General features: G+C 42.1%; 2 protein-coding genes across 2 annotated transcripts; both read right to left on the minus strand.

Annotated features, from left to right (window-relative positions):
• Window positions 1–14,911: 14,911 nt before the first annotated feature.
• On the minus strand, window positions 14,912–20,173 carry LOC121578364 (potassium voltage-gated channel subfamily A member 2). The gene is made up of 2 exons (XM_041892706.1): window positions 19,740–20,173; window positions 14,912–17,888 (listed from the first exon to the last, which is right to left on the minus strand). Exon 2 carries the CDS (start codon window positions 17,746–17,748, stop codon window positions 16,264–16,266), a length of 1,485 nt encoding a protein of 494 aa, XP_041748640.1. The 5' UTR covers window positions 17,749–17,888; window positions 19,740–20,173; the 3' UTR covers window positions 14,912–16,263.
• A 17,615-nt stretch (window positions 20,174–37,788) lies between these two features.
• Window positions 37,789–40,078, minus strand: LOC121578715 (potassium voltage-gated channel subfamily A member 3-like). The gene has a single exon (XM_041893100.2). It carries the CDS (start codon window positions 40,076–40,078, stop codon window positions 38,546–38,548), a length of 1,533 nt encoding a protein of 510 aa, XP_041749034.2. The 3' UTR covers window positions 37,789–38,545.
• Window positions 40,079–72,089: the final 32,011 nt, after the last annotated feature.

Consider the following 72,089-nt stretch of genomic DNA (forward strand, 5'->3'; position numbering starts at 1 on the left):
GAAGTGAGATATGAAGGGGGTGGAGAAGAAGCCTAAAGACCTAGATGCCTATGAAATATTAACTCACATGGGATATTTTAAGACTCTGACATTCTTACTCTGGTTGGTATGTTGGAAATGGCTCCATACAACATCAATATCTTACAAGATGGAACGAAGCAACACCCATCAGGATGGCAAAGTACTGTACAGCCTGACCCCAAGGAGAAGTGATCGTGATCAAGGCGAGGTCAGTGACTGACTAGACTGATGATGAAAGGTTAGTATTTACAGGATTTAACGTCTCATAATAAATGTATGACAATTAGGAAATGCAGCACATGTTAAGCTTGATACTATATCAGATTAATAAAACCTAAACAGCTTGGTCTTCTTTAATTGAAGTTATACTGCTACATGGAGTCTGACATCCTGAGGTATAACTCATTTTGTGTTTGGGTGAACTATGCCTTTAAATTAGCCCTGTAACAGCTGATACAGCTGGACAATGACGATACAAATAGCCTACATCCAAACATCATTGTCTCCTCAGCTGTCCAATGTTGTTCACTCAGCCCTCATTGTCTTGTGAAATAGAGCATTTTCCACAGTATCAACATCAGCCAGGCGTCATGCTGTCCTATCATATCATGCTGAGTGCTGTTGTGTGGGAGTTAGCTCCACAGCATCTGTCTCTCTCTCGCTCTCCTGTTGGGCCTGACAGGTTGACATTCCCAGGGGAGGGACACTGCCACATGGCTTGCTGAGCATTGGGCGTTTTACACTACGATAGACTGTTTAGAGGTTTCGAGAAAATACCCTCGGCTAGACCTTTTACTGTAGTGTAAACTTCTGAAATGCAATGCTCGTGTCTCCAACGCCTCTTCCGGAGGTTGCAGGCGAGACTCGGGCTGAGAGTACCCCGCTCCGAGCAGTCAGATGTAAAAATAATTGTCTCTTCAAGCGAAATGCTCCTACAGTAAAAATGTTAATAGCAGAGCAAAGTTTTTAAAACAGCTGAAATGCATTCCTTTTAAGACTTGTTTTATTGGGTTTTTACCTAAAATTGCAGTAATAGCCTGTTAATTTCTGAAATTGTCGTAGTAGCTTAAAAAAAAAAGGTAAACGGTGCTTGGCTGCAATACACGTACATTTGGCCAGCAAGCAGCTGATCTCAACTCCCCTGTGAATTACCCACGTTTTCAGTCGCAACTTGCTTTTACCACATGTAATGATTTGCATTATACTGATCAAAATGAAGCCTGGTTTGTTTGAAGGTAACTTTGATAAGCTAAAGTTGTAAGGTAGGCGTACTGTATTCATATAAGAGGGGTAATCGTTCATTTTTAATAGGCTAACGTTACTTGATGAAGAATGTTGTTAGCTTTAGCAAGCTAGCTAGCTAGCAGTAACTGTGTTGTCGTGAAGCTAAAATGTAATGAGTGTACGGACGAGAAAATAAACCTTTTAATTGAAAAGTTGCTTGCATAGTTGAATAGTTTGTTAAAAACATGCTTACTGGGATATTTACGGTAAATTTGAGCTGCGGAGCTGGAATGTCCATCGCCAAGCCCCCGAACCCTCTCTAGACACATGACATTCCATTGCAAATGTACATCTAAAAGTTGATGTACATATTATGTACATTGAAATCTCGTTGCGATGCCTATGCTATAACTCTCTTAATTCTCCCTATTTGTCACCTCCTCACAGGGCAAAGTGTGTATGTGTGTGTGTGTGTGTGTGTAATATGTGGGAGATCACACATGGACAGGCTACACAACACTGCCTCAGCCACCCAATGTGGTGTGATCTGCAGTCCACATGCAGGCAAGAGAAAATGTAGGAGCGAATGAGGGAGATGTCACGGTGTAAGGCAAATCCTCTAGAGGGCAGTAATGTGTTCTGCTTAGGCAAGCCTCCAAGCCTCCATGAGCATGAGGGGGAACATTTTAGTATACAGTTATTTTTCTACCCAACCTCTGTTTTTAAACCAGCAATTGCTGTGAGGTTGCTGCTAGAGTGATTTCAACTAACCTCCAACTTTTCAAGCTGGATCATTTAATAACCAACCCTGTCATTGCAGGAAGTTGAACTTATTTGGGCTTAAATTAAAAATCTCCAGCCGAGAGAAAACATATGAGTGAGGAAGAAGTCCCTCTTGCTACAGTGTGCTATCTACAGAGATGGGTTCCTGTTGGTTCAGAGGCACTGTGTTGTACTCCTAATTACGAGCTGCTGAGCGAAATGGTTGCCTTAGTGATTGGCACTGGCACTGGCACACACACACTGGCACACAGAAACACATTGCACCTGCACACACTGCACACACACGCATGCATGCACACACACGATTCTTCCTGACACTAGGGCAAATCATAAAAGTGGCCACCTGTCCCAGTCGTGGGATCCCCTATCCTGGAGAGAGATGCCAGAGAGCACAGGCTGTTTCACCACACATTTCTCTTCTCCCTTCCCACCTGTATCTCCCTGTTCTCCTTGCCCACCTCTCCTTGTTTCCCTGTCTCTCCCTGCCCACCTGTCTCTCCCTCCTCTCCTTTCTCTGTCTCTCTCTGCCCTAATGGATTTTAAAAAACTGATCCTAGCTCTGAAAGATTCCTAAAGGCGGCCAATTATTTCAGGCCTGGTACCATCGCTGGGCCGTTGCTGTGAAAAATTCAGCAGGCTACTGGCATTACACACCTGGCTAAAACACTACAGTAGCTCTATTGGCATAACCTTTATAGATAACTTTGACACCTTTTGGAAACAGAAGATGCTCTACAGGAATGATTGAGTCCATCCAAATCATCTTGGCTCCTGGACCCTGTCTGCACATTTCAAGGCTGCGTTGAGACAACTACTTATCAGTGACCCAAGCCCTGCTCAGATAATCCCTACCATTGTCACTGAGTTGCCGTAGTGCTGCTGCAAATGTACATTGTCCCAGAGGCGTTGGCCGTCATAATGTAAGTAACCTAATTTATGTCCCTCTAACTCCCCTGAATGTCTCTGTCGATCCTGCAGCTATTGTGTGTAGTAATCAGCCATCTATGAACCTGAGTTATACTATTAGCACTGAGGCCTTAGTAGGAAGTCCACTGTGTGCACCCTGCACTATCAGCTCAAACATAAATATCACTGTCATGTCTACCTCTGATAAACCTCCCAGTAAAGCAATAAAAACAATCAAGAATACCAGAAAAGTGCTAAAAAATAGCCAGCATTAACATATGTAGCCTAAGAAACAAGGTTTATGAAATCGATAACTTGCTAGTAACAGATCAAATTCATATACTGACAATCTCTGAAACTCAGTTAGATAATACCTTTGATGATTCAGTGGTAGCAATACATGGTTTCAACATCTTCAGAAGAGACAGGAATGCCAATGGTGGAGGTGTTGCCGTTTATGTTCAGAGTCATTCCTGTAACGCTTCAAAAGGATCTCATGTCAAATGCTGTTGAAGTAATATGGCTACAGAGTTGAGTTCAACAAGGCTTCAGTTTGCGGCAAACATATTACTTAGTAACAATTTCAATTGAATGATTTGAATGAACATTCCTAAATATTATGGAGAAACATCAAATGGCAATTTTTGGCAAGGCTAAATGTGACATTTTAGCGGCAATAATCAAATTGCAAATAATTTAGCTATTCCTACTACAGGTAATAGAAAGCCTACACGGCCACTTGATTAATTACAGTGGCAGTTTAGATCCACACTACCTTCTCAGACCGTTCGCTAACACAAGAGAAATGGAATATGTTAGCTAACGATTGCGAACTACAGTATTTCCCTTATTGAACGCACCTCAGGTTCACCTGCCTCACCTAAATCCCATTCTTATGGGAAGCTGCTATAGACCTCCAAGTGCTAACAGTCAGTATCTGGATAATATGTGTGAAATGTTTGATAATGTATGAGATATCAACGGAGAGGTATATTTTCTGGGTGACCTAACTATTGACTGGCTTTAATCATGCTGCCCACTCAAGAAAAAGCTTCAAACTGTAACCAGTGCCTGCAACCTGGTTCAGGCTATCAGTCAACCTACCAGGGTATTTCCAAAGAGCACAGGAATGAAATCATCCACATGTATTGATCACATCTTTACTAATGCTGCAGAAATCTGCTGTAAAGTAGTATCCAAATCCATCAGATGTAGTGATCATAATATTGTAGCCATATCTAGGAAAACCAAAGTTCCAAAGGCTGGGACTAATATAGTGTATAATAAGTCATACAATATGTTTTGTAGAGATTTCTATTTTAAAGATGTAAATAATATTTGCTGGTCTGTAATGAGGAGCAACCAGATGCTGCATTTGACACATTTATGAAATTGCTTATTCCAGTTACTAATAAGCATGTACCCATTAAGAAAATGACTGTAAAAACTGTTACATCCTGGTGGATTGATGAGGAATTGTCAAATGTTATGGTTGAGAGGGATGAGGCAAAAGGAATGGCAAATAAGTCTAGCTGCACAGCCGATTGGCAAATGTAATGTGAATTGAGAAATCATGTGACTAAACTGAACAAAAAGAAGAAGAAACTGTACTATGAAACAACAATAAATTATATAATGAATTATATTAAAACGTTTTGGAGCACCTTAAATGAAATTTGGGGCAAAAAGGCAAACTCTGCTCCGTTATTCATTGAATCAGATGGCTTATTCGTCACAAAACCCACTCATATTGCCAACTACTTTCATGTTTTTCTTTCACTGGCAAGATTAGAAAATGTAGGCAACAAATTCTGAACCTACACATCCATGCACCAAATTTTGAAAGACAAGTATCATAATTTTGAATTCCGTAAAGTGAGTGTGGAAGAGGTGGAAAAAAGTATTGTTGTCTATCAACAATGACAAGTCACCTGGGTCTGACAATTTGGATGGAAGATTACTGAGGATGATAGTGGATGATATTGCCACTCCTATTTGCCATCTCTTCAATCTAAGCCTACAGGAAAGTGAGTGCCCTCAGGCCTGGAAGGAAGCAAAAGTCATTCTGCTAAGCAAGAATAGCAAAGCACCCTTATTTTCTGGCTCAAACAGCTGACCAATCAGCCTGATACCAACCCTTACTTCACAACAGATTTTCAGCACGCTTATAGGGAAGGGAATTCAACATGTATGTGTTATGGCTTTACATCCCCTACTATATTGTGGATTGAGAGTTACCTGTCTAACAAAACACAGAGGGTGTTCTCTAATGGAAGCCTCTCCAACATAATCCAGGTAGAGCTAGGGCAGCTCTCTAGGCCCCTTACTTTTTTCAATCTTTACTAATGACCTGCCACTGGCTCTGAGTAAAGCCTGTGTGTCTATGTATGCTGATGACTCAAAACTATCCACGTCAGCTACCACAGCAAGTGAAATGACTGCAACACTTAACAAAAAACTGCAGTCAGTTTCAGAATGGGTGGCAAGAAATAATTTGATGCTAAATATTTCAAAAACTAAAAGCATTGTATTTGGGACAAATCATTAATTAAACCCTAAACCCCAACAAGATATTGTAATAATGTGTATATTGAGCAAGTTGAGGACACAAAACTGCTTCGAGTAACACTGGATTGTGAACTGTCATGGTCAAAATATATTGATGCAACTGCAGCTAAGATGAGGAGAGGTCTGTCCATTATAAAGCGCAACTCTGCCTTCTTAACAAAGCTATCAACAAGGCCAACCTGGTCTCATAGCATTTCGTATTATTCTGCACATAAATCCGAAACACTCAATTTAATATGATATGTTACGTTTCGTATGATATGTATTAATCTGTTGATCATATATATGATGTTACAAATTACAATTCATATGATATGTTACGAATTTGCAAAACATGCAATATGTTACGAATTTGAAAAACGTACAATATGTTATGAATTTGCAAAACGTATGATTTGTTATGAATCTGCAAAACGTATGATATGTTACGAATTCCAATTTGTTGTGGCTAACGATAGCTAGGTGGCTAGGCAGCTAATGCTAATGTTAGCTAGCTAGCTAATGTTAGCTAGGCTATGAGTTAGGGTAAAGGTTAGGAGTTCGTTTAAAGGGTTAAGGTTAGGGGAAGGGTTAGCTAACATGCTAAGTAGTTGCGAAGTAGCTAAAAAGTAGTAAGTAGTTGAAAAGTTGCTAATTCGCTAAAATGCTAAAGTTGTCCGTGATGAGATTCGAAGACGCAACATTTGGGTTTGCTAGAGGTTCACGTTATACGCCCTCCCATCCATCCTACATTAATTTTTCCCTTAAGTAACCATCTGTCTTATGTAACCATACCATACCAAACATAACATATCATACTAATTTCAGCTTCCCGGATTTACATTTACTATGTTACATCTAGTCTATGAGACCAGGCTGACAAGGCAGGTCCTAAAGGCTCTAGTTTTGTAGCACCTGGACTACTGTCCAGTCGTGTGGTCAGGTGCCACAAAGAGAGACATAGGAAAATTACAATCCGCCCAGAACAGTCCAGCACGGCTGGCCCTTAAATATACGCAGAGAACTAACATTAATAATATGCATGTCAATCTCCCTTGGCTCAAAGTAGAGGAGAGATTGACTTCATCACTACTTGTGAGAAGTATTTACATTTTAGTCATTTAGCAGACACTCTTATCCAGAGCAACTTAGTGAGTGCATAATTTTTTTTTAAATACTGGCCCCCCATGGGAATCGAACCCACAACCCTGGCATTGCAAGCACTATGCTCTACCAACTGAGGTACACAAGTATTGACATGTTGAATGCTTCGAGCTGCCTGTTTAAACTACTAGCACACAGCTCAGACACCCATGCATACCCCTCAAGACATGCCACCAGAGGTCTCTTCACAGTCCCCAAGTCCAGAACAGACTATGGGAGGCACACAGTACTAAATAGAGCCACGACTACATGGAACTCTATTCCACATCAAGTAACTCACGCAAGCAGTAAAATCTGATTGAAAAAAAAAACTGATAAAAATACACCTTATGGAACAACGGGGACTGTGAAGAGACACAGGCACAGACCCGCATACACACACACGATAACATACACACTATACACACAAGTAAACATGGATTTTGTCTCTCCCTGTTCTGTCTCTCCCTGTTCTGTTCTGTTCTCCTCTCTTTGTCTCTCCCTGCCATCCTCTTTCTCCTGTCTCTCCTTTTAGCCATGGTGCATAGCTGAAGAGCTGCACCGCACTGCATTTCAGGATCAAAGTAACTAATGGCTACAGCATAGAGACATAGGCCTGCAGTTCCGATGCACAGTGCCGAGCACGAGCAGTGCAGCACTAAAACATTCTGTTTCATATAAAATCTGAATTTGGCTCTGACTACTTCTGTCACAGGTAGCCATCTTAAATGTCATGGCATATTATAATACTTCCCATAGAGGACACAGAAACCCAATCCACCATAGATGGAATACAAGTAGGACAGGGAAGTCGAGAATGAATAGACTATAACAGCACCCCAATGCATTGCTGTGCTTAATTGCCAGCTGGTTGCAGCAAACAGAGTTTCTCTCGATATTGCCATGGCAGAATTCATGAGCCTGACACAACGAATGCTCTCTCTCGCCTCTCTCGCCTCTATTTCCCCTTGGAGAAGGAGTCCTGGAAACGGATAAATGCAAATATCTACTGGAGCCCGTCTCAGTCTCCTCCCTAATTATCATGAGATGGTGGACTGGGACACGAGTGTCAGAGAAAGTCCACTGTGAAGGATTCCTTAAAGAATGTACCCCTCCTCCTTCTCCTCCCTCCCTCTCTCATGCTCTGCTCCTGCTCGTGTCTCTCTCTCTCCTGCTCCCATATCTATCTTTCCCATATCTTTTTTTCTCTCTCCTATCCCCTCCCTCTCTCTTTCCCCCAATCTCTCTCCAACAAAAGTGCTATTAATAGTACATTCCCTGCTCTCTCTCTCTCTCTCTCTAAATTGCAAAGAGCATATACGGTGCACTTTAAGGATGAAGCAACCGAAGATGCCAGGAGGCATTTGAAATGTCCTCCACACAGCCGAGGGCTACAAAGACTCTGTACTAAGAATAACTAAGAATAACAACAAAGCGTTCTTTGATTGATTCACAGCACTTTGTATCATCACAGACAGCTAGCAATGGTCCTGCAAAAAAATTCCTTCAAATCGATGCATTAACGAGTGCCTCGTTAGCATTAATAAGATGTAAGGAAAGATGTTCAATAAATGTTCAATTATTCTCACTCTCAAACAATGAAATATACAAACCAGAATTCTCAGTGAGAGCTATTATACATTTGGATGCATGTCTAATTGAATTGATGTGTTATAAAATGAATTATAAACTGGGTGGTTTGAGCCCTGAATGCTGATTGGCTGAAAGCCATGGTATATCAGACTCTATACCACGGGTATGACAAAACATTTATATTATTTATAATAGCAATAAGGCACCTCAGGGATTTGTGGTATATGGCCAATATACCACGGCTAAGGGCTATATCCAGGCACTCCGCGTTGCGTTGTGCATAAGAACAGCCCTTAGCTGTGGTATATTGGCCATATACTGTACCACACCCCTCGGGCCTTATTGCTTAAGTAAAAAACATGGCCTAGATATAATCAAATACATATTCATTAACAATTATTGTAGCCTAAGGTATGTGATTTCTTCTTTTATAATATATATATATATATATATATATATATATATATATATATATATATATATATACAGTGGGGAGAACAAGTATTTGATACACTGCCGATTTTGCAGGTTTTCCTACTTACAAAGCATGTAGAGGTCTGTAATTTTTATCATAGGTACACTTCAACCGTGAGAGACGGAATCTAAAACAAAAATCCAGAAAAGCACATTGTATGATTTTTAAGTAATTAATTTGCATTTTATTGCATTACATAAGTATTTGATACATCAGAAAAGCAGAACTTAATATTTGGTACAGAAACCTTTGTTTGCAATTACAGAGATCATACGTTTCCTGTAGGTCTTGACCAGGTTTGCACACACTGCAGCAGGGATTTTGGCCCACTCCTCCATACAAACCTTCTCCAGATCCTTCAGATTTTGGGGCTGTCGCTGGGCAATACGGACTTTCAGCTCCCTCCAAAGATTTTCTATTGGGTTCAGGTCTGGAGACTGGCTAGGCCACTCCAGGACCTTGAGATGCTTCTTACGGAGCCACTCCTTAGTTGCCCTGGCTGTGTGTTTCGGGTCGTTGTCATGCTGGAAGACCCAGCCACGACCCATCTTCAATGCTCTTACTGAGGGAAGGAAGTTGTTGGCCAAGATCTCGCGATACATGGCCCCATCCATCCTCCCCTCAATACGGTGCAGCCGTCCTGTCCCCTTTGCAGAAAAGCATCCCCAAAGAATGATGTTTTCACCTCCATGCTTCACGGTTGGGATGGTGTTCTTGGGGTTGGACTCATCCTTCTTCTTCCTCCAAACACGGCGAGTGGAGTTTAGACCAAAAAGCTCTATTTTTGTCTCATCAGACCACATGACCTTCTCCCATTCCTCCTCTGGATCATCCAGATGGTCATTGGCAAACTTCAGACGTGCCTGGACATGCGCTGGCTTGAGCAGGGGGACCTTGCGTGCGCTGCAGGATTTTAATCCATGACGGCGTAGTGTGTTACTAATGGTTTTCTTTGAGACTGTGGTCCCAGCTCTCTTCAGGTCATTGACCAGGTGCTGCCGTGTAGTTCTGGGCTGATCCCTCACCTTCCTCATGATCATTGATGCCCCACAAGGTGAGATCTTGCATGGAGCCCCAGACCGAGGGTGATTGACCGTCATCTTGAACTTCTTCCATTTTCTAATAATTGCGCCAACAGTTGTTGCCTTCTCACCAAGCTGCTTGCCTATTGTTCTGTAGCCCATCCCAGCCTTGTGCAGGTCTACAATTTTATCCCTGATGTCCTTACACAGCTCTCTGGTCTTGGCCATTGTGGAGAGGTTGGAGTCTGTTTGATTGAGTGTGTGGACAGGTGTCTTTTATACAGGTAACGAGTTCAAACAGGTGCAGTTAATACAGGTAATGAGTGGAGAACAGGAGGGCTTCTTAAAGAAAAACTAACAGGTCTGTGAGAGCCGGAATTCTTACTGGTTGGTAGGTGATCAAATACTTATGTCATGCAATAAAATTCAAATTAATTACTTAAAAATCAAACAATGTGATTTTCTGGATTTTTGTTTTAGATTCCGTCTCTCACAGTTGAAGTGCACCTATGATAAAAATTACAGACCTCTACAAGCTTTGTAAGTAGGAAAACCTGCAAAATCGGCAGTGTATCAAATACTTGTTCTCCCCACTGTATATATATATATATATATATATATATATATATATATATATACATTTAGTTTATCTCTAGGCATGCCTTTCTATCCTTTATTTCCTGGTTTTGAGATTCATTTGATTTCTTTGACATTTTGTTATTGTTTTATTATGTAGCCAAAGACTGCAAATAAAATTTTGCTAATTCTGGTGCAATGCATCAAATACCACAATTCATGTTCAAATTACACAAGTTCACTGGCAAATAAACTAAATACAATATAGCTAGTCCACCACCATGTATGGATAAGAAAGAAAGTCCTCTCACATATTAAAAAACACACAAAACACAGTTTGGTTGAATTATTATTGTCTTCATTATTGATATTACTTTGTTATCATGGTTATGATCATTGGAAGGATTATATGCATTTTAGTTTGACATGATTTTCTTGTCTGCAGATTGTGTTTTTGTTCCTGTAAAGTGCAGTTCATACTACTTTAAATCCAGACTTCACATAGCATTATAGTACATTGTGTTTTGTCTTCTTAAACCATTGTTGTTATGCACAGTATTTTCCTCACATTTCTTTTCATAGAAAAAAAATATTGTCCATTGTACCAAAGTTGATAGCAGTAGTCAGGCCACCATGATGTGTGGGAAGGTCAAGGAGCTGTACTGTACATACTGTATCAGTGTTGCCATGGTATCATTCACTTTCAGACCACAGAAACACACTCTCTTGTTCTGACACACATGCATATACAGTAAATTGTATAGCTACTATTTGTTTAGCTACTTGCATGTTTACTTTGTTGGTGATGGAAAGCATACAGTGCAATACAAGGCTTTCACTGTGGCCCAAATTCAATCAATTACAGATAGAAGGAAAATCGCACAGTGGTTTCACTCAGAAAGTTTCACACTCGTATTCAATGACAATGTTTGCGAGAGGAACAGCTCGCGGGAGTATTCACCGCTAACCCAGTTCCTTCCAACCTCCAATACAGCATAGCATCTTTGAACCTGCAGTGCAGTTTTCCTTTATTTTTTATTTATTGAATCAATTGGGGCCTGTATTTCTCTGTAAAGGTGGAGGGGCCCTCATCATCACTTACAACACTCACGATTAAAATTCAAACAAACCCAGAATCTGGGGAAGAAAAATCACACAGCAGAAACTCTACTTTGTTTGAATCGCATTGTGAGTTCACCTTCCATTCTACACCCTGGCCTATGTGTGTCTATATTTCCAATCTACAGTGCTTCTCTGCATAGACTTTTCAGTGCATTTTCTGAGTCCTTCTGACTGTGATTTTGCTGGTGGAACCCTCTGTACACTTTGAGTTAAAATGGTATAGAGATGCTTACTATAAAGCAAAATATACATTTTCGATTTTGCGACACTCCATTTTGCAAATAAACATTTGACATAGTAAATCTGCAAGCACAGTGATACAAATGGGTATACTCCATTTGTGCTTGTGCTTAGAGCATCTAAAAAACAAACCATTGATACTCAACTACAGATCTTCTATTTCGATATGTTGATACATTTGACAGTGTGTGTGTAAAAATAAATAAATAGAATACAAAAAAAGACAATGCATTTGCATGCATAGATAATTTGGTCATTTGTGGTCATACTGTGAGCAGTAAAAAAGAAAGAAATGGTTGCACACATGCATGAATGGTTGCACACTGTCACTTCAATGCAGCAGTACAACCAAGCTAAGACACTGACATTCAGAGGTGGGCTCTACATACACACAGACACACACACAGACATGCATGTGTGTGCACACACACATGTACAAATAAACACCACATAATTGTGTACCTACATAGTCACATCATGTATAGTTCATGTATATGATGTGTGTTGTGGACAAGGTGGTGAATTAAAGGGGAAGTGTGTTCCTGTAAGAAAAAGAGCAAACATAATAACATAATGTTGTAATAATGTCAATGGGAGCATCAACAAGCAGGGTTCCTGACCCAGATTATTGTACGAGTCAAGTTCCTTTCCAACACGTTTAATCTCAATTGAAGACACAAGAGAGGAAAGGAACATGGTAAGGGCAGAGGGAGGGACCAGGAGATAAGAACCTCACTTCTGTCTACCTAGCGAGGCACCCTGAGTGCAAACTGCGGCAATGGTGGTAGACATTTAGGCCTAAAAACGTAAACTAGTCCTTCTCATCCCCACCGACAGATCAGACACATTAGAAACACCTTAGACATTAGAGTCAAAACAATATTTACCAAAAGGTAAATAAGACTGAATCCATTTACCATTTCATTTGCACTGGCTAAACATCCCCTGCTCTGCTACTACTCTCATGTGCCCTAAAGACCACTATGAAAAGATGTAAAAAGGCAGCAGACTGTCATGAGAGACCTAGAACTCTGTAGTTAAGACTTGCTACACAGCTACATACTTCAGGCGTTGGCAATATAAACCACCTCTCCTTCGAGTATGATGACAGAATTTAGATAATGCTCATATTTTTGGATGCATCTACCATAGATATACTAGTGTACCTCCATTTCTCCTGTGAAATAGCTAGGGTACTACACGCATGCATGTCTTTGGCACTCTGTCCAACAGACAGTCCCTGAAATGGGGCTACCCCATCAGTGCTCAAAATAAATAAGTGTCATTGTTCATATCATAAAACAAACATAGCAACGATCTGCATATCTTCAAGGATTATCGGATTAACGCTATCATCTCCGTCATGGTCATCCTCATCTCGAAATCGTCAGCTGAATGTCAATTCCCATTCTTATACGTCCCAGATTGCTTTGTTATCACATTTAAAAGTACGTAAGTATATATTGAGATAAATATAGGTATCCTATTAAATAGTTTTCATAGGCTTTTTCATAGGCTTGCTTGAACTTAAATACATGCTTCTATGAATGCATTGAGGTCATGCAACACTAGGAGAGCAGCATTCAGTAAGCCTACTTGTTTTGATAGCAGTTTAGGGAGGAAGCATCATTTTATACACGTCCCAGTAGCTCCTCATGAAGACACGATGGACACAGTTGTACAAGACAGCCGTGAGGCGAAGCTACACAAGTATGTCTGTAACTGAGATGAATGCTGCAACTACACTGCATGAGTACTGTAAGTAATTAACTAATGCATTTTGCCTCAAATTACAGCTCAGCTGCAATATCTGTGGTATATAAACACTATGTTTTCAGCTCAGCGGTGTGGCTGGAATGTTACATTTAGGTCAAATGTCAGGAATACAATATCATCCAAGCTATAGGGCTGGTTTGGGGCATGGTATCCTTTTAGACACCCTTGTAGCCTACATATGTTAGATAATAACCTACAGTGCCTATCATAAGTATTCACCCCCTTGGATTTCTTCACATTTGATTGTGTTACAAAGTGGGATTAAAATAGATTTAATGGTCCTTTTTTTTTGTCAACGATCTACACAAAATACTCTGTAATGTCAAAGTGGAAGAAAAGTTCTATATATTTTATAAGATTAATGAAAAATAAAACACTAATATTCAGCACTTTGATTAGACAAGTATTCACCCCCCTGAGTCAATACATGTTAGAAACACCTTTGGCAGCGATTACAGCTGTGAGTCTTTCTGGGTAAGTCTCTAGGAGCTATGTACACCTGGATTGTGCAACATTTGCCCATTATTATTTTCAAAATCATTCAAGCTTTGTCAAGGTGTTGGGGATCATTGCTAGAATGCCATATATTTTCAAGCAGATTTAAGTCAAAACTGTAACTTGGCCACAAAAGAACATTCACTGTCTTCTTGGTAAGCAACTCCACTGTAGATTTGGCATTGTGTTGTAGGTTATTGTCCTGCTGCAAGGTGAATTCATCTTCCAGTGTCTGGTATAAAGCAGACTGAAGCAGGTTTTCCTCTAGGATTATGCCTGTGCTTAGCTGTATCCTGTTTCTTTTTATCCTGAAAAACGTTTCAGTCTTTTCCGATGTCAAGCATACCCATACCATGATGCAGCCACCACCATGCTTTAAAATAATGAGTCAATTACTCAGTGATGTGTTCTGTTGGATTTTTCTGTATTAATTTAGTGCCTTGTTGCATACAATGCATGTTTTGGAATATTTATATTCTGTATATTTGTATTCTTCTTTTCACTCTGTCATTTAAGTAATTATTGTGCAGTCACTACAATGTTGTTGATCCATCCTCAGTTATCTCCCATCACAGCCACTGAACTCCGTAGCTGTTTTAAAATCACCAATGGCCTCATAGTGACATCCCTGAGCTGTTTCCTTCCTGTCCTGCAGCTCAGTCTAGAATGGACGACTGTATGTTTGATGTGTCTAGGTGATTGAATACATAATCCAACAGCATAATTATGAACTTGACCACTCTTAAAGAGATATTCAATGTCTGATTTGTTATTGTTACCCATCTACCAATCACTGCCCTTCTTTATGAGGCTTTTGAAAAGATCCCTGGTCTTTGTAGTTGAATCTGTGCTTCAAATTCAATACTTGACTGAGGGAAGTTACAGATATTGTATTTATGGGGGACAGAGGAAGGGGTAGTTATTCAAAAATCATGTCAACCCCTATAATTTCACACAGAGTGAGTCCATGTAACTTATGTGATTTGTTAAGCCACATTTTACTCCTGAACTAATTTAGGCTTGAGTAAACAAAAGGGGTGAATACTTTTTCAAATTGTGTAGAAATGTTTTTTTACTCTGACATTCTGGAGTATTATGTATAGAAAAATCACAATTAAATCTATTTCAATCCCACTTTGTAACGCAACAAAATGTGAATAAATCCATGGGGGGTGAATACTTACATGTATGATACCCACTTCATAGTCATCCATTCACGTGTGATAGAAGGTTATAGAGGGCAAGACAATAAACTGTGTCTTTGGAGCAATGATAGTTGTGTGAGTGAGAATACTCATTCAGTTAAGAACTCCATGCAACAATCAACTGGCTATAGTTACTACCTACAGTACCCACAGTATCTAGCTACATTATCGGTTACAGTCACAACTACTTACCTATCTGTATGTAAATGAGTACACTTTTTTTTATAAAAGAGGAAGAGACATTCACTTTGTCCTCAAAGCTGCAGTAAGATTGGTTCAGACTGATGCATGTGAGTGGACAAGGGACGCTTGCATTGCAATGTACAGTAAACACATAAATCATGTAAGACTAAAGCAGTGAAAAGTCAAGGACATTCTCAGTCATTCATCAGATACTGATGTCTACTGAAGAAAAGATGTCAAACCATCATAAGCTAATGGAGCTGAAGTATGTCATACATCCCTTAAATCATGTGGATTGCTACTACAGTACCACTCCTTGTGTGTCTCAGACTCAGGCCACGACAGGCCTCAGCACCTGAATGCCCGCTTTATGCTCACACGTTCCGTAATCTCCAAGTAGTTCACCACAGAACGGGTTTGTTTCGTTTGCTCCAGGAAGCAGCATACTGTAGCACTCAAACAAGACTCTTCAGAAGCGCAGTGTGCCTTTGGCGATGAAGGGAGACCAGGGTAGGGGCAGGCACAGGGGGGCTGAAGCAGTGTTGGTGGTGTGGTTATTCTGGAAACGATAAATTCCCTTTTTGAACTACATTTCTCCTCTTTTTTGTACTACTGTTGGATACTGTTGTGAACAGGTAATTTGACTATTGGAAAAGTCACACTGACAAAGCCAACTCCATGCAGACATCAACAAGCAAATTTTGATTATAAGATTTTAAGTCTGACAGAAGGTCAGTTTGAGGGAAAGGTGTGAGGCGCTAACAGGGGGAGCTAGGGGAGGAGTGAGCACATGGTCTCTGGTGTTTCTCATCACTGACAAATGACGAGTACAGGTATACGTCCTGAATCTATTGCCTTGATATTCCAGCAGCACATGTGAAATGGGAGGCTACACACCTGTCCTATCCTTTGACCCCTCAACCTCACTGAGAGGTCAATGCCTGCCGGCTGGCTACACGTCCGTGAGCATTTTGGTGATGTTGACATAGTTTGTGTTGGCCAGCGTTGTGCAGTTGGCCTGAGTCTTGAGGTTCTCTTCAGGGATGTCCTCAATACTGTTGTTCACCCCTTCCTGGATCTCCATGTAGTCTGATTTACTGATGGTTGATCCGCTCCGGCTCTTTTTCAGCTCTTCATTCGAGTCCTCTTTGGTGACTGGGCCTAGGCACTGGGCCTGCTCCTCACCCTCCGTCTCACGGTGGTAGAAGTAGTTGAAGTTGGAAACAATGACAGGCACGGGCAAGGCAATTGTCAGCACACCTGCAATAGCGCAGAGGGAGCCCACAATCTTGCCACCAATAGTGGTTGGGACCATGTCACCATACCCTACTGTCGTCATGGAGACAACAGCCCACCAGAAGGCGTCTGGGATGCTTTCAAACTGCGATTCGGGCTCATCAGCTTCCGCAAAGTAGACAGCACTGGAGAAAAGTATGACTCCAATAAAGAGGAAGAAGATCAGCAGACCGAGCTCCCTCATACTAGCTTTCAGGGTCTGGCCCAGGATCTGAAGCCCCTTGGAGTGTCGCGAGAGCTTGAAGATTCGGAAGACTCGCACTAGACGGATGACCCTGAGAATAGCCAGGGACATGGCTTGCTGACCCGCCTGGCCATCCTCTGGTTTCTCAGCCAGCTCTGTGGCCAGGGTGATGAAGTAGGGGATGATGGCAACAACGTCAATGATGTTCATGACGTTACCAAAAAAGCCAGATTTGCTGGGGCAGGCAAACAAGCGCACCAGGAACTCAAAGGAGAACCAGATGATGCAGAGCGTCTCCAGGATGAAGAATGGGTCAGTGAAGTAGGTGGACGTGAAGTAGATTGTGGTGTTGGTGTTGGTGTCAAAGACACTGCGCGGTTCGTCGTCGTCGTTGCGGAAGATGGGCAGGGTTTCCAGGCAGAAGCTTACGATAGAGATGAGGATGACCATGACGGAGATGATAGCGATAATCCTAGCGGGACCCGAGCTCTCTGGGTACTCAAATAGCAGCCACACTTGTCTCTGAAACTCATTGTCAGGAAGTGGCCTCTCTTCCTCCTTGACGAAACCCTCATCCTCTCTGAACAGCTCAATGGCCTCATCCCCCAACTCATAGAAACGGATCTCCTCTGAGAAAATATCGAGGGTCACATTGGCCGGCCGCCGTAGCCTCCCTCCTGACTGGTAAAAATAGAGAATGGCATCAAAGCTGGTTCGGCTCCGGTCGAAGAAATACTCGTTCCTCAGTGGGTCGAAGTAGCGCATCCTCTTTTTGGGGTCCCCCAGCAGAGTATCGGGGAACTGAGAGAGAGTTTTAAGCTGTGTCTCGAAACGTAGTCCAGAGATGTTGATGACCACTCTCTCGCAGCACTCATGGTCAGCGTCAGGGTCATACTCTGCCGGGTTCCCCGGGTGTGCTGCCGCCTCGTCAGAGGGGTCACCAGTGGCTACAGTCATTCTGCTGGGGGAGCAGGAGGCCTGCACTTTTCAGCCTGGAAACTGCTGGGAGGGGGACGGAGGAAAGGGAGGGGGTTCAATGCCGTAAAGACCGGACGGCCACAGGATGTCACAGGATGTCACCTCATGGATTGATCCGTCTGGAAGGGACAGAGAGCAGAGAGAATTTAAATAATATAACATATTGATATAACATAAGCAATTAATTTGATAGCATTTGTGTTAGTCTGTCCAAAAGTATTGGGACAGTGACACATTTTTTTTTGTTTTGGCGCTGTGGATGCTACCATGATTAATCCTGGATAAATCATGAATGAATCATGAATAATGATGAGTGAGAAATTTACAAGAGGCATAAATATCATACCCCCCAAAAATGCTAACCTCCCCTGTTATTGTAATGGTGAGAGATTAGCATGTCTTGGGGGTATGATATTTGTACGTCAGTAACTTTCTCACTCATCATTATTCACGATTCATTCAGGTTTATCCGTAATCACGGTAGCATCCACATTAATGTAGAAGTGTTTAGAAACATATTATATTCTTATTTACAATAAAAGTGACTCCACAATGACACATTACATTATTTACCATTCATTTCTATTGGGCACAAAATAATCTGAAACAACCAAAACAAACAGCAAATGCATCCAACAAGTTAGAGTCACAAGCTTGATGTAATCATTGCGTACTAGGAATATGGGACCAAATACTAAACTTTTGACTACTTTAATACACATATAAGTGAATTTGTCCAAATACTTTTGGTCCCCTAAAATGGGGAGATTATGTGCTGTAATTTCTAAACGGTTCACCCAATATGGATGAAAATAACCTCAAATGAAACTGACAGTCTAAGCTTTAACCTCATAATCATTGTATCATTTCAAATGCAAAGTGCTGGAGTACAGAGCCAAAACAACAACAACAGAATAATTGTCCCAATACTTCTGGAGCTCACTGTATTATACTGTAATGGAACACTGACATAAAAGTTAAGAAAATATACTTCTGTAGGCTACAACCAAAGTATTCCGCACTCTAAAACACACATATTAATGGAGAAATGTATTGTATGCCCAGAGCTGAATGCCTCCAACTAGTTTCCAAGTAGCATAGATATTATAGCATATGAATCAGGGCATGTGCTCCTTCTGATCTCCTGCAATGGACAATATCAATTCACCTTCTACAGTGAAATAATGCATGAATATGTATATGCAGTAAAGGCACCAAATCTATACAGTTAGCCCTTATCTAGCTTATCATAGAAAACCAATAACTGAATAGTGAAAAGTATGCACCATTTCTTTTTATGTTCCAAGAAGCCCTCAATGTCCCTTATTCATCATTAACTTTAAGATAGTTTTGTTGAAGCATTTTAGACTGGTCTCAAATGGTGCATGTCTCTGAAATATTCAAAAACATCCATCAATTATTAAACTGCTGTAGGAAATAGGTTTCAAGAGAAAACTCTTCTGTCTCTGCCCTCTACACCATCTCTTGCATCTTCCATAAAGAGGCATAATTTTGTTAGGGATACTTGGGGATTTTGGCAATGAAATCCTTTATCTACTTCCCCAATGTCACATGAACTCATCTTTACCATTTGCATGTCTCTGCATCCAATATGAAGGAAGCTAGAGGTTAAACAGCTAGCTCTTACCATAGACTTCAAAACATTGCGCTAAGGCAGGTTAGCAATTGCGCTGAGGCTAGTTAGCAAGTTCCTTCAAACTGCACACAGAGACATAAAAATGGTATCCATGAGTTCATCTGTCTCTGGGGAAGTAGATGCAGGGCTTCATTGCCAAAATCCCGAAGTATCCCAGAAACACTATTGAATTAATAAATATTGAGCATCAAATTGCTATTTTGTTCAATGGTCATCTACTGTATCCTCTTTACTGCAGAGGTCAAGTATACTTTTCTAAATGAAAGTGATGTAGCCTATAGCAAACCAAACAGACATTCAAAACCATACATACCAGCAGTCACCTTGTTCAAAACTGGGTGTTAGTTGCTGTTCCCATATGTCACTTAATATAATGGGGTAAATTGCCAACGGCTAAAAATCCCTCCTATGTTTTAGATCCCGTGAAGAGCAAACATCTATTTCCTACTCGGGACCGTTAATCAGATTATCCTGCTGTCTGCAGCATCACCGCGCGTGCACCGGTTTTGGAGAGCTACAGTATGCGGGTGTGTCCTAGCCTCCCACTCCCAGTCTTCGTTCCTCGCGCAGGTTGTCGTAGGGTGGCGATTGGCAAAAAACGGAGGAGATAGGTTCCGTACTGGAGGACTGGTAATTCTGGTAATATCCAAAGGTGCTAAAATCAGCAGAATCATATGCATCATGCAGTGTCCTTGGCCGCTATGACGTTGACCGCATCAGACAGCCGCAAAGGTAACGGTCCTCATACGGTGCTCAGTAGCAACATCTGCAAAGAAAAAAGCAAGGAGGAGAGGTGGCGAAGAGGCGGTTTTGTATTACAACGTGTGATATGACAAAACACATATGTAAATAAGGACAACATGCAGACAAACACTGAGAAAGATAGAAACCTAACGGGGTTAATAAATTGTGTTAATGGATACGGTTTTAGTAATTAGGCAAGGATAATCTACCAGTTTTCCGATCTTTTTCTCATTTTAAAAAGACCTCCAACTGCAACTATGACTCATCACAATAAACCTAGTCAACTAACTACATGTTTGAGTACTAAAAAGTAGGCTATTCATTTTAAATAAATTCCCACTAAGAAAAAACTGGTTGAATTAATGTTATTTCCACGTAATTTCTACCAAAAATGTCAATGTGATGACATTGAATCAACGAATTGATTGGATTTGCAAAAAGTCAGCAATTTAAGGGAATTTCGTATTTTTTTCTCTCAACTTTTAAACTAAATGACAGTGTGAAGTTTTTGGTTGATTTCACGTTGAATTCACATGTGACTACTCAATCAAATGTAAATCAAAACAAGATGTTGAATTGATGTTTGTTCCCAGTGGGTTACACGTCATGCGTAGGCTATTGACAAGTGCTCAATAAGAAAATCACAATCCGTGCATTATTTTCTCCGTAATTGAATATGCTACAATGTTTAAAACGCAGAATGCTCACAGATATGCTCATGCAGGGGGCTATGACTGTGCTTGTCCATGAATAGAGGATAGTTCTTAAAACCATGCATGCATTGCAGCCTCGTTATACATTGTAAAGAGAACAGCATCTTCCGACATTGATTTGAAATGACATGCATGAAGAATCACCCCGGATTGAGAGCCAGATTATGCAATTCCTCAGTGTCAGAACCTGAATCAGTGGCATCACTTTCCTTGTTCTCTGTTTAGCTGGGGGTAAGGCATGCTTAATTACCCTAGGTCTCAGTCTTTCTAATGATCAGTAGTAGCCATTAGCCTGGTGCAACCTAAAGCTTCAAACCTGCAGTGTGCAGTGTTATGCATACAAAGAGACTGGGGATGGAGAATGGGCGAGAAAACGCGCTCTCTCCACCCGCACTGTAGCCCTGCCACTCCTCACTTATCTGCAGCGTGGGCTTTAAAGGGAACGCGTTTTGGACTTAATTAATAGCTAATCATTGTATATTCATGTGAAATGCAGGTTATCATTCACTATGCACGACCCAGTTAACAGTGTTTAGTATGTAAATGTATAACTATCTGCTTTTATTATGCAGTAGGCCTAACACTGTAAACTACTATTTTGTTATCTGACATAATCTCATGCATAACTTCAAAATGCTTCTGCTATGAAAGTAATACCCAAATGCATTTCAAAATAGATACATTTGTATTAATTCAAGGAAAGAGAGCTACATCATATCGATTCAATTAAATAATACTCGATTTTTCATTCTCGTATGGGGTGCTTTTTCAGTCATCAGAAGGCAGTGAACATGTAAGGCCACAGTTCATACAGGCAGAAAACAACACAGCCACCCAGTCACAACACTGTAACACTCACAAAGCTAGCCACTGTGAAGGACTCCCACTAACAGGGCACTATAATGTGACTCCCTGTGCAAGGATTTAATCAGGGACTTCCAGAATCTCTAATAGTAATAAAAAAAATATATATGAGTTTGGCAGACGTTTGGCAATGATTATGTCACTTTGCACGTCTTTAGTGTTCCTTGTGAGAGTGCAGAGAGTTTGTCTTTAGTTTGTGCAATTTCACAGCCTTGTAAACTCGCCTTGTAGACTCTGGTTCTGCCCCATTGGGATGTGATGACTCATAGAAAGTTATAGTCTGCTTTATTCCACAATTCCCAGCCCACAAAAACACTTTACATGATGTCAAGTGAAAAGTTAATGAAAACACGTTTGTAGGTGGTATTAACTAAACATTATTATTGTGTGACTGTGAGAGTTCAAGTCAAGAGAGATACCAGGATAAATAGAATACAATAGAATGACGCTTGGATCAGAGTGCCAATTACAGGGGGCCCAGGGGGGTCTCAGACTCCCTGAATGAGGCATGAGTCCCCCTAACTGGGAGGGAGTCTCTAAATAATGCTAATTGATGCATTCTCCTATTTCTTTAAAATGGAATTTGTACTGATCCAGTGGTAAATATTAAAATAAAAGCTTATTCCAAATTAAGCGAACACCCCCCACCCCTGTGTCACCTCTGTCATTTAAAAAAATTTCATGTGCCTGTACTTGTCATCCCAGGACAGTGCCATATCTCAGCCCCTTTTCAGGTGTCCCAACTTTTCTTTCTACAAAAAAGGTAATTTTGTCAGCAAGACGCATCAATTAATTCAGGCTACAAAAGTGTAGACCCAATGACAATCGGCAAATGTCATTACACTTTTTGGTGTTTTGTGACAGATATCTCTTTCCATTCATCCAATGGCGCGAGTGTGCAGTGCACTGTTTGGATGCTGGAATCATTTTGGAGTGCACACACAGCCTACTTTCTGAAGTGATTTGTTTGACATTAAGATGAAAACATCATGACTGGTTGTGTTCATGCCAAATTAAAAGGGTTAAGGAAGGACCAGCTGGTGATTTTTGTAAGACTTGGCTTCATCAAGGTTACTGCTGGCAGCAGCCCCTATTGTAAGAGGAGGACCGTCAAGGCTGCCCCTGCAGCTCCGTACATAGATCTGCCACATATGTGTCTCTTAAAGGCTTTCCCAGGTTCCCCATGACAGCACAGACATTATTTATGAGTGAGGGGCCCATTACAAAACTGTTAATGCAGTCTCTGAAACTCAGTTCACATTGCATTAGCTATCTCACTTTAATAAAACGTGAAGGGACCTAGCACTCTAATTGTGTGTGTTTTAATCATGTGGTGGTGAAGAAGTGGGCTGGGGCAACAACAGTGAATGGAGTCTGTGGGGTATCGATTTCAGGTCCTCTTCTCCTGATCAGTCAATACCACCGTGCAGTGTGAAAGGAGAGTTGAGAGAATAACTTTGATGAGTAGTGAAACTAAGACTTTTTATCTTTGCCACTTACGGTCGCCTTTTCTTCTGATAATGTCTGGTAGCGCAACCCAGTTTTCTGACCTTTGTTCCATTGACATATAGTGCTGCGGTACGGCAGTACAATATGTGGTGCAGTTAGTGGCTATTGTTCAATATTAACTCCAGTGGTTGTTCTTGATGCATCAGTTTCCTGTCATTTACATACAGCTTGTGTTAGCTTAATTAGACGTATTGAATATGCAGTATAAGTTTATGTCTATCACGGCCTGTGTAATTCTCTGGAGGGCTATCTATTTGTGTGGAAGGTAGCAGAGAGCAGGGAGCAGTGTGTTCCAGACAGAGGACTATTGACACTGCAATGCACCAGCCACACGCTTGACAGCCTCCTCTTATAAGACAACACCAGCCTTATTACTGCCCACTCTCAGCAGCTTAATCACACACACACACAAGCTATACACACTTACACACACACACACACACACACACACACACACACACACACACACACACACACACACACACACACACACACACACACACACACACACACACACACACACACACACACACACACACACACACACACACACACACACACACACACACACACACACACACACACACACACACACACACACACTCACACTCACACTCACACTCACACTCACACTCACACTCACACACACATACAAGTCAAATCACCATGTTACCCTGTGGTCCTTTGTAGCTCAGTTGTTAGAGCATGGTGCTTGTAATGCCAGAGTAGTGGGTACAATTCCCAGGACCACCCATATGTAAAATGTATGCACGCGTCACTGTACGTCGCTTTGTATAAAAGTGTCTGCTAAATGACATATTTTATAAAGAATCAACAAATGTTACTGTCCATAATGCAAAGAGAGAATCACAATAACTGGTTGATGAAGTATACTAAATATGTACTTTGAAATGTTTACTTTTAGGATGATTCAAAGACAGTAATGGTTCAAAGAGATTTTCAAGGACACCTTCATTCAAAGACATACTGAATTGTATTACAGTAATAGCTTATCAGCCAAGATCCGGTAGCATATCCAGGAAATGCCCAGTGGAGAGGGCACAGATGATATCATGCACTTCCCTGCATTAGTTAAATGCTGCATGAAAACACATTCTCTTGCTGCCGGATAAGATGATGTAATTCCCTCCTTTGAACAATCCCCTCATTAGTGGTAGTCCGTCTCCATTCAGTCTCATGGGCAACCTGGACTAAAATGACCTTCCTGTAGTCTGTATTCTGTCAACAGATAAGTTCTATATCCGATTGTGCACCCTAAAGCAGAAGGTTTTTCCAATACATTTTCAATGAGACTGAATGTATCTTCCTCCCCTTGGGATGTGAGTCATTTCAACATAATTGTGTTGGAGAGAGAGACTATTACTGGGCTGTCTCTTGAGGTACCATGACGAGTACAGCTAGGGGACGTGGTATACATACCATACAGGATACTGAAAGAAAACAAGGTAGCCTATACATACTGTAAAGTGTTGCTAGGCAAGCAGTGTTGGCAACGTAGACACCCTGAGTGAACAGACTCCTCAAAGAGACCCAAGGTTAAGTGCTGCAATAGTCAAACATTCTCTGTCCTTCTCCGTGTCCCTGTGCTGTAGTGTGTACGGACAGGAGGGAGGAGATCCAGAGAGATTCAGTCACGCTGCAGCCTGGACCATGTACAGCCACAGCAGGGCAGGCAGCATGGAGGGTGGGACCACGGAGCAGACACTGGAGCCGAGCCAGGACACCAGGAGAAAAAAGCACAAGGGCATTCATATCACTGCAGCAACAGCAGCAGTGTCAGCAGTAGCCACCCTCGTAGCCTAGGAGACTAGTTCACCTCGGATAGAGGGACACACATATACTGCTGTAGACCAACAAGCTGTCAGTAGGGACAGTTTGTATATAAAAAAAAAAAAAGTATTTTATTCATCATAAGTTTGCGTAGGTCAAAGGTTATGGACCATGGAAATGTGACATTTGACTCAAAAGGTCACATTCATAAAATGTGCATTTCTGACAACCGCACAAACAGTGAATCAATTAAGACACCAACCAGTAAACTATTCCATTGCTGCAGGGAACCATTATCTATGAACTCATGTGAGTTTAGTTTGGCTCTGCTGCTGCATGACTCAGGCCCAGTCAGTGAGAGGCAGGGATGAATCAGTGCTACTGATAGCAGGGGATTCCCTGTGTGCCATGATGGAACTTCAATGTGTGTTATGGGGCCAGGTCCAGAAACAACTGGCTATCCCCTACCTCCTAGCCCCTAGCCCTTTGGGATTTATTTGGATCTGAAGAGGTATTTTGTGGTTGAGGAGTTGTTTCTGCAGTACAGTTTTTTTGTCGAAGCTTAGTGCCAAATAACACCTGATTCACCAACTAACCAAATGATCTCCCACACCTTGAGTAGCTAAATCAGGTGTTTCACTGCAGAGCTGCAGCTCTCCAGGAGCAGGAGTGAGGAGCCCTGTTTGAGACAGAGCGTGTGTTTAGACGGAGCGTATGTGAGGCTAGGAAGCTGGACCTGGCATTCAGTGTGGACATCTGGGTGATTACAGATCTAACCTAGAGGTCCCTGGGTCACATCGTCCCCTGAGCTGTGAGGTTTTGGGCGGCTGTCAATTAACAGAACTGAATCTGGTTGTTTTAATGGTGACTGCTGATAGTTAATTCCTGGTGACTGTTGATAGTGAATTCCTTTCCGTGTGGGCTTATTGATTCTGAAGTCTATTTGTGTTTCTGGTCTCTTCCATCAATGTGTTTTAAGGACCATCGAGATGGAGAGGCGTTAAATTATGACGGTTTTAATAACATGATTATATTTAACCAGTGTGTTTAATAGGACTATATTGTTACATTCCAAACTGAAATTCCACTACCATTGAGCAGTCTTGTGCTTAGTCTTATATTGTTGCTATGGTGATTACCCCTAGGGATTCATAAGGCAGAGGAGAGGAAGCCCTGTCATTACATCACTCCTGGAGAGTCTCCCTCTCTCCTCACATCTAGGATATTAGAGGTAAAGTCAAAGCACAGTGACACAGCACTTTGCATTTCTTTCTAGAGACAAATGCATTTTACAGTGTCCAGTACAGCACTAAAGCAGTTTATTGAAACAGGTCTTGTAATACCATAAGGATTTGTCTGACTTTGTTGACTGGGACATTTTTGAGAAAATGACAATGTTAGAAATTGAAACAGTTTTGCAACTGTGTAATTCATACGTAGTAATGAAAGTAATATGAGTCTTCTTTCCCCTTTAAATTATTGATGAATTTATTAATACATTTTCCGTAATCTCTGGTATCCTTGGTCTCGTTCGAGCTCCTTCAACTGATCGGATAGTGGATCATCTTTATACATACAGCCAAAGAGCACAGCACAGTATACATTAAACATTTTATACTAAAACCCGTTGTTTAATGACTGGCTTGGCATTTAGATCCATTGAGAGAAAAGGCTATGTGTACACTCCTCATGATATGATTTGTGGGCTTCCCTTTGTCTTGACTCAAAGCGCTGAACGCAGAGTCATGATTCAGAAGAGTGAACTTTATAAATAGCCCCAGTCTGTCATTAGACATCCTCTGAAGAGTAGATGGATGCTTTGCAGTTTGCACCCAGAGTAATAACAGCAATGTCTGAAGCATGCTATTACTGGCTGCAGCCATATTATGTACCTTTTTATAACAGTTTTAGGGCTAAGACAACATGAAAAAGGGGGTGTTGCAGATATAAACAATCATCAATACAGTTGGTGAAGTTAGTACTACCATAACAGTATTCTCCCCAGAATGTACTGTATCCACTATATCGTTACAGCTTTCTGCTGCATTTTAGCAGCCACTCTTATCCAGAGTGACTTACAGGAGGAGCAATTAGGGTTAAGTGCCTTGCTCAAGGGCACATCGACAGACTTTTCACCTAGTCGGCTCAGGGATTTGAACCAGCGACCTTTTGGTTATTGACCCAACACTCCACTAGGCTACCTGCCGCCCCATCTACATCACTCATGTGGCGGATGTCTGCCTGAGAGTGGAAGGGGTATGCTCGGGGTCTCCTCTCCTCCTCTGCATGAGCGTGACAAAAAGATAAGTCTGCCTGCAGCCAGAGCGCCTACTGAGCCACAGAGAAGACTGGCAGAACAGGGGGGCTTGGCTTCTTTAAGTGCAGCTAATCTATGATATGGATGACGTGTGTGTGTATGGTTTGTGTGTGTGTGTGTGTGTGTGTATATGAGGGGGGTTGTTCCTCCTTCCTGGCAACAGAGAGAGTGCCTCTCCTGAGAAGGGTCTCTCAGCACGCCGATGCCGAGCGTTCCAGAGTGCAGTCAGCCAGGAGTACGGTACCAGCTGAGACTATCTACATCTTACAGCTGGGTATCGGCTCAAGCGTACATATATACAGTACTGTACATACTGCACACATTCACACCGACACACACATTCACAGTCACACACACACAGACTGAATCTCACAAACATGTATAATGTATGTAATGTATGTGCCGGGTTGACTAAGTAGAAATGGAATCACATGAATCATTTAGGAATCCTGGGAGGTGCACTGAATTGCAGCTTGAGGTTTTCCACATTATCATTAATGGTGAGTTCTACTGACAAGTGATTTATAGCTAGGGTAACTCACAGACAAGTTTTCATTTTCCCAACGATACAAATAAAGAAGTGGGGAGAAATGGAGAGTGGACCCTGTTTCGAGAAAGACGTCAGAGAGAACAAAGCCACTCAGCACTTCTGATAAGCCACCTGGAGCAAACTGCAGCAGTGACGTCATTTGGCCTCTGCTTCTGAACAGTAGATAATCTGATGACTTTCCTCCTGCTATTTTTGTCGCTGTTGGTAAAGAAGATCAAATGGAGGAAAGAGGAGATGAGAGTGTAGACTGGGAAGAGAGAGGAGGAATGCAGTGGAGGCTGCTGAGGTGAGGACAGCTCATAATAATGGCTGGAACGGAGCAAATGGAATGGCATCAAACACATGGAATCCATGTGTTTGATGTATTTGATACCATTCCACAAATTCTTCTCCAGCCATTACCACAAGCCCGTCCTCCCCAATGAAGGTGCCACCAATCTCCTATGGAGGAATGCAATAATGCGTGTGTGCGTGCCTGCGTGTGTGTGCGTGTGTTAAATACATTTCCTCAACGACATTCACCTCTTGAGATTAACAATCCCAATATGTGACACTGTTTTTCACTCAAGTAACTACATGCAAACGCTGTCTAATTTGCTGACACATTTATGTGCTTACATTTGTCCTGGGACAACGACAACACACCATTAATACATTGTGATGCTACAAATGACCTCAGTCCTCCACTCCACTGGGGGCAGCCATAGACCAACCACAGGCCTGGTGGAGACTAGGGAGATACAAAATGGCCACATACACAGTGTGTCCTCTTGTACTGGTCTCTCTGGGATCCTATACCAGAACGAAGACACTAGGGAAGAGACAGAGTAGAGCGCATGCTCCTTTCCCCAGGCAGTCCATTGGAGGGGAGATGAGGTCTCAGCTGAAGGCACTGTGTCCGTGGCACCTTGCCTCTGGCGTCTCTCTCCTGGCCTGTACAGTACAGTGTGTATGTGTGGAGGATGTTGGAGCCGTTGAAATCCTCTGTATATGTATGTATTTGTGTTGGTGGAGGGTTGTGCTGCTGGAGCTTGTCCCATAGCGATGTGTCAGGGTAATCCTCCTGTAGGCGTTTGGAGGTAAGAGATTGAGACACTGTCATAAAAGACTGAGGTTGGTTCTTACGACCTGTCTATTATGGGTCAGTCAAAATACTTTGGGTGAAACTCAGGCAGTTTTTATGACTGTATGTTCAAAACCATAAGTTCTCTCATCCTTTTACATCATAACCCACCACATAACAAAAGGAAGAAAAATATTGAGATACATTCCCTCCAGAGTGCAGGGGTTTTGCTGCTGCATTGTTGGTTGGGTGATGGTTGTTGGCAGGTTGAAATGGGGTGATGAAAATATCCATCCTGGGAAAAGGGGGGAATTAAATGTGATTTAGGATTCTGCAAGTCATACACCCTTAAATATGCTGCCATTATCAGTTCATTCATCTTTGATTTAATTATGCATGTTTGATTTCGAAACGTGCACTTTATACAATAAAGGCATCTAGACCTCTATCATAATGTGGAACATAACAACGGAGTATCCTCCCTGTCCTACATAAGTTATCTCACTTGAGGGCAGTACTGAGCGTTGTTTTGGGCATGGCCCTTACAAGTAGTGGTGGTTAAATTTATAAGGACATAAAAAGAGATCCGTGTAGCTAATTCTGCTGTAGCCCATTTAACAACCAATGAATTCGGCTACTACAATTTTCTCCTGCATTCAGCACTATCACTTTAAAATGTCAAATGGTTTCTCTGCTAGGATGATGTCTTTTTTACAGAGATTGTCAGGCCCTATTATGTCCATTGAGATTTAAACTAAATCTAAAATGTGTGTGACTGATTTAATCTAGGTGAATTGGGTCTGATCAGCCTTGATGGAAGGGCGCCGTGCAGCATGGCTGGTGATGGCTATGATTAATCGTAACAGCTGCGCTAACTGTGGGATGGAGAGGGAGACAGCAGAGCAGAACAGGGACAATACCCCATGGGAGGCAGCGCTAGTATGGTGCAAATGACCAGCCATACAGCCCCTAGACGGTGAGAGTGAAAAAACAAATCAATATTTTGCCTACATTATTTCTCACATTTTTACTTTCAAAAGACGTGACCTAATTATCATGATTAATTATTAATCAGTATAATTAGGCTACTCATCTTCATTGTTGTTATAAGTGATTAGTTATCAGAAATCGACAATAATAATACGTGTATTTCTTTATTCGTTCATGTGTTATTACATTTGTAATTTTCTCATTTTTATGTATTTGCCATGGCAAATGTATTTCCATGTACGCTGGTGTGTGTGCATGGGTTGTCTATGTCCACTACAGTCTCCTTTTTTGGCGTGGTCTTTCTGATTGTTGTGAGAGGAACAGTTAACGGTGGATTCAAGACATAGATTTTTTATATAATATTGTACATCATTATAGTCACTACAAACCAGTGAAAGATCCCTTTAGGTAGGAATATTAAAGATACTTTTTAATTGTTTGAAAATAAAATATAGAATGAGGGATCCAAATACTGACCAAAACCAGTTATGAATTGTGTTTTAGGCATATTTTTTTGAGCAATTTTGCTAATATTTTACAAACATTATATATTTTGCAAACCTGGCTAAAATTGGATGTATCTGCATAATTACAATCATTTTGGAATGATCATGATTGAAAGAGATGTGGCAATGTCAGACATTTACATTTTTCAGAAGCTCTTATCCCGAGTGACTTACAGGAGCAATTAGGGTTAAGTGCTTGCTCAAAGGCACATCGATAGAGTTTTCCCCTAGTTGTCTCGGGAATTCGAACCAGCGACATTTCTGTTACTGGCACAACGCTCTTAACCGCTAGGCTACCTGCCGCTCATCCAATTAAATCTAATGGAGCGTGTTGGCAGCCATATTGGAAAATGTGTACCCTATGGTTACATCAGCAGTAGCTACGCATCATTGTTTAGACGTTTCCTAACTTTAATGTTAAGTTTGGTGCTCTCGTTATGAAGACATTCTGGGGTACATGTACGTCCTTGCTGGACGTAATGCATTCCCATGGGATTTCATATAGGGTGCAATATATGGGGCAGGTTTCACATCACATTTCTTGATGTTAACACAATTTATAGAATCATATTGCATATCATTTTTATCAATAGACATCAGTAAATGCTTCTCAAACATTTTTTAAGTGTTTTAATGTAATACATTTGAAATGGCTAAATAACTCAACAATTCGGACAGCTACACTACCGGTCAAAAGTTTTAGAACACCTACTCATTCAAGGGTTTTTCTTAATTTTTTACTATTTTCTACATTGTAGAATAATAGTGAAGACATCAAAACTATAAAATAACACATATGGAATCATGTAGTAACCAAAAAAGTGTTAAACAAATCAAAATATATTTTATATTTGAGATTCTTCAAATAGCCACCCTTTAACTTGATGACAGCTTTGCACACTCTTGGCATTCTCTCAACCAGCTTCACCTGGAATGCTTTTGCAACAGTCTTGAAGGAGTTCCCACATATGCTGAGCACTTGTTGGCTGCTTTTCCTTCACTCTGCGGTCTGACTCATCCCAAACCATCTCAATGTGGTTGAGGTCGGGGGATTGTGGAGGCCAGGTCATCTGATGCAGCACTCCATCACTCTCCTTCTTGGTAAAATAGCCCTTACACAGCCTGGAGGTGTTTTGGGTAATTGTCCTGTTGAAAAACAAATGATAGTCTCACTAAGCACAAACCAGATGGGATGGCGTATCGCTGCTGAATGCTGTGGTAGCCATGCTGGTTAAGTGTGCCTTGAATTCTAAATAAATCACAGACAGTGTCACCAGCAAAGCACCCCCACACCATAACACCTCCTCCATGCTTTACAGTGGGAACTACACATGCAGAGATTATCCGCTCACCCACACCGCGTCTCACAAAGACACGGCGGTTGGAACCAAAAATCCAGACCAAATAACACATTTCCACCGGTCTAATGTCCATTGCTCGTGTTTCTTGGCCCAAGCAAGTCTCTTCTTATTATTGGTGTCCTTTAGTAGTGGTTTCTTTGCAGCAATTCAACCATGAAGGCCTGATTCACACAGTCTCCTCTGAACAGTTGATGTTGAGATGTGTCTTTTACTTGAACTCTGTGAAGCATTTATTTGGGCTGCAATATCTGAGGCTGGTAACTTTAATTATCCTCTGCAGCAGAGGTAACTCTGGGTCTACCATTCCTGTGGCCGTCCTCATGAGAGCAAGTTTCATCACAGCGCTTGATGGTTTTTGCGACTGCAGTTAAAGAAACTTTCAAAGTTCTTGAAATGTTCCGTATTGACTGACCTTCATGTCTTAAAGTAATTATGGACTGTCATTTCTCTTTGATTATTTGAGCTGTTCTTGCCATAATATGGACTTGGTCTTATACCAAATAAGGCTATCTTCCGGTAGTGTATTCCTGGCATATTTTTACCACTGTTCTGGTCACATTTGGCTAAATATATATAACTGACATACTTGGACCATCATTTTGTCTTGTCCTCATTGTAACACACATTTTATGCCATTATTGTTCTCATTACACCAATTATTTATTCAGTAATCACCATGCAAAATCAATGCAGTTCTTACCCATTGAAATGAATGGTGACCATCTTGAAAATAAGCTGCTGGGACTCAAATCTATAATGACTTTTTTTTAAACGTTCCCAATGGATCTCCTTGTTTTGTGTGACATTTGGTGTAGTTATCATCTAGGGTACCATGTGATAATAGAGCACATCTAAATACTGACCTTTCTGTCTCGATGTACCCCAAAATGCTTACATGTATGACCTTTGATCCCCCATGGTGGGCCCATAGAGATGTTATTACCATTTCAATTGTTTCATACCTTAATTGGTGTAGTATTATGAAGTTAATAATACTGTATCTCAATTACCTTAGTATGAAAAGATTGTTCCCTGATAATACACAATTACATTTCATACCCTCAATCCTGTTGGCCCAACTAACCGCATAGGGGTCATAACATATAATGCAGTGATAACCACATTTTGCTACCTCCGAAACAAAATATAACTCACAGACATGGACCTTAATGAAAATCATCATTAGACTTTGCCACCCCTAAGTGGAATAAAAATGAAATTTGGCCTTCTGGCCCATGGACTACTAGTAATGAGAAGGAATTGTACATTTTCAGATAATAAAATATGGCTATAACATAGCTATAATATTTAGAACGGCTGTTGAAGTAGACATATATTGATATTATTGCTGCTCTTTGGTATTAGGTCTATGTTGATCCCCTTTTTGCATGCATTAACATTTGTATTAATTGAATGCATAATTGATTGTGGCTCATCAATTTGTTGTCTTGGATATAGGCTACACAAAAACTATAAAACCATTCTATAAAGTTGTCTTTTATATAAATGCTTGTTTCATTAGGATATAGGTCTACCTATTTATCACATTAAGGCTCAAGGAGGGCTCTTTGCTCTCTCGTTCAAGGCGGGCTGGTAATTCATCTGGAGGGTTTCTGTGGAATCGCAATGCAGAGGCGGCACCACAGGTCCCAGAGTGGTGTGGCGAAAAAACTTTTCTGGGGGCCATCGTTTTTCCTGATCTGGTAACTTAACGAGGTAAAACTCCGGACCTTATACGGTATGACGTGATTCATCTGTTGTAAAAAGGTTTAATATAGTGTCACGCCCTGGCTCTGGGACTCTGTTATGTTAAGCCAGGGTGTGTAGTTTCTATGTATTTGTGTTCTAGGTTCTTTATCTAGCTCATGTGTTTCTGTGTTGGCCGGGGTGGTTCTCAATCAGAGGCAACGAGTGTCAGCTGTTGCTTGTTGTCTCTGATTGGGAACCATACTTAGGCAGCCTGTTTTCCACAGTGTTTTGTGGGATCTTGTTCCGTGTATGGTTTGTGTCTGTTACCTAGGACTTCACGTATCGTTTTGTTGTTTTGTTTCGTGTGGTGAATCAAAATAAAGTATGTTCACTCATCACGCTGCGCATTGGTCCACTTCTATCGACGATCGTGACATATAGGCTATGATGGGACCAGAGTTTTTCTAATCAGGTCACCAAAAATACTCCTGGCCTTGGGGAGGATGAAAACTCTGTCAAACTACAGAAAGCTTGTACTTGTTCATATTAATTATACAGTATTTTAAAGAAGGACTAGGGCGGTTTCCTATACACAGACACAGAGAAAGCAACATGAGTGGACAAAACGGGTTGGTCAAAACAAGCATTGTGATTGGTTGAGACGTGTTCTAAGCCATACTAAAAAAACAGTTTAGCACGGGTAAGCCTATGATGCAAAAATGTTGTTTTCTGTTCCATCTGACAAATCCCTGCGCATCCAGTGTCCCATCACCTCAGCCAGGCAATTCATTAACTTGATCTCCACTGTAAAAAGCATCTATACATTATTTCCCCTTGCTTCTAGCCTAACATTTGGTTTGCAACAACAGGGGTTTGTACAAACATTGCTCTCTGTATCTCGACATTTGCAACATTGTTTCAATATTGACATTCAATCTCCACTGTCCTATTGAGAATTAACGTGTCAGGACAAGACATATATTTTCTCAGCCAGTTGAAATCATGAATCAGCATAATTTTTATGGCTATATATATAAAAAATAATAATAATTGAAAAACAGGTCAAACTAAATAAAATGCAGCTATTTTGCTGTTATTCTAGCTGCATGGTTTGACGTGGCTGTGTTAGCCGTAGTTGGCTAGCTAGTTGGCTAGCTAGCAAGCAAGCGTGTCCCATGTGGCTCAGTTGGTAGAGCATGGCGCTTGCAACACCAGGGATGTGGACTTTGATTCCAATGGGGGACAAGTATGAAAATGTACACTACACAGCTAACGCAATCACTGAAGCTAGAAAGACAGCAAACTAGCTGCATTTCATGTCTTTCTACCTCTTTTTCTATTGACATTTCAATAGAAAATAGTACGTCGCTCTGGATAAAAGCATCTGCTAAATGACTCAAATGTAAATGATAAGAGCGTTGAATGTAACATTTAGAACGACTGGGTCGCGTCCATAGATATAGAACAAAAAGACTTCACGACTGGGTCGTGTCTCTGGCAACGTAACTGATAGAATGAACGGACATCTTTTCTCAGCCAGTCAAAATCATGAATTTCGTGTGGCGCAGTGGTCTCCCGAGTGGCGCAGTGGTCTAAGGCACTGCATCGCAGTGCTAGCTGTGCCACTAGAGATCCTGGTTCGAATCCAGGCTCTGTCGTAGCCGGCCGAGACCGGGAGACCCATGGGGCGGCGCACAATTTTCCCAGGGTAGGGGAGGGAATGGCCGGCAGGGATGTAGCTCAGTTGGTAGAGCATGGCGTTTGCAACGCCAAGGTTGTGGGTTCGATTCCTACGGGGGGCCAGTATAAAAAATAATGTATGTACTCACTAACTGTAAGTCGCTCTGGATAAGAGCGTCTGCTAAATGACTAAAATGTAATGAAGCAGTATCATTTTTATGGATATATACAAAGAAATGTCAATAGAAAAACAGGTCAACCGACATGAAATGCAGCTAGTTTGCTGTCTTACCAGCTTCAGTTTGAAGTGATTGTGTTAGCTGTGTAGTTGGCTAGCTCCTCTGAAGTGTCCTGATGAGAGAGCACATTTTCTATGCAAGGTGAAATCGCGCATCATTAGCTCATTGTTATAGATGTATCCAAAACAACTTAAACAAACGCAAATGCAGCTACTTTGCTGTTATTATAGCTGTGCTATTTGACCTGACTGTGTTAGCCGTAGTTGGCTAGCTAGCAAGCAAGGGATAAGAGCGTTGCCAGCCAGCATGGCATCGGAACATTTAGAACGAACGATCCATAGATATAGAACAAAAAGACTGGCAACCTAACCGATAGAATGAATGGCCAGCCGGCTTGGCTAGCACCCATAGGTGTGTCAGGACTATGCTTATATTTTCATTGAGGGATGAAATAGTAGCCTATGAATACATTTATCAAAATACGTATTGCTAAAATGTTGAATAAAAGTAGTCAGTTGTCTGCCCTACATGCACAAACAAACAGTATTATGATATCTTTATGAATCTTGGAAAAAATATAACTGTAAAAACAGCGATACAGTAGGCAGAAATTACAACTATGAATATTTCTGATGAATGTAAGCATTACCTTTTGGTAGCTGATTAATAGACAACTTTCTAAGTCAAATTTGCACTCATTCAGTTCTGTATGGTCCTGCCTGACAAAAAGACATTTCAAAATATCTATAAATGTAACCCCTTTTGCAGTCAAATATTTTTACACAACCATCCATTTCATAAATGAGAGACATACTGTAAGAGATGTGAAAAAACATGATTGTGTTTTGTTCTACCTCGGGTAGGTCGGGGTATCTCAAAAACGAAAAGCCCTTTTTGAGGATTGGCCAAATAAAATAAAATAAAATGTATTTGTTAAGCTCTTTTTACATCAGCAGATGTCACAAAGAGCTTGTTCAGAAACCCAGCCTAAAACCCCAAACAGCAAGCAATGCTGATGTAGAAGCACGGTGGCTAGTAAAAACTCCCTATTGTAGGCTAGACTATGCATCTGCTGTTGTTAGTAGCCTGCAGTTGATCAGACTCAAAAATAGTATTGTTTCCATGCAATACTGCAGCAGCACTCCGATGTGAAGGACAGAGAAAATGTACACCAGTTGGCAAATTTGTAAAAACAAAAACAGCACTTTTACCCTTTTTTTAACGCTTTGTGTCAATATATTTTTTCAAACAAAATCAAAAGTGGTGTGGCGCAGCCACCTCGCCACACGTTTTCCGACGGCCATGTCGCAAAGTGATAACATTAAAGGGTGACTGCACTTCCTGATTTCGTTTTAGATTTGGTTCATTTAGAAATGCTAGCGGCCATGACTGAATTTAAACAGTTTCAGGGTGTGTTTTGATGTGGGTGTCTCTTGAGTGTGTTTGCAGGTGGGAAGAGTTAGACAAATTATTTCTGCAATTAGCTTCAGCCGGCTGGTGTGTAACTGTGGCAAAGATGATTTGACTTTGGATAGCCTATCTCTGGGGATAGTTAGGGACCGTTAATAAATTACACAATGTAAATAGGACAATATTTTCATGTTGCCCATCTTTTAGTTGTCTCATTCAATGCTTTTAATATTTGTATATGAATTTCTAGAATTTCATTGGTGTGAGGTTTTTAAGTAATTGAAATTTGGAGCTATTGACATTTAAAACTATTGTCCCATCTACATTGTGTAATTTACTGATGGCCCCTAACTACCCCCATAGGGATATCAAATGTCAAACCAAATTGACCATGGGCATTATGATTATGTGCGCTCTGAATTGATGATTACTTGGGTGCTGCCAGCTGTGGGCATGTGGGCAGGATCAAAATAAACCCAACCCATGGAAAGCTGTTAGGGTACCCTTCATTCTGTGACATAGGCCTAACATTTTTTCCTATCATTTCGCAAAACTCAGTTTGGATGAGACTGACTTTATGACCAAACTGATCCTATTTACACTTTGTAGTCAATTTTGACACCAGAATAAATGTTTCTGACTCATATTGATGACACATAGGCCATTTTCAAAACTATAAGTTGCTTTTTAGGGGCAGTCGCTCTTTAAGGGGTTACCCAGGAAACTGTAGTCGTCATGGAGACTGCATCACAAGGCGGGCTCAGTAGCATCCAGGGGGTGGGACTTTGCTGTTCTTCATTCTTCTATACACGCGCACTATGCATTGTGCCCATGTCTTCATCAATGTGCTCACACTATCCTCCATGATGGAAATAGTCTTGAAGTCATGTTTTGTAGGAAAATAAATTCCAAATAGTCCTGATGATAGTCATTGGATCGAATTTTAATCAGATACATAGATTACCAAGGATTAGTACCACTATCAACTGTAGGCTATACAAAATATTTTAGCCTATGTACTGCGTAATGATACATTTAGATTATATGGAGGTATTTTATCAATGACATTCCAAAGTATTGATTCTTTCATTTCTTAAAAAAAAAAAAAAAATTGTATAGGCTTGAAGCTGTAATTCTAAAAGTAACATTGTAAAAATAAAACAAATACGTGGCCTAAATTCCCTTTAGTATCAGATCATAACAATAAGAGCCTAAACCTAAACAATACTCAGTCTGCTCTCATAGTGCAGTCTATGTTATGTCCATTATATTTTGATTACGCATAGGTTGCCCCATTCAGTCAGGCATAGCCTATGTCATCATCCGATGAAAGCGACATCATACAGACATTGTAGATTATATGGCTATTCATGACAATAACACTGAACACTGATAAGCCAACGAACTTTCCCACTGAAAAAAACACAACAACAACTCTGTTTCGATTCGGGGGTAAATATGCAACACTTAGGCCTACAACCTATCGAACTACCGAACATCAATACCTGTTTTTGACTCAAGGACGAATCGAAAGATCACAGTAGGTTTGAACCTGTGTGGTACACTATAGCGGTGCACACTCCACCTGACAGATACAGTATGCACCGCCACATCACGATTAGCCATCATAGAAAAAAATTGTAATCGCAACTGTATTCTCTCCATCATCATACTCCATATAAAGTGAAAGCATTTACACATCCGTGAATATCTTTTTGATATTCACGCAGTTTTGGATATTCTCATTGGTGAAGTTGGGGTGTTTATACCCACTGTTGATGCCCTCTTCTATATATTCCGACTTGCTCAGAGATGAGGTGCTACGAGTCCTTTTCAGCTCATCTGTGGCTGAGGGTAGGTGCTCGCAGCTGCTGACATGCAAGTACTGTGCGTGCTCTTCTCCATCAGTCTCCCTATGATAAAAGTAATTGAAGTTGGAGACAATAACTGGCACAGGGAGAGCAATAGTCAACACTCCGGCAATAGCACACAATGACCCAACAATTTTGCCACCAATGGTCACAGGGTGCATGTCTCCATATCCGACAGTAGTCATGGTGACCACAGCCCACCAAAACGCATCTGGGATGCTTGTAAAACTGGATGACGGGTCATCGGCCTCAGCAAAGTAAACAGCACTTGAGAAAAGGACAACTCCAATAAAAAGGAAAAATATCAACAGTCCAAGTTCCCTCATGCTGGCCTTTAATGTCTGCCCTAAAATCTGTAGCCCCTTAGAGTGCCTGGAGAGCTTGAAGATGCGAAAGACTCTCACGAGCCTTATCACTCTGAGAATGGCCAGGGACATGGCTTGCTGACCATTACCCTGCTTCTCAGCCAGTTCTGTCCCCAACGTGATAAAGTATGGAAATATGGCGACAATGTCGATGATGTTCATTATGTTTTTTGAGAACGTGGATTTGCTGGGGCACGCGAAGAACCTGACCAGCAACTCAAAAGAGAACCATATTATGCAAAGTGTCTCTATCACAAAGAAAGGGTCGGTGAATGGATTTACGTGGTAGGGGGCTGTCCCGTTGACTGTAAATGCCACAGTGACAGGGTCCCTGTCATCCCGAAACTCAGGCAAGGTCTCCAAACAGAATATAACAATTGAGATTAAAATTACAAGCACGGAGACTATGGCTATTCCCCTAGCTGGCCCAGAGCTTTCAGGGTACTCAAACAAAAGCCAAACCTGCTTTTGGAATTCATTATCTGGTAAAATACGTTCCTCTTCTTTTATGAATCCTTCATCCTCTCGGAATTTTTCCATAGCATCTTCCCCGAGTTGATAGAAATTGATCTCCTCAGAGAAGATGTCAATGGGCACGTTAACAGGTCTCCTGATGCGCCCTCCTGACTGGTAATAATAGAGAATGGCATCAAAGCTGGGTCGGTTCCTGTCGAAGAAATACTCGTTCCTCAGTGGGTCAAAGTAACGCATCCTCTTTCTCGGGTCCCCGAGCAACGTTTTGGGGAACTGATTGAAAGTTTTTTGTTGAGTTTCGAAGCGTAAACCTGAAATGTTGATAACCACCCTATCGCAGCCGAGCTCTTGCTCATATCGATCCACAGACAGGTGTCTCGAAAGCGCCATTGACTCCAACATATTCTCAACTGTAATTACGCCCTTCTCCGTCTCTGAGTAACGGTGGTTCTCAACGTTGTTGCCTCTGAGTCTCATCGAGCAGGGTGAGTCGAGGAGGTTGAAGTGGTCATCCATACAGGTGGTATTGAGGGGTCAGACTGCTACGCGCCTCCTCTAGCCAAACCCCCATACACCCTTAGTGTACTTTGTGTAATAACTACGTAAAATGTTTATGAACGTCTTAAATTATTATGTGAGGTGCAGTCATATTCAGGTGCTGATTGGTCAAATAGCGTTATTTGACATGCATCTTTTTTGACACGCTAAGATCCAAATGGCGTTCCATATATTATTAATGTTACGCACGGCCACAAAACATGGCTCATAATGAATCATCAGATCAATCTCTTGCAATTGTTGACCTACTCATACCAAAAAGGAATTATACCCCAATCACTGCTATTTTATGTGTACATTTTTATCATGAATAATCATAATTCGCTCTTTATGTAGAGAATGTGTCAGTAATACACTATATACACAAAAGTATATTGCACCCCTTCATATTAGTGGATTCAGCTATTTCAGCCACACCCGCTGCTGACAGGTCTATAAAATCGAGCACACAGCCATGCAATCTCCATAGACAAACATTGGCAGTAGAATGGCCTTACGGAAGAGCTCAGTGAATTTCAACATGGCACTGTCATAGGATGCCACCTTTTCAACAAGACAGTTCTTCAAATTTCTGCCCTGATAGAGCTGCCCTGGTCAACTGTAAGTGCTGTTATTGTGAAATGGAAACATCTTGGAGCAACAATGGCTCAGCGGCGAAGTGGTAGGCCACAGAGCTCACAGAATGGGACCACTGAAGTGCGTAGTGTGTAAAAATCGTCTGTCCTCGGTTGCAACACTCACTACCGAGTTCCAAACTGCCTCTGGAAGCAAGGTCAGCACAATAACTGTTCGTCGGGAGCTTCATGAAATTAGTTTCCATGGCCGAGCAGCCGCACAAAAGCCTAAGACCACCATACGCAAAGCCAAGCGTCAGCTGGAGTGGTGTAAAGTTCGCCTCCATTGGACGCTGGAGCAGTGGAAACGCGTTCTCTTGAGTGATGAATCACGCTTCACCATCTGGCAGTCAGAAGGACGAATCTGGGTTTGGCGGATGCCAGGAGAACACTACCTGCCCGAATGCATAGTGCCAACTGTAAAGTTTGGTGGAGGAGGAATAATAGTCTGGGGCTGTTTTTCATGGTTCGGGATAGGCCCCTTAGTTCCACTGAAGGGAAATCTTAACGCTACAGCATACAATGACATTCTAGACAATTCTGTGCTTTCAACTTTGTGGCAGCAGTTTGGGGAGGGCCCTTTCTTGTTTCAGCATGACAATGCCCCCGTGCACAAAGCGAGGTCTATACAGAAATGGTTTGTCGAGATCGGTGTGGAAGAACTTGACTGGCCTGCACAGAGCCCTGACCTCAACCCCATCGAAGACGAATGGGATGAATTGGAACTCAGACTGCGAGCCAGGCCTAATCGCCCAACATCAGTGCCCAATCTCACTAATGCTCTTGTGGCTGAATGGAAACAAGTCCCCACAGCAATGTTCCAACACCTAGTGGAAAGCCTTCCCAGAAGAGTGGAGGCTGTTACAGCAGCAAAGGGGGGACCAACTCCATATTAATGCCCATGATTTTGGAATGAGATATTCGATGAGCAGGTGTCCACATACTTTTGGTAATGTAGTGTACTATAAAGCCTATTGTCCAGACTGCCATTATGCAGAAATAATATTGCTTCAAGTTAATCAATTTCTAAGATGTGGAGATTGTGGCAACAGTAGGTCCATTACCACTGTTCACATTCTATCAGATCACAGCCTGCAGACCTCAAGCCTCAAAATAGGCCATAAAGTCACTTTTCATCAATATATATGCTCACCTGTACGTTATTATTCTGAACGACCTCAAACAAGTGTCTGAACTGAAGTATCAACCTCTGTAGCAGCGGGGGATTGATGAGGAAAATGCAAAAATCAATGCTCAATCTCAATGCATTACTTATTAAACCTTTTAAGGATCGGACCCTTTAAAAAAAATTTCGCCTAAAATGACATACCCAAATCTAACTGCCTTTAGCTCAGGACCTGAAGCAAGGATATGCATATTCTTGATACCATTTGAAAGGAAACACTTTGACGTTTGTAGAAATGTGAAATCATTATAGGAGAATATAACACATTAGATCTGGTAAAAGATAATACAAACAAAAAACAGGCGTTTTTTGTGTTTTTTTGTTGTTACACTATCTTTGAAATGCAGGAGAAAGGCCACAATAAAATATTGCAGTTTAGGCGCAATTTAGATTTTGGCCACTTGATGGCAGCAGTGTGTGTGCAAACGTTTCTGATTGATCCAGTGAAGCATTGCAATACTGGACTATTTTGTATCAGTTCTGCCCAAATGTGCCGAATTGGTCAATTGATACATTTTCAAGTACATAAATATAGAGAACATAAAAAAATGATATGGTAATACAAAATGTAAGTTTACACACTCCCAGGAATGTCATACATGATGGATCATTAGCTTATACACTAACTTTCACACATCTAGATGGCCGGGCGGGGTGGGTGTGGAGCCAGATACAGCAGGGGTTCAAACTGTAGAACCCAGTTCCTACATTTGAATATAAAAATTGATTTTATCAAACAAAACGATGCTAAATTTAATCTCTGGGACTCTTAGGATGACAAATCAGAGCAAGATTACTGAATGTAAGTACATTATTTACCTTCAGAGGTGAATGTATTAAACCAGTTGCCGTGATACATTTTTTGTCGTTGTGCCCTCTCCTCAAACAATATAATAGTATTTGTTCACTCTAATAGCGACTGTAAATTGGAGAGTGTAGTTAGATTAACAAGAATTTCAGCTTTCTGCCCATATAAGACATGTCTATGTCCTGGAAAGTTTGCTGTTACTTACAACAGTCATGCTAATCACATTAGCGCACGTTAGCTCAACCGTCCCGTATACGTGGCACCGATCCCGTAGAGGTTAATTGTGCATCTAGCGAGTGAGGAATGTGCCATCTAATGTGCCGTTCTAGCGATGGTTCTGTTCTGCTGCTGCTCACTTCATGGCAAAGTTTGCAAATAACAAATAATAGACACAAATGATATACTTCAAATGTTATACTTCTGCGATTTAAGCCTACTTTGCATAAAATTTAATTGAGAAGGTTTTGGGGAAAGTATTTCTGTCAACCCACAAGAAGGTTATCACATCAAAGGTTATAACATCAATGGTTATCACATGGAGTGCCAGACAATTGCTAGCACCACACAGACAGAGGGGCAATATTGCTGGAAATTAACTGGCAGATATTTTGTTAGGTTTGGCTTTTTAAACCAATTGTGGCTAACCAGGGGTGAGATAATGTCAATGTTGCATTGATTGCTTGCGGTGTCTGATACATGTGAGATTTGTTTATGATGGCTTGCAGTGGTGAAAAATGCATGTACTTTCAGAATTGTTTGGCGAGCTACTCATAGGTGGGCTGCGAGCTACTGGTAGCTCACAGTCGACTTGTTGGAGACCCCTGATCTATACAATATCGCCTGGTCAAGGTCATGATAAACATAACATATCGACCTGTTGGAGACCCCTGATCTATACAATATCGCCTGGTCAAGGTCATGATAAACATAACATATCGACCTGTTGGAGACCCCTGATCTATACAATATGCCTGGTCAAGGTCATGATAAACATAACATAACAATGGTAATTTATTTTAACCAGACTACCATTTGGCAGGGAGAGAGAGCCACTATGGGTAATTTGATGTCTGCATTCTGCATTGGGGTAATTTGGTCCAATTAGATCCATGCAGCAGATGTCTGCATTCTGCATTGCTCCATCACTCTTGGGTAACTAATTACCATCAACTCGAGTGTAATTAAATGTACATATACATGATAATTAAACAATTGAATACAATGTTTCATTTCTTATATGAAGTGTAAAATTGAACAATAGGAAACTTAAATTGCAATCTGGCATCCTCAGTGATGTCTTTTCTTCTTCATTTAATTAGGCCTCGCCACCACGGAAATGTGAACAGCAGCTGCTTCCACGGCAACATGCAAAATAAGCATGACACACATACCAAACGGCCAGGAGGATAGACTGAAGCTTCTCATCAACTTAGCTATACACTCTATTATCATGGGTAAATACATACGCACACGCACAAACACACACACACACACACACACACAGCATTTAAAATGCTGTAGACAAACCTCTCTGCTTCCATAATAAGCCTCCTCTGTGAAGGTCATACACACAGGAAGGATAATGCATTGTATGTATTAAATAGAAATATCCAACCAAACAATAAGTGTGTAATACATCATTACAAATGGCTGCTATTGTGATCATTTGACTCACAAGGTCATGAATAGAAGCTGAAGATCCATTTTAATAAGAGCATTTCTGACCCATAAGCACCAGAAAGTGACATTCAAGGTAAATGTTTAGTGCGATATAATGTAGTACAACCTCCCGAAAAGTGACAGGACGCAAACTAAGACTTACAGCCCCAGAAATGACATGGCATATCACATCTTAAGACACTATTACAAATGACACCCCAGCAATGAGCTGTGAAGGTCATCTGAAGTAGAGTGGTCAGGTGAAGCAAAGAAAGACCTAGCAAAGCTGCAGCTGGCTCAAAACAAAGCAGCACACCTTGCCCTTGACTGCAAATCAAATCAAATCAAATTGTATTTGTCACATACACGTGTTTAGCAGATGTTATAGGGGGTGTAGCGAAATGCTTATGCTTCTAGCTCCGACAGTGCAGTAATATCGAACAAGTAATATCTAACAATTTCACAACATATACCCAATACACACAAAACTAGTAAGGAATGGGATTTAAGAATATATACAGTGGGGAGAACAAGTATTTGATACACTGCCGATTTTGCAGGTTTTCCTACTTACAAAGCATGTAGAGGTCTGTAATTTTTTATCATAGGTACACTTCAACTGTGAGAGACGGAATCTAAAACAAAAATCCAGAAAATCACATTGTATGATTTTTAAGTAATTAATTTGCATTTTATTGCATGACATAAGTATTTGATCACCTACCAACCAGTAAGAATTCCGGCTCTTACAGACCTGTTAGTTTTTCTTTAAGAAGCCCTCCTGTTCTCCACTCATTACCTGTATTAACTGCACCTGTTTGAACTCGTTACCTGTATAAAAGACACCTGTCCACACACTCAATCAAACAGACTCCAACCTCTCCACAATGGCCAAGACCAGAGAGCTGTGTAAGGACATCAGGGATAAAATTGTAGCCCTGCACAAGGCTGGGATGGGCTACAGGACAATAGGCAAGCAGCTTGGTGAGAAGGCAACAAATGTTGACGCAATTATTAGAAAATGGAAGAAGTTCAAGATGACGGTCAATCACCCTCTGTCTGGGGCTCCATGCAAGATCTCACCTCGTGGGGCATCAATGATTATGAGGAAGGTGAGGGATCAGCCCAGAACTACACGGCAGGACCTGGTCAATGACCTGAAGAGAGCTGGGACCACAGTCTCAAAGAAAACCATTAGTAACACACTACGCCGTCATGGATTAAAATCCTGCAGCGCACGAAAGGTCCCCCTGCTCAAGCCAGCGCATGTCCAGGCCTGTCTGAAGTTTGCCAATGACCATCTGGATGATCCAGAGGAGGAATGGGAGAAGGTCATGTGGTCTGATGAGACAAAAATAGAGCTTTTTAGTCTAAACTCCAGTCGCCGTGTTTGAAGGAAGAAGAAGGATGAGTACAACCCCAAGAACACCATCCCAACCGTGAAGCATGGAGGTGGAAACATCATTCTTTAGGGGTGGTTTTCTGCAAAGGGGACAGGACGACTGCACCGTATTGAGGGGAGGATGGATGGGGCCATGTATCGCGAGATCTTGGCCAACAACCTCCTTCCCTCAGTAAGAGCATTGAAGATGGGTCGTGGCTGGGTCTTCCAGCATGACATCGACCCAAAACACACAGCCAGGGCACCTAAGGAGTGGCTCAGTAAGAAGCATCTCAAGGTACTGGAGTGGCCTAGCCAGTCTCCAGACCTGAACCCAATAGAACATCTTTGGAGGGAGCTGAAAGTCCGTATGGCCCAGCGACAGCCCCGAAACCTGAAGGATCTGGAGAAGGTCTGTATGGAGGAGTGGGCCAAAATCCCTGCTGCAGTGTGTGCAAACCTGGTCAAGACCTACAGGAAACGTATGATCTCTGTAATTGCAAACAAAGGTTTCTGTACCAAATATTAAGTTCTGCTTTTCTGATGTATCAAATACTTATGTCATGCAATAAAATGCAAATTAATTACTTAAAAATCATACAATGTGATTTTCTGGATTTTTGTTTTAGATTCCGTCTCTCACAGTTGAAGTGTACCTATGATAAAAAATTACAGACCTCTACATGCTTTGTAAGTAGGAAAACCTGCAAAATCGGCAGTGTATCAAATACTTGTTCTCCCCACTGTATATATTCTTAAATCCCATTCCTTACTAGTTTTGTGTGTATTGGGTATATGTTGTGAAATTACCCTGGCGTTACGAGCGCCATGCTCTACCAATTGAGCTACAGAGGACCACATGCCAACCGTATTATCTCCCAAGAGAATTTTCTTTGGTTATAGTCACGGCAGTGTATATCCCCCCTCAAGCCGATACCACGACAGCCCTCAAAGAACTTCACTGGACTTTATGCGAACTGGAAACCACATATCCTGAGGCTGCATTTATTGTAGCTGGGGATTTTAACAAAGCAAGTTTGAGGACTAGGCTGCCGAAGTTCTATCAAAATATCGACTGTTGTACTCGGTCTGCTAAAATTCTCGACCATTGCTATTTGAACTTCCGGGATGGTTATAAGGCCCTCCCCCGCCATCCTTTCGGCAAATCTGACCACGACTCCATTTTGCTTCTCCCTTCCTATAGGCAGAAACTCAAACATGAAGTCCCGTGCTAAGGACTATTCAACGCTGGTCTGACCAATCGGAATCCACGCTTCAAGATTGTTTTGATCACGCGGACTGGGATATGTTCCGGGGAGCTTGCAAAAATAATTTAAAAGAATACACTGAAACGGTGACTGAGTTTATCAGGAAGTGTATAGGAGATGTTGTGCCCACTGTGACTACTAAAACCTACCCTAACCAGAAACCATGGATAGATGGTAGCATTCATGCAAAACTGAAAGTGTGAACCACCGCATTTTACCATGGCAAGGTGACTGGGAATATGGCAGAATACTAACTACTCACTCCACAAGGCAAATAAACAGGCAAAACATCAGTATAGAGAAAAGTGGAGTCACAATTCAACGGCACAGACACGAGATGTATGTGGCAGGGCCTACAGACAATCACGGACTACAAAAGGAAAACCAGCCACGTCGCCGAGACCCACGCCTTGCTTCCGGACAAGCTAAATACCTTCTTCACCCGCTTTGAGGATAGCACAATGCCACCGACGCGGCCCACTACCAAGGACTGTGGGATCTCCTTCTCCTTGGCCAACGTGAGTAAGCCATTTAAGCATGTTAACCACCGCAAGGCTGCCGGCCCAGACGGCATCCCTAGCCGCTTCCTCAGAGCATGCGCAGACCAGCTGGCTGGTGTGTTTACGGACATATTCAATCTCTCCCTATCCCAGCCTGCTGTCCCCACTTGCTTCAAGATGGCCACCATTGTTCCTGTACCCAAGAAAGCAAAGGAAACTGAACTAAATGACTATCGCCCCGTAACACTCACTTCTGTCATCATGAAGTGCTTTGAGAGACTAGTCAAGGATCATATCACCTCTACCTTACCTGTCACCCTAGAACCACTTCAATTTGCTTACCACCCCAATAGATCCACAGACCATGCATTTGCCATCAAACTGCACACTGCCCTATCCCATCTGGACAAGAGGAATACCTATGTAAGAATGCTGTTCATTGACTATAGCTCAGCATTCAACACCATAGTTCCCTTCAAGCTCATCATTAAGCTCGAGGCCCTGGGTCTGAACCCTGCCATGTGCAACTGGGTCCTGGACTTCCTGACGGGGCGCCCCCAGGTGGTGAAGGTAGGAAGCAACACCTCCACTTCGCTGATCCTCAACACTGGGGCCCCACAAGGGTGCGTGCTCAGGCCCCCCCTGTACTCCCTGTTCACCCATGACTGCGTGGCCAAGCATGCCTCCAACTCAATCATTAAGTTTGCAGATGACACAACAGTAGTAGGCTTGATTTCTAACAATGACGAGACAGCCTACAGGGAAGAGGTGAGAGCTCTGGGAGTGTGGTGCCAGGAAAATAACCTCTCACTCAACGTCAACAAAACAAAGGAGATGATCGTACACTTCAGGAAACAGCAGAGGGTGCACCCCCCTATCCACATCGACGGGACTGCAGTGGAGAATGTGGAAAGCTTCATGTTCCTTGGCGTACACATCACTAACAAACTGAAATGGTCCACCCACGCAGACAGTGTGGTGAAGAAGGCGCAACAGAGCCTGTTCAACCTCAGGAGGCTAAAGAAATGTGGCTTGGCACCTAAAACCCTCACAAACTTTTACAGATGCACAATTGAGAGCATCCTGTCGGGCTGTGTCGCCGCCTGGTACGGCAACTGCACCACCCGCAACCGCAGGGCTCTCCAGAGGGTGGTGCGGTCTGCCAAACGCATTACCGGGGGAAAACTACCCGCCCTCCAGGACACCTACAGCACCCGATGTCACAGGAAGGCCAAAAAGATCATCAAGGACATCAACCACCCGAGCCACTGCCTGTTCACCCCGCTATCATCCAGAAGGCGAGGTCAGTACAGGTGCATCAAACCTGGGATCGAGAGACTAAAAAACAGCTTCTATCTCAAGGCCATCAGACTGTCAAATAGCATTCACTAGCACATTAGAGGCTGCTGCTGCCTATGGAAATCACTGGCCACTTTAAGAAATGGAAAACTAGTCACTTTAATAATGTTTACATACCTTGCATTACTCATCTCATATGTATATACTGTATTCTATAATATTCTACTGTATCTTAGTCTATGCCGCTCTGTCATTGCTCGTCCATATACAGTGAGGGAAAAATGTATTTGATCCCCTGCTGATTTTGTACATTTGCCCACTGACAAAGAAATTAAATGTCTATAATTTTAATTGTAGGTGTATTTGAACAGTGAGAGACAGAATAACAACAACAAAATCCAGAAAAATGCATGTAAACATTTTTATAAATTGATTTGCATTTTAATGAGGGAAATAAGTATTTGACCCCCTCTCAATCAGAAAGATTTCTGGCTCCCAGGTGTCTTTTATACAGGTAACGAGCTGAGATTAGGAGCACACTCTTAAAGGGAGTGCTCCTAATCTTAGTTTGTTACCTGTATAAAAGACACCTGTCCACAGAAGCAATCAATCAATCAGATTCCAAACTCTCCACCATGGCCAAGACCAAAGATCTCTCCAAGGATGTCAGGGACAAGATTGTAGACCTAAACAAGGCTGGAATGGGCTACAACACCATCGCCAAGCAGCTTGGTGAGAAGGTGACAACAGTTGGTGCGATTATTCGCAAATGGAAGAAACACAAAAGAACTGTCAATCTCCCTCGGCCTGGGAGATCTCACCTCGTGGATTTGCAATGATCATGAAAACAATGAGGAATCAGCCCAGAACTACACGGGTGGATCTTGTCAATGATCTCAAGGCAGCTGGGACCATAGTCACCAAGAAAACAATTGGTAACACACTACGCAGTGAAGGACTGAAATCCTGCAGCGCCCGCAAGGTCCCCCTGCTCAAGAAAGCACATATAAAGGCCCGTCTGAAGTTTGCCAATGAACATCTGAATGATTCAGAGGAGAACTGGGTGAAAGTGTTGTGGTCAGGTGAGACCAAAATCGAGATCTTTGGCATCAACTCAACTCGTGTTTGGAGGAGGAGGAATGCTGCCTATGACCTCAAGAACACCATCCCCACCGTCAAACATGGAGGTGGAAACATTATGCTTTGGGGGTGTTTTTCTGCTAAGGGGACAGGACAACTTCACCGCATCAAAGGGACAATGGACGGGGCCATGTACCGTCAAATCTTGGGTGAGAACCTCCTTCCCTCAGCCAGGGCATTGAAAATGGGTCGTGGATGGGTATTGCAGCATGACAATGACCCAAAACACACAGCCAAGGCAACAAAGGAGTGGCTCAAAAAGAAGCACATTAAGGTCCTGGAGGTGCCTAGCCAGTCTCCAGACCTTAATCCCATAGAAAATCTGTGGAGGGAGCTGAAGGTTCGAGTTGCCAAACGTCAGCCTCAAAACCTTAGTGACTTGGAGAAGATCTGCAAAGAGGAGTAGAACAAAATCCCTCCTGAGATGTGTGCAAACCTGGTGGCCAACTACAAGAAACATCTGACCTCTGTGATTGCCAACAAGGGTTTTGCCACCAAGTACTAAGTCATGTTTTGCAGAGGGGTCAAATACTTATTTCCCTCATTAAAATGCAAATCAATTTATAACATTTTTGACATTTGTTTTTCTGGATATTTTTGTTGTTATTCTGTCTCTCACTGTTCAAATAAACCTACCATTAAAATTATAGACTGATCATGTCTTTGTCAGTGGGCAAACGTACAAAATCAGCAGGGGATCAAATACTTTTTTCCCTTTTTTCCCTCACACATACAGTGAGGGAAAAAAGTATTTGATCCCCTGCTGATTTTGTACGTTTGCCCACTGACAAAGACATGATCAGTCTATAATTTTAATGGTAGGTTTATATTGTTAATTCCATTCCTTACTTAGATTTGTTTGCATTGGGTATATGTTGTGAAATTGTTAGATATTGCTTGTTAGATATTACTGCACTGTCGGAGCTAGAAGCACAAGCATTTCGGTTCACCCGCAATAACATCTGCTAAACATGTGTATGTGACAAATACAATTTGATTTGATTTGATTTGATTAGCTTTGTGGGCACTACGGTGTTGAACGCTGAGCTGTAGTCAATGACAGCATTCTCACATAGGTGTTCCTTTTGTCCAGGTGGGAAAGGGCAGTGTGGAGTGCAATTGAGATTGTGTCATCTGTGGATCTATTGGGGCGGTATGCAAATTGGAGTGGGTCTAGGGTTTCCTGGATGATGGTGATGATGTGAGCCATTACCAGCCTTTCAAAGCACTTCATGGCTACTGACGTGAGTGCTTTGGGGCGGTAGTCATTTAGGCAGGTAACCTTCTCTTTCTAGGCACAGTGACTATGGTGGTCTGCTTGAAGCATGTAGGTATTACAGACTCGGTCAGGAAGAGGTTGAAAATGTCAGTGAAGACACTTGCCAGTTTGTCTGCGCATGCTCTGAGTACACGTCCTGGTAATCCGTCTGGCCTTGTGAATGTGGACCTGTTTAAAGGTCTTGCTCACATCGGCTACTGAGATCTTGATCACACAGCTGTCCGGAACAGCTGGTGCTCTCATTCATGCTTTAGTGTTGCTTGCCTTGACACGAGCACAAAAGGCATTTTGCCCGTCTGGTAGGCTCTTGGCAGCTTTCGGCTGGGTTTCCCTTTGTCGTCCGTAATAGTTTGCAAGCCCTGCCACATCCTACTAGCGTCAGAGCCGGTGTAGTAGGATTCAATTTTAGTCCTGTATTGACGCGTTGCCTGTTTGATGCTTTGTCTGAGGGCATAGCGGGATTTCTTATAAGCGTCCAGATTAGTGTCCCGCTCCTTGAAAGTTGCAGCTCTAGCCTTTAACTCGGTGTGGATGTTGCCTGTAATCCATGGCTTCTGGTTGGGATATGTACATACGGTCACCGTGGGGATGACGTCGTCATCGATGCACTTATTGATGAAGCCGGTGACTGAGGTGGTATACTCCTCAATGCCATTGGATGAATCCTGGAACATATTCCAGTGTGTGCAGCAAAACAGTCCTGTAGCGTAGCATCCGTGTCATCTGACCACTTCCGTATTGAGCGAGTCACTGGTACTCCCTGCTTTAGTTTTTGCATGTAAGCAGGAATCAGGAGGATACAATTATGGTCAGCTTTGTATGCGTCTCTGTGTGTGGAGTAAAGGTGGTCTAGAGGTTTTTTTCCTCTGGTTGCACATGTGACATGCTGGTAGAAATTAGGTAAACGGATTTAAGTTTGCCTGCATTAAAGTCCCCGGTCACTAGGAGCGTGGATTCTGGATGAGCATTTTCTTGTTTGCTTATGGCCTTATACACCTCGTTGAGTGCGGTCTTAGTGCCAGCATCGGTTTGTGGTGGTAAATAGACTGCTTCGAAAAATATAGATCAAAACTCTTGGTAGATAGTGTGGTCTACAGCTTATCATGAGGTACTCATGATAAGGTCCCCGGGACCACCTATACGTAAAAATGTATGCACACATGACTGTAAGTCGCTTTGGATAAAAGTGTCTGCTAAATGGCATATTATTACTCTACCTCAGGCGAGCAATACCTTGAGACTTCTTTAATAATAAAGTTCAGCAGCTGTTATTGACAAATAGACACACACCACCACACCTCGTCTTACCGGACATAGCTGTTCTGTCCTGCCGATGCACGGAAAACCCAGCCAACTGTATATTATCAATTTCGTCGTTCAGCCACGACTCGGTGAAACATAATATATTAGTTTTTAATGTCCCGTTGGTAGGGTAGTCTCGAACAGAGCTCATCCAGTTTATTCTCCAGTGATTGCACGTTGGCCAATATAATGGATGGTAGAGGTGGGTTACCCACTCGTCGACAAATTCTCACAAGGCACCCGGATCTACTTCCCCTGTATCTCCGTCTTTTCTTCATGCGAATGATGGGGATTTGGGCCTGGTCCGGGAGAAACAGTATATACTTTGTGTCAGACTCATTAAAGAAAAAACCTTTGCCCAGTTCGAGGTGAATAATCACTGTTCTGATACCAGAAGCTATTTTCGGTCATAAGAGATGGTAGCAGCAACATTATGTACAAAATAACTTACAAAGAATGTGAAAAAACACACAAAATAGCACAATTGGTTAGGAGCCCGTAAAACGGCAGCCATCCCCTCTAGCGCCATTACTTTTTGTAAAATAACTAGGGCTTTTCAAATTAAGTGCTCTTTAGTATAGATCACATGGAGGATTCAATAAATCTTAGCATTTTGACATGTCCCTCCATCACCATGTGTCACTTCTAGGAAGATTACAACCCACTTAATCCAAAGATTTCTCCAAGTGTCGTCATCATTGAAAAGCCCTAGTTATTTTATTGCTTTGACAAAATCATTTTTTCTGAAGATTATTATTCATTTCATGTGATTAGTGATTAATTTATGCCTGTATGTCATTTTAACGGTCAACGGTGTTACATGAACTGAACTCTCATTTTAATATGGAGAAACTATGAATTTTTTTATCAAATCATAGTGTACAAGCAGGTGAGCTGGTTCTACTCTTTTTAGCCATTATCAGGTGTATGGTGGTGGAAAACTGAGCGGGTCGATCATAACACGTCAACCCTGTTACCCATAGATAGACAGGCTAGAAATATTTGTTGTTGTTGTGAAGCTTGCATTCAATTGCCACTACCTGTTGCACACAACAAGCTTCCATTCTCCTTATCACAAGGGGATTTATTGCTGATTAAAGATGAAATCGTCAACACAGTTACGGTCAACCCTGTTACTTTATTTGGCTCTTAATAGGCACTTACTATAGTATATTACTTTTTTTAACCTCTTGAGATGGGAAAACTTGTTTTTTATTAAGTTAAACATGTGCTCTTTATGACAGAATGTTACAATTAGGTGAAATCAAACGTTTATTTTAACCAAGTTACACATCTCAAAAGGCACCGAATTGGTGGAACATCTTGGACATCTTAGACAAGCTATTGACAGTTAGGTGTCACTACCCTTAGATAACTCACCATTTAAACTGAGTTTACTCACCCTGTTCCCCTCCATTAGGGGCAATATTTACCAATACGGATGGCAGAATCCATGCAGGCAGCAATCCAGGTCAGTGGAGATGATGATCAAACATCCTGGTCTAGAGGGGTCGATGGGAAAAGACCTCCCTGAAGAGCAAAGGCATGCATAGGCACATGGTCCATTGGCTCATCCTGTGGTAGCTATAAGTGGGGATAGTCACTGTAACACTACGAAAATATCTAAACACCATCTGATGCATGCCATAGTGATTCTGCTGCAGAGTCTCTGCTCAGAGTGGGTACTGAAGTGAATGTGCCACACTAACCTACTGCTGTAACTAGTCAATCACAGAATCTTCCCTATATGGTCAAACAATTCCCTTTTGCCATTCTCTGCTGAATATTAATTCAGGCTCTCAGACAGTATAGCAAACGCATGATCATGAAGAAAGCTACAAATACTGACCCCACATCTGTTCACTTGTTATTGTGTGATGACAGTGTGACAATGTGCAGGATGTGCCAATGACAATGTCATCTCGCCCATTTCCTGCCACTGGCAATTCATGTGAGATGTATAATTAGGCACCACCGGAGATGGTCTCTGGAAGTAAATGCAAATGAATCCAACTAATTCAATGAAAGGTCTATCATTAAATATCTACGAGTCAAGATAAGACTGTCTGCTTAATTATTCTAAAGGACGCTTGTACAAACAAGACAATCAAATAAGACAATCTTCAGACTTTGCTATTTTTGGGCAACTTGTTTTGTTACATGGCTCAAAAAAAGTGTGTTTTTGTCTTACATTACCTCCATAAATCCCCTCAAATGTCTCACTATGTCTTTTACTGTGAGCAGTAAATCCTATTTAAAATCCCAACAAAAGCAAACAAAGCTGAACATCTGATTAGAACAGACATCAAAGCAGTATTCCTAATTAACTCTACTGATCTGTTGGTCTTTGAAGAGACTGAATCATGCAGTTCCTCAGAGCAACACCAGGGGTGACAAATCTCTCTAAGAACTCATTCTTTACCCCTGTTATTGCCACTAATTACACCAAATATATACTTCGATCCTTTCATATTTACAGTGAGAGAATGTTAGATTCAGGGGATTTGGGTGCGTCCAATATGGCACCCTATTATTCCTTATATGGTGCACTACTTTTGACCAGAACCCTGGGCACAGTCTCCCAAAAGCGTCTTTAGGCTAAGTTCATCATTAGAACATTCGTAGGAGCATGGTTGAATCTCCGAGCTGTTTCCCAAAACCATCGTTATTCAATTTGCACTTAAAAACGTTTGTTATTTAGCGACTGCCTCAGACCACTCGTAGAACAGATGAGTGCATCGTTAGGTGCTTTTTTGCCCCTCCGCGTCAGTTTATACACAGAAGACCTCCGCTAAATAGATGTTTATCTGTCTCTCTATGATGATAACTTTAGAACCCCTCCTTCTCATCTTGGATAGTGAATATCTTCTTGCCTGCTAGTTTGCATTGCACATCGTCTGAGGTGGGAATGGAGAAGTGTTGGTGCTGTATGGCCTTGTTCAGGCCCTTAGGATCCAAACAGACATTTCTATTTTCTGTTATGACTAGGCTGCTCACCCACACTGTTGGTTTTGTGACTTTGCTCTTGAATGTCCAATGTCTCTTTCAGCCTGTCAAGCACAGCATATGGGATTTTCCTACATCCATGAACAACAGGAGGGACTTTTGGATCAATGTAGATGTGGGGCTGGCCTGGAAACTCACAGAATCCTTTAAACACAGATGCATAGCGCTTGAGTAGCTCTTCCTTGGAGCATGGCGGAGCATGGCATGTAACTGTTGCAACTTTTCTGATGAGGTCAAGTTGCACACAGGCCTCTCTGCCTAGTAGTTGTGTGTCAGATGCATCTATAACATAGAACTGTAGATGGGCTTGTTTGTGCCGCGAGTGCACTTGCAATGTCATTATGCCCTGTGGTTTAATGCGGGTGCCTCCATAGGCTATGAGTACAGTCTCAGTCTCTTTCACTTTGAATTACTTGGACAATTTGTCTGCTATTGCTTATGGGAGCACATTAGCTTCAGCTCCTGTGTCTAACTTAAAGTTGACCGTCTGTCCCCCTATACGCATGTTTGTGTGCCAGCCAGCATCTTTGTTGCGTGCTTGTGTCACTGCACCTATGAACAACATGTCCACTTCCTTGACCTCTGTTTCAACAGGAGCAACATCTGTCCCTGACCTACACACAGCTTCAAAGTGATTTCTCTTGTCACACTTATTACACTCAACATTGAATGCAGGACACTTCTTTGTCTTTGTCTGCTGCTCGCTGGTTGAGCGCGCGGCCTGCCTTTGTTCTGACTGTGCTTGTGATTGCTTAACATGGAGGCCCTGATGTAACTTATTTTACACGGCAAACATCTATGGCCTTAGCTAGGGTTAAATCTGAAATGGAGAGTAGTTTCTCTCTTGGTCCACTATCTGTGACGCTAAAATACAATTTTGTCCCTTAGCATTAGATCCTCTGTGTCTTTGAATTCACAGATGCGTGCTCTCAGTCTCAGTTTGGTTATAAACTTGTCAATACCTGCCTGTTCATTGAACTTGTGTGCCCAAAACGGATGTCTCTCGAACACAGTATTCCTGCATGGTGTGCAGTAGTTTTCAAGCACTTTCATCACCTCGGCCAGTTTCTTGTCTTCCGGGTCAGCATATGTGATCTCCATCATGTTGTATATCTTCAGCGCGTCTTCGCCGATGCAGTGTAGCAAAACTGCTATTTTCCTAGCCTCTGGCTTGTCATTTAGCCCACTGGCTAAGTAGTACAAGTTCAGTCTTTGTTCCCATTTCTGCCAATTTTCTGCGAGATTTCCAGTCGATAACAACAGAGATCGTGGTGTAAACGACTGCATTGCTGCTAATCCCAAATTTGATAGCTAACAATATCAAAGTATGCTGTTTCACTTACGTTAGCGTTAGCCTGCTAACTAGCCACTTAGCGAACATTCTCTCTGTGTGGTGTTTTGTATTTGTATTTGTATTTATTAGGGATCCCCATTAGCTGCTGAAAAGGCAGCAGCTACTCTTCCTGGGGTCCAAAAACATTAAAGCACTTACATTACATATAAAACAAAAGATAAAACAGTACATCATATAACATTATTCCACCACTACATATCTACAATACAAAATGTACAATACAAAATGTATAATACCACCATACAACAATATTACAATGTATGTGTATGTGTCTGTACCTTTGTGTGTGTCTCTTCACAGTCCCCGCTGTTTCATAAGGTGTATTTTTTACCTGTTTTTTTTAAAATCTGATTCTACTGCTTGCATCAGTTACCTGATGTGGAATAGAGTTCCATGTAGTCATGGCTCTATGTAGTACTGTTTTGGGAAAAGTTACATCTTCGGCCGCTGTAGGAACGATACATCGCTAAAACCCAGGTCAATAGAAGTGCACTATAAAGGGAATAGAGTGCCATTTGTGATCCAGTATCAGTTTTTAAACAGAGAACACATCGTCCTTTCGAACATCACCACCCAGGAACTCTCTGAAGGTTCTTGAACAGCGTAATTAGTTTCATGACAAAAAATAAATGTCTTAAAGCAGACCATTAGCCATAATGTGTATAAATGTAATTTGCCTTCCTGTTAAATGCCATATAAAATGTCAGTGGCACACAGTTGTGATGATGAAAGATAGACTTCTGCCATGAAATCAATTAACATAGAAATTTGATTTTGATCATGTCTACCCATCACATTCTCATTGCGTAACCTGGCTGAAAGGGTAGGACACATTAGCTTTTACTCACCAATGTAACAACACAGTGTGGTCAAAGACTTAGTAACTTAGTTGTAGTCACGGTCTGGTTACCTATAAGTACAAACATAGTTATGTTTTTGGGTTATTACATATTTATTAACTTATTTCCGGATATCTTCTAAACCTCCACAATGCACTATTTCTCAACATCATATGGAGGATCTACTCTGTGCTACCGAGTTTGTATGCTAGCTCAGTAGCTAGCTCAAGTTGTCTAACATTAGCCACTTGCCATGCTAGCATGTAGTTACATTCCAGACCAAGTGTTGTCAGTGGTGAGCTACAATCCACCAATCATGGGAGGTGTGATGTAAACAAGGAGCACCATGCAACATGCTCTTCACAGACTTTGTGGCTGTGTTATCTAGTGGGAACCCTTTAGCACGACAGGCTCTGGTGCTTTCTTGCTGTGGGCTCAAAAAAAAAGAGAAAATCATACCTGCTTGCTCTAATTTTGTAGCACCTCATCTGTTCTCCTTCTTGTTTTGTCAACTTTTTGTCATGTTCTCTGTGAAGTAGGCTACGGGACTTTTGTTACTTTTTCCACCTTGGCTTAGTTCTAGCACAGTAGCTGACAGACATCAGGAATCTAGGTATTTTAGATTTCCCTGACTCTTCATCGGCCGGTGAAGCGTCCGCCTCCCCCTAGCTTTGATAGCTAACTCAGGATAAACGCTTTTAAAAGTTTTACCATCGGATGGGCCCCAGCCATCAATCTTAAGTCTCTGCTCTCTCTTTACTTTGATATGTGGTTATGTTTTAGTTGTGTTTTAGTTGTGCTCTGTTCTAGCTGGTCTCCAGTAGTTGGGCTCTAGCTTGCCGACCATAACCGTGGTGGTTGGCTAGGCTGGCTAGGCTAATAGATAGTTGGCTAACTAGCTAATGTTAGCTGGCTGACTAGCTTGCTGGCTAAGATAAATGCATATAGCTAACATTCTTTGATAACTGGTTAGATGGCGTTAAGTACTTCCAAAACGTTGGTTTACTTTAATGTAGCTGTAAGCTAGGTGTTGAGAGCAACTGGCTGACTCATGTAGTGCTAACGTAACATTATCAGGCTGGTAGGGCTAATGTTAGCAGGCTAGTAGGGCTAACATTAGCAGGGTAGTTGGCTTGCAACCTTGCAAGTTGATTTGTAATAATAAATTCATGAAGTATTTGCTTGTATTTTGGCTGAAAATGTAATTGAAACCAGTAGTCATGAGTGCAAACGATTTGGTTTAATTTGAAGTTATTCTTTTGAAGTTATTTCTGTTGGAGTTTAAATTATAGGCAATGGCTGGCTTGCCGGGTCCTCGCTTTTGACCGTGACGTGAATGGTCAAAAACGGTGCGGGAAGAGCGCCCTTCTCAAATCGAACAGTAATGTACGCCACTCGGTCATGTTGTCAACAAAGCAGCATGGTGCATCGTTCAGAAACATACAACATCTCGTAAATACATTTCCATAAAATACAATTTTCAAACTAGTTTTCATTGTGAAAGCAGATAAGCGGTTTTCACATGAAAAAACAGATAAGCGTTTTTGCATGTGAAAACACAGAAGCCAACTCATTACTCGACGTGCTTAATTACGTCACTTTTGTTTTGAGCCGACTTCGCAGTGGGCTTTGAACGTGGCACCTGGCTCATGAAAAGGAAATCATGTCATATTAGATAAGGTGTGAATCTGAAAGCAATATAATACGAAACACTAATTGGTAAACAATATATTTTCCATGTCATAATGAGTACAGTATAATTTTCGATGTCATAATGAGTACAGTTGAGCAGTCTGTTCGTGGCAGTGGGGGAACACTGAGGCCTCATAGGCAGATGTTGCAACGTGGTCTCAGGGCAATTAGTGTTATTCTGTATTTAAATATGTAACACTCCATTTAGTATGATACAATATGTTAAGATATGTGAGGTTATATTATGAATGGAATAGTGATCATACAATATCATACGAACACCCGGGCCGTACGTCTTTATCTGAGACCAGGTTGCTTATACAACAAAGGAGAATTACAGGGAGCGTTTAAATTGGCGGTTAGGGGAACTAACATCAAAGGTTATAGCACTAAAATGACAAAGGTTAAGTGAATTTACGTAACAGCTTAGGTGAATTGGGTTAAGTTTAGAATAAGGGTTTGGGGAAGGGTTAGCTAAAATGCTAGTTGTCCCCCGATGTGACTCAACATGAAACCTTTGGATTGCTAAACTGTTGCGGATTACGCCCGCCCACACCCATCCTCCCCGACCAACCTCTCTACTTTTGTTTCTGTCTCAAGTAACTAGACCATTAGTAGGTACAGCATCATACGCCTTGGAGGTGCTCAGAAATACGTAAAGTATATTTCGTATGGCTCTGAGGCCAGGCTGGATGTTGAAATCTGGAGGACACTCCATGTTTTCAAAATAAGATGCTTAGTGCTCTGATTTGGGACCAGGAGTGGATAAGCACCTCAAAAGGTGATAGGGAGGCAGATTGGTTGTCCTGGGGACTGGCCACATCATTCAACCAAGGCCTGTGAGATGAAACATGCAGAGTCATCAAATCAAATCAAATTGTATTTGTCACATAGGCCGAATAGACCAGGTGTAAACCTTACCGTGAAATGCTTACTTACAACATTTTACATTACATTTTAGTCATTTAGCAGACGCTCTTATCCAGAGCGACTTACAGGAGCAATTAGGGTTAAGTGCCTTGCTTAAGGGCACAGCGACAGATTTTTCACCTAGTCGGCTTGGGGATTAGAACCAGCGACCTTTCGGTTACTGGCACAACGCTCTTACCCACTAAGCTACCTGCCGCCCAAGCCCTTAACGAACAGTGCAGAGTGAGAAAATATTTGCTAAATAAACTAAAGTTTAAAAAAAGTAACTCAATAAAATAACAATAACGAGGCTATATACAGGGGTTACCGGTACCGAGTCAATGTGCGGTGGTATGGGTTATTTGAGGTAATTGAGGTAATATGTACATGTAGGTAGAGGTAAAGTGACCAAGCATAGATAATAAACAGCGAGTAGCAGCAGCATAAAAAAGGGGGTAAATGCAAATAGTCCGGGTAGCCATTTCATTAACTGTTCAGCAGTCTTATGGCTTGGGGGTTGAAGCTGTTAAGGTGCCTTTTGGACCTAGACTTGGCGCTCTGGTACGGTAGCAGAGAGAACAGTCTATAACTAGGGAGGCTGGAGTCTTTGAACATTTTTAGCTGTAGAACTTTTTGAGGATCTGAGGACCCATGCCAAATCTTTTCAGTCTCCTGAGGGGGAATAGGCATTGTCGTGCCCTCTTCACGACTGTCTTGGTGTGTTTGGACCATGATAGTTTGTTGGTGATGTGGACTCCAAGGAACTTGAAGCTCTCAACCTGCTCCAGCTCTCGAAGTGAATGGGGGCGTGCTCGGCCCTCCTTTTCCTGTAGTCCACGATCAGCTCCTTTATCTTGATCACGTTGAGGGAGGGATTGTTGTCCACGCACCACACTGCCAGGTCTCTGACCTCCTCCCTATAGGCTGTCTCATCGTTGTCGGTTATCAGGCCTACCACCGTTGTGTTGTCAGCATTTTATTTATTTTATCCCCCAATTTCGTGATATCCAATTGGTAGTTATGATCTTGTCTCATCTCTGCAACTCCCCAATGAGCTCGGGAGAGGCAAAGGTTGAGTCATGCGTCCTCCGAAACATGACCTGCCAAGCCACGCTGCTTCTTAACACCTGCTCGCTTAACCCGGAAGCCAGCCGCACCAATGTGTCAGATGAAACACTGTTCAACTGATGACTGAAGTCAGCTTGCAGGCACCCGGACCGCCACAAGGAATCCGGACGACTCTGGGCCAATTGTGCACTGCCCTATGGGACTCCCGGTCACGGCTGGCTGTGACACAGCCTTGGATCAAACCTCAGGCTGTAGTGACACCTCAGCACTGCGATGCAGTGCCTTAGACCGCTGCGCCATTCGTGAGGCTGGCAAACTTAATGATGGTGTTGGAGTCGTGGCACGCAGTCGTGGGTGAACAGGGAGTACAGGAGGGGAATAAGTACGCACCCCTGAGGGGCCCCGTGTTGAGGATCAGTGTGGCAGATGTGGTGTTGCCTACCCTTACAACCTGGGGGCGGCCCTTCAAGAAGTCCAGGATCCAGTTGCAGAGGGAGGTGTTTAGTCCCAGGGTCCTTAGCTTAGTGATGAGCTTTGAGGACATGGTGCTATGGTGTTGAACGCCGAGCTGTAGTCAATGAACAGCATTCTCACGTAGGTGTTCCTTTTGTCCAGTTGGGAAAGGGCAGTGCAGAGTACAATAGAGATTGTGCCATCTGTGGTTCTGCAAATTGGAGTGGGTCTAGGGTTTCCGGGATGATGGTGTTGATGTGAGCCATTACCAGCCTTTCAAAGCACTTCATGGCTACCGACGTGAATGCTACGGACCGGCAGTTATTTAGGCAGGTTACCTTGCCGTTCTTGGGCACAGGGACTATGGTGGTCTGCTTGAAACATGTAGGTACTTGGTCAGGGACAGGTTGAAAATGTCAGTGAAGACACTTGGTCAGCGCATGCTCTGAGTACAAGTCCTGGGAATCCATCTGGCCCTGTGGCCTTGTGAATGTTGACCTGTTTAAAGGTCTTACTCACATCGGCTACGGAGAGCTTGATTTACACAGTCGTCTGGAACAGCTGGTGCTCTCATGCATGCTTCAGTGTTGCTTGCCTCGAAGCCTGCATAGAAGTAATTTAGCTTGTCTGGCAGGCTCGTGTTACTGGGCAGCTCGCGGCTAGACTTCCCTTTGTAATCTGTAATAGTTGTAAGCCCTGCCACATCCGACGAGCATCAGAGCCGGTGTAGTAGGATTCAATCTTAGTCCTGTATTGACGCTTTGCCTGTTTGATGGTTCGTCGGAGGGCATAGCGGGATTTCTTATAAGCGTCCGGATTGGTTTCCCGCTCCTTGAAAGTGGCAGCTCTCCCAATGGGTAAATAGTGCTGGTCGCTAATTATGTAGGGTCCCGAGTTTTTGCTGACCATGTGACCAGATAAGGAAAAACTGAGGGCCCAAGACCTCAGTCATGTTTCACATGGTCTTGCTGGGTTAATTGAACTACATTTATTTAACTTGAAATACACAAACTCTAACTCACAGTCATGGTCATGTTTACGGTCAGGGTTGGGTAGGTTACTGTCTAAATGTTATCCATTACAGTTACTAGTTATCTGTCCAAAATTGTAATCCGTAATTTAACTCTTGGATTACACAAACTCAGTAACGTAATCTGATTACTTTCAGTTACTTTTGCATTACTGATGGATGGAATCCGTAGTAAGGGAAAACAGTAGGGGAAAACAGCGCCACTGGCCGTCCCACCACCATTGTTATTGTTTATTGCTGAGGAGCAACGCACAGCATGGTAAAAAAAAAAGTGCAGTACACAATATCGCTGATGGACGTGGCTGTTTCACCATTAAGGAATGTATTTGGTGTGTCATCATAGTGGTCTCTTAGACTTATGCCTTTTTTTCAATGCTGAACTGAATGTCTTTAAGAAAACAGAAAGGTGTCATAATGTATTTATTCGCAAACATCGTTTCTGAATGTAAAAGTAATCCAAAAAGTAATCATCTAGTTTTTCAAAAGTATCTGTAATGTGATTACAATATTTTTGCTGGTAACGTAACTGATTACAGTTATAGTTTTTTGGTAATCAGATTACATGTAACTTACTCCCCAACACTGGTCATGGTCACAGAAGCTTACAGACATATTCCAGCCATTATCTAACCGGGTAAAATGTGTCACGTTTCATTCTAACATTTTTCTCTATATGCTAAACACAAACACAACAAATGTTAGCGATTTGTCCACTGTCAGGGCACCTAACACAGTGAAGAGAAGAGATCTCATTCCAGTCTGTGTGCCTGTGTGCAATTGCCTTAGCTCAATGATTTATGAATAGGAGAACAATCTCAGCCCAGATGGGGAAAGGGGTATAAATATTCTGGGCCATCACTGGGAAACAGTTATTTTGCTCCTGGGCTGCAGAGTGTGTAGTCATATATGGCAGAACAGGGACATCAGAGCATCTATTCAAGGCTGTGCAGATTAGAGGATGCTAGCATTCCATGTCCAGGCACACAAATGATCAAAAGAGATCAATACCCGGAAACTGTTTGAATGCTCCCATAATTTAATGGTAATGTTCATAGAAAAAGGTGAATTTAATTAAATGGTAGTGAGGAAGTATACCCGAGGCTGTTCATTGGTGGGGTTTATAGAACAGAACGACACGCCAATCTCCAAAATAATATGTCACAAAATTATAATGTAAAAACATCAAATACGGACATTGATTGGTGTGAATAGAGCAACACAGGGTTATTCTGGACTAATATCATGATACTGAAGCACATGGTTGCAGCCAGGGTGTATTCATTAGGGCACACCGTAGCAAAATGTAAACGATAGAAGATATTCTACAACAAAAATAAGTGGTTCTTATTGGACAAATTCAGGATAGTCCATTCCTGTTTTGGTATTTTGCTTCAGTTTGGTTCCTAGTGAATACACCCCAGATACTCAGGAGGGCCAAGGTAAACCTTCTGTGACAAGTGACAGAGAAAACAGTTCCATTAGTGCACATGACTTCACACACCTTTCTTTCCTCTCATTGCAACACACTTGTTAAGAAGAACAGCTGAGTTCAGTTCACTCTGTCCTATATAGTGGAAAGATTAATGGATTAATTGAACTTTTAAGTTTCTTCAAGTGCAGTCGCAAAAACAATCAAGCGCTATGATGAAACTGGCTCTCATGAGGACCGCCACAGGAAAGGAAGACCCAGAGTTACCTCTGCCGCAGAACATAAGTTCATTAGAGTTACCAGCCTCAGAAATTACATCCCAAATAAATGCTTCACAGAGTTCAAGTAACAGACACATCTCAACATCAACTGTTCAGAGGAGACTGCGTGAAACAGGCCTTCATGGTCGAATTGCTGCAAAGAAACCACTACTAAAGGACACCAATAATAATAAGAGACTTGCTTGGGTCAAGAAACACAACCAATGGACATTAGACCAGTGGAAATTTGTCCTTTGGTCCAAATTTACGACCATGTCTTAGTGAGAAGCAGAGTATGTGAACGGATGATCTCTGCATGTGTGGTTCCCACCGTGAAGCATGGTGGAGGAGGTGTGATGATGTGGGGGTGCTTGTTGGTGACACTGTCTGTGATTTATTTAGAATTCAAGGCACACTTAACAAGCATGGCTACCACAGCATTCTGCAGCGATACGCCATCCCATCTGGTTTGGGCTTAGTGGGACTATCATTTGTTTTTCAACAGGACAATGACCCAACACACCTCCAGGCTGTGTAAGGGCTATTTGACCAAGAAGGAGAGTGATGGAGTGCTGCATCAGATGACCTGGCCTCCACAATCACCCGACCTCAACCCAATTGAGATGGTTTGGGATGAGTTGGACCGCAGAGTGAAGGAAAAGCAGCCAACAAGTGCTCAGCATATGTGGGAACTCCTTCAAGACTGTTGGAAAAGCATTCCAGGTGAAGCTGGTTGAGAGAATGCCCAGAGTGGTGCAAAGCTGTCATCAAGGCAAAGGGTGGCTACTTTGAAGAATCTCAAATATAAAATATTTGTTGATTTGTTTAACACTTTTTTGGTTACTACATGATTTCATATGTGTTATTTCATAATTTTTATGTCTTCACTTTTATTCCACAATGTAGAAAATAAAGAAAAACCCTTGAATGTGTAGGCCTGTCCAAACTTTTGACTGATACTCTAAGCTCGGATGCAGTCGGTATTATGTGCTGCACACCTCAGTTCTTCGACCTGTGCATTTCATATACTGTGCATCTTAAATTTGGATACATATTTTTAAAATTCAGTTTTCTGCCATCCTAACAGTGGCGGCTCCTGAAAAAATTCTCAGGGGGGGCAATTTTTCTGATGATTTAGGTGACCTACACACATTTTAAAAAAGATATGTCCAGCAACAACATGAAGACAGGGGCAGCATATAAGTCAATACCAGAAGCATTTATTGACTGATCTCAAAAGTGTTGGCTTACCAGGGTTGGTGGAGCCCTCAGTTTCATCTTTGCCTCGCAAAGCTAACTCAAACACTCCGCAAAACTTCACACACTGGATTAGCCGGCTGAGGATGTGGCGGTTCTTGCTAATGTCGTAGTAAATATATTTGTTATAGTGAATATGGAATATGATATGTTGAGTAAAATGTTGTGCTAAGATCTATTTAGGTCAGGAGCTGGTTATAAGTTCTGTTCCTATCCAATAACAATGGACATAAGGGTCCTATCTTGTCAGCCTTGTCAGCAGGTGGCCAAGGACAACACCCACGCCATAGGCCTCTCAGTTCTTCCAACTCACGAGTTCTTGCTCTGAGGACACACACACACACAAACACACACACACACACATCATCACTGTTAACACACACACACACACACACACACACACACACACACACACATCATCACTGTTAAACACACACACACACACACACAAAAATCCCCTCTCTTAGGCTGAACATTTGAAGACAGAGAACCCGACTCAGAGCCAATGCAACAGTGACACTAGCCTGGAGGGGACCTCGCCCAACTCATCAGGACCAATCAGAAGATCAGAACTACTAGATTCAACCTACTTCATTTATTGCATAAAATGTCTGCACACAATGTTTCGGGGCTCTCTTCAGATAATAATAATAATAATAATAATAATAATAATAATAATAATATGCCATTTAGCAGACGCTTTTATCCAAAGCGACTTACAGTCATGCGTGCATACATTTTTGTGTATGGGTGGTCCCGGGGATCGAACCCACTACCTTGGCGTTACAAGCGCAGTGCTCTACCAGCTGAGCTACAGAAAGTGGATACTCATGGATGCGCATCGCAATTGTAAAATGTCAACACAATTGGAGACACCACGTCATTTTTGGAGACATGTTATTGACAGTAAACTATTGTAGATGCGACTGCTAACTAAATAAAACATTTTAGCTGGCTAGCTAATCATCTTAGCTAAATGTGGGGCAAACAATTCAGTTATTTACCGTTAATTTGAGGGATTGGGGTGAAAGAAATCGAGTTACATAGTGATACTTTACGATATACTGTATTGACAATATCGCAATATTTTAGCGCTAGTTGGCTGTACCTGCACCAAAACACCATTATTGTTCCTTCATAGTGTAACGATCCCGGCTGTCTGAGTCGGGTCCTGTCTGGTGACTAGTTTTTCCTGTTCGTAAGCTCCAGTTTCCCGAGGGTTCGGGAACGCTCCGGGGAGCGCTCTTGTTTTCCGCACCTGCATCCCATCAGCAATCTGCACACCTGGTCCTGATCATCACCCTTCTTAGGCTCTGGCCGAACATCCAGTTCCTGCCGGATCGTTAGCCATGAACAGTAGGTTTTGTCAGAGTATCAGTCCTAGAGCGTCTAGCGTTAGTTTTGTTGTTTTGTACCTTGTTGGTTTTTGGTTTACTTACCTCCGTTTTTGTCCCATCTGCAGTCACTCGTCCGGAACCTTCACCCTACCTCTGCCTGATGGTCGGCGGCTGCCGAGCCATCACTGGACCAACAACTGCACCCTCAACAACTCATCCACGCCGCCCGCTCTGTCCCTGGATTATTCTGCACCTTTTTTGAATCTGTAATAAACCCTCACCTTCGTTCAACTCTCCTTGTCCTGGTCTGCTTCTGGGTTCTGTCTGAGGGAACCGTGACACATAGCTTGTTCTCAATCTTTTCACATTGGGAGCCAATTTTTTTTCAGCACTTTTATTTCCATGACTGATCAAAACTCGTTCTCATGGCTTTCTGATCCCTCTGCAACAGACATATGGTGCGCAATAAAATCACAGTATCGAATCGCAATACGTATAGAATCATGAGACTCGCAATGCATATATCTTATCGTGAGGTTCCTGGCAATTCCCAGCCCAAGTTCATTTGCCACAACAAATCTCTTCGCTAGCAAACGCGATGTCTTCTCCAAAACGGCAATGTGTCTCCAGCAATGTTTACTTTTTTGACGTTCTATGGCATCTCCACTTTCCAAGCATATATGACCACATGTAATATTTTGGTAAGTGATGCAAATAGTGAACTATGTAGGGCCAGGATGTAAAATATATGTAGCTGCAGCAATTTCTCTTATCTGATATGGTAAGTAATGGGGCTTAATGTATAGCTCCCTAAGAGTTTGACGAACGGGTCCGTGCACGCGATTCCAGATATCTTTACCTCTGAATAAACTGCCTTTATTATACCATATCCACCCTGTCCAAAGTCTCTACTTGGTCTCAGTTCTCCAGTAAACTTGTGATTATCAACACTAACCTCATCGTTGTGGCGGCGGACAGCTAGCCTGTATCCCTCATCCAGTTGAGTGGCAATGTCTTTTTCGTTCAGTACCAATTTTTGGAAAATCCTCGGGTGTAGGACTTTCCGCCTTTAGTAGAAACCTGTTGAATTATTAAATTTGGTCTGGGAGGTCCTAATTGTTTCGTTGCCAATTTATCTTCATTTGTTCGCCGACAAAAAGGAACTTCTTTCAAAGACACAATCGAGTTGCACTGAACGCTATAGCCATCTTGATAGTAGTACGTGAATTGATTGATGAGGCTACCCGCTCTTTTCTTAGTTACGTTCATGGTTACGTTACGTATGACGAAAGCGTAAGTGCAAGCCCTCAGACACCCATAGAGATTGTATTGAAAGCTCTGAAATTTGAAAAAATAGATTTTACATGGGAGTCTATGACAGACTTCTGGGCGATTTTCAACCTGACTGAAATCGCCCCAAAAGAGGGGGGAGCCATTTGAAGCACGACTTTAGCCTGATTGGACATTTAGTGGCAGTGTGGCACTGTGGCAGATCAGACGTCTAGATTACAACACTGATAACTACTGTTGCCGTGATATAATTGATTAGAAAAAAAATCCCTTCCTTTTCCCGTTTGGCAGTGCGTCGCCCATATCGCCCTATTGAACACACCGCCCCTGCATCCTAACATCAGATTCTGACATTTCAGTGTCAGTAGTATGTCTGTGACTGACATGTCTGTTAAACATGATTACATCCTATCTTCCTTCCTCTTAAAAACAGGAGAATAATGAACCGTCTGTGTATGTCACTGACATCATCCCGACTGTACAGCACCCTGTCAGTTCCATCTGAGCATATGTAAAATTCTAACAAGCTGTCAAAGAAAGATGAATATAATCAAATCTCAGAGCTTTCAGTGCATGGTATGCTACAGCTGCTGTATGTCTACTGTATACTGTATAATCAGTAGCCTGGGTGGCATTTATATTTGGCATGATAATTTTATAAGGATTTGGCATGCGAGCTAGCAGAAACAGACTACACCCAGGCTATATATTCACTGGTAGCATTGTAGTAGTCCGCAATTTCATGCTGTTCTGGCATAGCCGCGGGAAGATGTTTTGAGTAGGGGATGCTGACCGCGGTGTGTGGGTGGTGGAGGCAGGTCTTCTCCATACATTTTATTTTCCCTCCGTTAGGCTACGTGTGTCTCACTCAATTTCGATCCGACCGCTCCCGAACACACAAGCGTGCTGCGCACCCAAGCTCCATATTAGGCCTACTGCCTATGAAAACGTATCTAACTGATGGGATACACAAACAAGACAAGCCACACTCCTTGCAAACCAATAATTCAAAATGGACTGGTTGATTAAAGTAGGGAAATATGTGTTCCAAACACGAGCTGCAGTTTTGGAATAATAGATGCATCTCACCTATTTTCGTTTTTTTACAGCTCCCCCTAAACCTAGGCAGGATCCAGACTAAAATATTTTTTTGATGAAGGCAAATAGCATATTCATTAGTCTACTACTTTGTTTCATGTTTAACAGAAGCCTATCCATCATATCAACTTTAAGCTCACAAATCAAACACAGGGCAAAAGAAAACACCTGCCAAATGCGGCTATCTATCTAATGGTTAAAAAGGGACACATTCTTGCTTATTATATAAATATACTTTTATTAAGCAAATTACATCCTGTATCAATATATTATCTGGTACTTTTGTATATTTTTTAGCCAGTAGTTCTGAAAGTAGAGCTTACAAGCAAAAAGTGGTCCCTGAAAAGTGTGTACTATGTCACATATGTGCAGATATGTGAACCACCTCATTGCTCTCTTGCTCTGCTGTGTCAGCCTGGTCTCATAGAATAGACGTAACATAGTAAATGGAAATCCATGACACTCAAATTAGTATGATATGTAATGTTTGGTATGGTTACATCAGACAGAAGGTTACTTAAGGCAAAAATGAAAGGAGGGTGGTTAGTCAGGGGTGGATGGGTAGGCGTATAACGCAAATGTCTAGCAACCCAAAGGTTGCATGTTCAAGCGATAATGGCGCCGGAGGGGATGGCTGCTGTTTTATGGACTCTTAACCAACCGTGCTATTTTGTGTTTTTTCGCATTGTTTGTAACTTATTTTGTACATAATGTTGCTGCTACCGTCTCTTATGACAAAAAATAGCTTTTGGACATCAGAACAGCGATTATTCACCTTGAACTGGACAAATCATTTTTCTTTAATGAGTCGGAAAAGAGGGATTTGCTCCAGACACCCAACAAGGCCCTCATCCACATCATTCGCAGTAGAAAGAAAATCAAATCAAATCAAATCAAATTTTATTGGCCATATGTGCCGAATACAACAGGTGCAGACATTACAGTGAAATGCTTACTTACAGCCCTTAACCAACAGTGCATTTATTTTTAATAAAAAAGTTAAATAAAACAACAACAAAAAAGTGTTGAGAAAAAAGAGCAGAAGTAAAATAAAATAACAGTAGGGAGGCTATATATACAGGGGTGTACCGGTGCAGAGTCAATGTGCGGGGGCACCGGCTAGATGAGGTAGTTGAAGTAATATGTACATGTGGGCAGAGTTAAAGTGACTATGCATAAATAATTAACAGAGTAGCAGCAGCGTAAAAAGATGGGGTGGGGGGGCAGTGCAAATTGTCCGGGTAGCCATGATTAGCTGTTCAGGAGTCTTATGGCTTGGGGGTAGAAGCTGTTGAGAAGTCTTTTGGACCTAGACTTGGAACTCCAGTACCGCTTGCCGTGCGGTAGCAGAGAGAACAGTCTATGACTAGGGTGGCTGGAGTCTTTGACAATTTTGAGGGCCTTCCTCTGACACCGCCTGGTATAGAGGTCCTGGATGGCAGGAAGCTTGGCCCCAGTGATGTACTGGGCCGTACGCACTACCCTGTGTAGTGCCTTGCGGTCGGAGGCCAAGCAGTTGCCATACCAGGCGGTGATGCAACCAGTCAGGATGCTCTCGATGGTGCAGCTGTAGAATTTTTTGAGGATCTGACGACCCATGCCGAATCTTTTCAGTCTCCTGAGGGGGAATAGGCTTTGTCGTGCCCTCTTCACGACTGTCTTGGTGTGTTTGGACCATGATAGTTCGTTGGTGATATGGACACCAAGGAAGTTGAAGCTCTTATCCTGTTCCACTACAGCCCCGTCGATGAGAATGGGGGCGTGCTCAGTCCTCTTTTTTTTCCTGTAGTCCACAATCATCTCCTTTGTCTTGGTCAAGTTGAGGGAGAGGTTGTTATCCTGGCACCACACGGCCAGGTCTCTGACCTCCTCCCTATAGGCTGTCTCATCGTTGTCGGTGATCAGGCCTACCACTGTTGTGTCGTTGGCAAACTTAATGATGGTGTTGGAGTCGTGCCTGGAGACATTGTGGAAGGAGATCGGGGTGCTTGGTAAGGAGCCGGTGACGATTAGCTAATCTGCCTTTGCCATTGATACTATTGGCCAATTTACAATCGCTTGATAATAAAGTGGACGAACTACAGGCACGAATATCCCACCAATGGGACATTAAAAATGGTAATATCTTATGTTTCACCGAGTCGTGGCTGAACGAAGACATAACATACAGCTGACGGGTTATACACTGTGTTGGCAGGATATAACAGCAGCCTCTGGTAAGACAAGGGGTGGCAGTCTACGTATATTTGTAAACAACAGCTGGTGCACGATATCTAAGGAAGTCTCAAGGTTTTGCTCGCCTGAGGTAGAGTATCTCATGATAAGCTGTAGACCACACTATCTACCAAGAGAGTTTTCATCTATATTCTTCGTAGCTGTCTATTTACCATGCCAAACCGATGCTGGCATTAAGACCGCACTCAATGAACTGTATACGGCCATAAGCAAACAGGAAAACGCTCATCCAGAGGCGGCGCTCCTAGTGGCCGGGGACTTTAATGTAGGGAAACT

Source organism: Coregonus clupeaformis, chromosome 12 (assembly GCF_020615455.1).
Source record: "Coregonus clupeaformis isolate EN_2021a chromosome 12, ASM2061545v1, whole genome shotgun sequence".
NCBI classification, from domain to species: Eukaryota; Metazoa; Chordata; class Actinopteri; order Salmoniformes; family Salmonidae; genus Coregonus; species Coregonus clupeaformis.

Bases quoted from the DNA above. Each gene is read 5' to 3' on its own strand.
- LOC121578715 (XM_041893100.2), bottom strand. From the start codon at position 40,078: ATGGATGACCACTTCAACCTCCTCGACTCACCCTGCTCGATGAGACTC.
- LOC121578364 (XM_041892706.1), bottom strand. From the start codon at position 17,748: ATGACTGTAGCCACTGGTGACCCCTCTGACGAGGCGGCAGCACACCCG.